We start from the raw sequence: 56,987 nt of genomic DNA, 5'->3' as shown, positions 1-56,987 counted from the left end.
AGAAATAGGTGGGAAACGGTGTAGCTGGGACTGGGGTCTTGGAACGGCAGCGAACAGCCCAGAAGTGTGTACACACACACACACGCACACACACACGCACGCAAGCACACACTCCCTCCCACCCCGCCTGCCGGGCGCTCGGGCGGGCTGGGAGGGGGAACCTGGGCGGGGAGCCGGAGGCGCCGCGCGGCGGGGCGGGGCGGGGCGGGGTCCGGGCGGCCCGGGGGGCGGAGTCAAGGGCGGGGGCTCCCCGGCCGCGCGCCCAGCCCCCCGCGCAGCCTGCAAGTTTGCTCGGCGGTCTCGGGCGGGTCTCGGGCGCCTCTCGGGCTACCTGAACCGGCCACCACGTCAGCGCCACATCATCTGGGTGTTTTCTATTTGCAAGGAAACAGGAAAAGAAGGGCGAAGAAGCTCTCCGGAGCGGGCGGGCCGGTCTGCGGCGCGGGCCTCGCGGCCGGACGGCGGAGAAGATGCTGCAGTCCCTGGCCGGCAGCTCGTGCGTGCGCCTGGTGGAGCGGCACCGCTCGGCCTGGTGCTTCGGCTTCCTGGTGCTCGGCTACCTGCTCTACCTGGTCTTCGGCGCCGTGGTCTTCTCGTCGGTGGAGCTGCCCTACGAGGACCTGCTGCGCCAGGAGCTGCGCAAGCTGAAGCGGCGCTTCCTGGAGGAGCACGAGTGCCTGTCGGAGCCGCAGCTCGAGCAGTTCCTGGGCCGGGTGCTGGAGGCCAGCAACTACGGCGTGTCGGTGCTCAGCAACGCCTCGGGCAACTGGAACTGGGACTTCACCTCCGCGCTCTTCTTCGCCAGCACCGTGCTCTCCACCACAGGTAGGAGGCCCGCCCCGCGCCCCCGGCCCCGATCCCCGATCGGCCCCCTGATCCGCCCCCACCCCTTCCTCCTTCCATACCCGGGCCCCTCCGGCTCTGATCACTGGGGACCGGCTCCGCGGCGCCGGAAGCCGGCGAGGCGGCCTCAGAGCGCGACTCGGGGGTGGCCGCCCGGAACTCTTGGATCGTGGTCCCTAACCCTTCGGCCTGGGCGGCTGCAGGAGTCCCTCGGGCTGCGGTTTTTAGTTCGCGGCATCCTACACCGGACCGTCCGCTTGGAGTCGGTACCGTCCTGGCCAGCGCGCGGCGAGGCCGGGGCCGGTGGAAACTCTCCGGTGCTCCGAGGGCGCTCACCTCCCTCCCGCCCCCATCCCGCCCGGCCGAGGCTGCGGAACCGAAGGAGAAAGCGTTAAAGGGTCACCTTCCGGAGGGGGCCTCTCTTCGGATGATGCAGTGGTGTTTTCGGCTCTTTTCTATCGCGGGGGCCGTTTTAGGGTTAGCCGAGTGACGTGTCGCTCTGTTCTTCGCAGGTGACCTCTGAGCGCACAGGCCGATCCGGTTTCTTTTCGGAGCGGGAGGAGGGATGAGGGAAGGGAGCATCCGATTGCCCGTGAACCGGCAAAATGGGGGCACCCTGATTCAGCATTTTTTGTTTTTTTCCACTTTCCGTGTGCGAGGCCACCCTTGAACTCCTAAGCGCCACTTCGCTCGCACCGCTCACCCGGCAGGACGTTCTTGGATGGAGGATGTCCTTCCTGGGGGCGGGAGGAGGCCGGCCCCACGCTCCGGGGCGCCGAAACTGTGCCAGATTGGATGGAGCAGGCTGAGTTGTCCCAGCCGTGGCTAAGTGAGGCACGTGTATACCTGAGGGGGAGGTGTTACCCTTTGGGATCTGGACCCTGGAAAGTGGTCTCAGAGAGCATGCAGCGCGCCGTCCCGTCTCTATCCATGAGGTCAGTTCTTTGAACAGTCCATCTTGGCTTCCACAAGGTCACACGCTTCCTGGTTGCCGGTGTCGTCCTGGAACCTGGGCCTCGTGATTTCCCTGCCAGGGACGTGCAGTACCCCATCCCCCCACCTTTACAGGTGAATCAACTTTGTGTTTCTCGGATTCTGCCTTCTCCCCATCCCCTCTCGCCGCCTCCCAGGGTTTATTTCTTTATAATCCCCTTGGGTTAAACCCAGTTCTGCTAATCATTTGGTAATGAGTAACGGTATACTCTCCAGGTATCATGTAATAAGGTGATTCAGAAGTGTGGGGTGAGTTACTAAACTGACAGGAGTCTGCTTTGCAATAAACAAAGAAGTAGAAGTAGAATTCTACTTTGTATTGTGATGCTTTCTAAAAGTAGCCTTAAGACAGACCTGTTATCTTACTTTTGAACTTTTCCAACGCTGCTCTTTAGTTTTTTTTCTCCCCACCAGTCCAGCTTTGGCTGTCTTTACCTCACTCTGTTCCTTAGATCCTTTAGAACTCACCTTGTCTTTCCTTTGGAGTATGTTTGTGCGAAATCGGGAATCATTTCTTCTCTGCAGAAGTAAGTGGTTTCACTGAGGTGCAGAAGGTCTACAACTAGGTCACAATGTTGGGTAAATATTATGGAGAATGATGATAACTTTTAGATACTTTCTAAATAACGGGACTTCAAAGATGGAACAGGAGTAAGAACAGTATTATGAGGAAAAGAACAGGTTTGCTGCTCCTGGGTGGGATTTTCCATCACTGACGCAGCTCTTGTATAATCTCAACATCAGATGCACCTAATTAAATGTCAAAAATACTAGTTTACATCTTGAACAGACAATTCTTTTCCAGATTCCCTCCCTCCCTTTTTGCAACTAGGAAAATCTGCAGTTCTTGTTAAAAAAAAAAAAAAAAAAAAAGGTGGGGAAAGATGTCTTATTATTGGTATTCGGATTGCATTGTAGTTCCTAAGAAAGTGTGTATTCAGGCAAAACAAGAGTTCATTTAGGAAATCAGTGCAAGGGGGCACTTAAGGATAAACTAGATGAAAAACATTTGCTTCTTGGTTTGTAAAATTAGCAAATCAGTGAATTCTTGTCGTTGATAGAATAGAATTTATTAATTCAAATAGAATGTTAATAAAAATGTAGAATTTTATTCTAAATCGTAGATAACTCTTTTCTCGGTTTTATATTGACCCATCCTGTGACATGTTTGACGTTCCATGTGTTAACTGGTTTTGTGGCAGAGGATCAGGTAATTTTTAGGGTCAATCTAGTGTACTTCATTGCTAGAAAAATATTTTCTGGAAAAGTACCAGGCAACTCAAATGAATTGGAATCGTGGTTTATGCTTCTCTTCAGGTAGATATTAGACATGCTGTAATTTTTTTTTCTTTTTGAATTTTATTTTATCTATTTTTTTATACAGCAGATTCTTATTAGTTACCCATTTTATACATATTAGTGTATATATGTCAATCGCAATCTCCCAATTCATCCCACCCCCCACCCCGGCCAGCTGTAATTTTTTAAAAATTCTTCTACCACGGATGATGGCAACTCACTGAGATAATTGTCACCCTGTCAAACAGTGCAGTCAACCCCTGGCTTGGCCAGAATGGTAACAGTGGGCGTTACAAAGATGCGGTTCTTGGTAGTCATCGTCGTAACACAGGAACATGAACTCACTGATCGCAGAATCTTCTCCCAGAAAGTACAAGCTTCCATTTCTGGAAAGAACTGGGTAAAGTCTTCCTTCATGGTCTGTTTGGAAGAAGCCTTAAGTTGGTAATTCAGCAATGTTCTCTTCATTCTTTGCTCTGCCAAGGACTCTGAATTATTTCCAGCAAATAATTGAACATCTCTTTACTTCTTGATTATAAAAAGATCTACAGCAACATCTACATGGAAATCGTGAGCATGGAAGAAATTGCAGTCCACTTTTACCTTTTCAGAGGGCAGGGCTGTATAAAAATAAAAGGAGGAAATAAATAAATAAATAAATAAATAAATAAATAAATAAAAGGAGGTGGTTATACATGCGGGTATTTCCCACATAACTTTTCTACTGTGATTTTTTTTTTTTCAAGGATTAAAGAAATAATGTCTAGGTGACACTTGGAGAGTAAGAAATAATTTTTATTAAAGTTGTTCTCAGTAGCCATATAAAATGGTGAGCAATCTCATTCATTCTTAAGAACAGTTTGTCCAAAAACGGGTATGAATTTCATGTACAATATTCTGAGCAAAAGCCAAATACAAAAATGTATTAGTCTTTAATTCCGTTTATGTGATGTTCTAGAATAAACAAAATTAACATCTAGTGAAGTATACAGTGGAAGAGAGGTAAGGACTAGGAGATAATTCTGAATGAGGAATGAGCACAAAAGTAATTTCTGGGGTGATGGAAGTAATCTGCTTATTTATAGGACTGTAGTTGACACCGGTGTATGAATTTATCCAAATACATTGAGTTTTGAACTTTGGATTTGTACATTTGACCATGTGTAAATTTTACCTAAAATAAGGGAACCATAAACAACAACAATATGATATGTATAAAAATGATTACTACAGACATCTAGAGGGCAGTTACTAATGAAATGGCAGGATGGAGTGTTATTCTGGAGGGTCTCATATGTGTCTTCTTAGTTACTAGTGTGTTACATTTTGTAATTTAGATGGTGTTTAGGTAGTGGTCTTTATAATAATTTTAAAATATACAAATATGTTTGATACACTATTCTGTACATAAATTTCAGTACTTAACACAAGGTTAAAAGTTTATGTGGAGTGAAAAGGTTTTGCTGATAGCTATGCTAATTTTTGAAAAAGAAGAACCAAGGGATATGTTCAACCCAGGCTCCTGATTTGTCCCTCCCCCCAACGTCTCCCCTTTGGTAGCCATGGGTTTGTTTTCAGGATCTGTGAGTCTTGTTTCTGTTTTGTAAATAAGTTCATTTGTATCATTTTTTAAATGGGATTCCACATATGAGTGATATCAGTGATGTTTGTCTTTGTCTGACTTGCTTCACATAGTATGATGATCTCTAGGTCCATCCATGTTGCTGCAAATGGCAAGATTTGCTTCTTTTTTATGGCCAACTGATATTCCATTTGTAAGCAAGACTTAAACACAGACTTAGAACTGTAAAACTCCTCAAAAAACATAAGGAAAACTTCTTGGACGTTGGTCATGGCAACATTTCTTGGATTTCACATGAAAATCACAGGTAGCAAAGCCCAAAATACAAAAGTGGGACTACGTCAAACTCAAAAGCTTCTACACAAAGGAAATAATCAACAAAATGAAATGGCATATATTCTCTTTATCAGGGGGTGAAGTCCTCTTCTATTAAGTGTTTATTGAGCATTTTTACTATGAAAGAGTTTTGCTTGTTGACAAATGCTTTTTCTCTAATGATATAATTTTGTGATTTTTAACTTTCTATCTTTAATATGCTATAATATATTATTGAATTATATTAATTAAACTAATTTTGTATTTCTGGGATTAATAATAATAATAAAAAAGAACAGTTTGTCATGTCAGTTTACTACATATTTGCTTCAGTATTCATCCCCCTAAGCAAGGCTCTATCATGATGGTGGATGGGGAAAATACAGAGTTTTTGTATGTATATGTGATTAAAGCTGCCACGACCTTTGCTGCTTTATGAGTATGGGGTCCACACGATTGCTCAGTCCCCGTTTCCGTCCTTTGTAGGCATGCTGCCTTGTCCCTCTTTATGAAGAGATGTTTTAAGACTCTTATTTAAATGGCTCAGAAAAGGAACTAAATTTGGCTTGTTTTCTAATGGCCTTTGTTTTAGTCAGGTCGGCAGCATTGGCAGTTTTCAAAAAAAGAAGGTGGAAAAAGGTAATGGGAGGTGCCTGATGGATCCTTAGTTTTCAGATTATTTTCAGAAGGAGAAGTGTATTTTCACCGACAACAGATATTTATTGAGCTTTTAGAATAGGGGTGGGTGAACTATGGCTTCAGGGTCAAATCTCACCCACCACCTATTTTTGTGTGTCCCAAGCTAAGAATGGTTTTTAGATCTTCAAATAGCTGAAAAAAAAGTCAAAAGGAAAACAGTACTTCCTGACACATTAAAGTTTTTTGGAAATCACATTTCAGCATCCCTAAACGAATTTTATTGCTCTACAGCCGCACAACCATTTGCTTCTGTATTATGGTTGCCTCCCACGTCCAATGGCAGAGCTGAGAGTTGCAACAGAAACTAGAGGCCCATGTGCCCTAAAATATTAACTGTCTGGTGTGCCCTAAAATATTAACTGTCTGGCCTTTTGTAGAAAAAGTTTGCCAACCCCTCCTTAAAATAATGCTTGGAAGGAACTCTAAGTCAGAGGAGTTCTAAGTGCCTTACTTCCTTTTGGAAAACTTTTTCTAGAAGACAGTTTAGCTCCTCAGGTTTCTTTGTGCTGTTTTTTTAAGTGGTTTGCAACATTTAAATTATGCACTGCCACCCATAGCCTCTTCCAGAACAAATGATTGTTTATTATAGGATGTGTCACTAGTTTTTGGTCAAATCTGTGACACACTGCTTTTTTTCTCTTTTTTTTTAATGGTGACAAAGCTACACTTCATGTTGGGATTACCTTATCTAAAATGTGCGGTAAATACTGTATTATATCTGGAGCAGAAATGACAACAAGGAAGGAAATTCCACCAGAAGCAAACAAGCAAACTCTACCAGCCAGAAGAGAGATCTGACATCCCACGTGCAGAAGTTTGCACTGTTTATTCACAGGAGAGCCTTTGGTCTTGATTTTGAGCCTTTACATTTAATTCTAACAAATTCAATGGTCTGGTTTTCAAGCCCCTAAAAAATGAAAAAAGGAAAGGCACAGCTTCAGGCAAACATAAGAGAAAGGTCATGAAAAGACACATACCTTAAAAACCAGGGAAATAAAATGATACTGTGTGCCAGGCAGTATTTCCGTATATTACCTTCCATGTGTTGCCAGGAAGTGATGAGGTGTAGGTATCACTATCCTCACTTTACAGAGGCTGGGACGGAAGTTTTGCTTGAGTGGCTTCTCTAACTAGGTCACAGAGCTAGAAGTGACTGGCCTTGATTTGAATCCAGACGTGTCTGAATTAAGAACTTGAGTTTTACCTAGTGTCTGGGCATAGGGGGCTGTTTTGGGATGACTCCTGCCCCCCAGATTCAGATGTTGAAGTCCTCATCCCAGTACTTCAACATGTGACTATATACTTGGAGGTAGGACCTTTGAAGAGGTGATTAAGTTAGAATGAGGAGCCAGTGAGAAGGTGGCCGTCTGCAAGCCAAGGAGAGAGGCCTCAGAAGAAACCAACCCTGCAGACACCTTGATCTTGGACTTCCAGCCTCCAGAACTGGGAGAAAATAAATTTCTTTGTTCAAGTCACCCAGTCACTTTGTAATGGCAGCCCCAGCAAACTAATACAGAATTACTCAGGTAATTATTTTTTAGTTGTACAAATAACCCCTCCACCCCTCCCAAAAAAATATAGGAGCACGAACATAATTTTTAAGGTCTTTACTGTTGCAGCCAACAATTTCATTTGCCTGGGTTGGATTGGACATCCTTGTTTTAGAACACAGTCTAGTAATTGATATAATTGAAATATATTGAATTGATAATTGAAATACCGAGAACAATACTTCAACATGCTTCTGTTTAAGAAAACAGAGATGTGTGTGATAAATTCTAGAAACATTTCCATCCAATAATGATCAAAGAGTAGATACTAGTGTTTAATGTGTAAACCCATACCTGTCTATAGAATATCAGTTCTTTAGTATTTTGAAAGGTTTTTTTTTTTTTTCAAGACTATAAATATGCTGTTATCTGTGCCTGTTTTATGGCACCTGGGACATACTGTACTGTTATAAATGAATGTATCTTGAAAGAAAGTATGTGTTGCTTTTATGATATGACTGTAAGTCTTGTCAAGAATACAATCTCCAATTATCCCAGTAGCCTAGGGAGAAGTCTGGTGCCTTTCAGGACAAGTAGTTTTATGGCACTGCTCGTCTTTGGGGCAGAGCACCTGTTGTCGTGGAGGAGGAGAGTGCTGGAAGTTTGGAGCAAGTGGAATTGCTAATGCTCAACCGTTTTAACCCATACCAACGTCCAACTCACGTGGGTCAACTTACTACAAGTTGGCTTCAGGCACAGAGACAGTGTCTACACCGTACACTCTCCTTGGCATAAAGTGCCCTGTGTAGATTTTATTCTTGAGATGTCATCATTCGATCGCAACTGTGGCCAAATCTGTGAAAGACTGAGATGCTTTGCTTCTCCGTTGACTGGTGTGTGATCATAACGCCTCTTACTGGCACGAGACAAAGGCTGTCTCTCTATTGAAAAGTGGGCAACTTTGGAGGTGTCGTCTTCACCGCCATGATGTTTCTTTCTCTCTCCTCCACTCAGTTGGTGCTCTGACTTTCTTTGTTCCTTCTCCGTGGATTCCTTGCCCTCAGAGTTTGTGGCCACTCTCTGTCGGGGCAGGGCTGTGCCCCTGACCTGAGGTCAAAATGAAGAAAGTGGGGTGGGGAGTTGCCGGCTTTCTTATTCCACACTTTCAACAAATAAAAACTATATTCTGTAGTTTTCAAGGAATATGCCATACTTTTGCTTGACTCTCATGGGTCTCTCTGCTCTTTTCCAATAAGTTTCTTTGTTTTGATTGTTTGTTTTAAATCTGGATGATGGAGGTGTAATTTCGTACGGGAAAATAGGTCCTTTTTAAGTATACAGCTGGATGAATTTTCCCACCAACATCATCAAGATAGAGAATACATCCATCACCCTACAAAGTTTCTTTATGCTCTTTTCTTGTCACTTTCTTCTACCCAGAGTCAGAAACTGATGACTACTTTGCTGTAGCTTTTCTAGAATGTCATATAAATGAAATGATATGGTATGCAAAAAAAAAAAAAAAGAGGAAGAAGGTGGGTTGGAGGTATAGAGGGGCTGTATCTGAAAGGGCTGTGTGATTCTCTCCCTGAGCATGAATCAGACCAGCAGGGCTTGTCTGTTATTTTCTAGCCGTGTTCATGTTTCTCCTCTTGAACCAGTAAAACAGAATCAATTCTTCTTTTTTTTTTTTTAATAAATTTATTTATTTATTTTTGGCTGTGTTGGGTCTTCGTTTCTGTGCGAGGGCTTTCTCTAGTTGCGGCGAGCGGGGGCCACTCTTCATCGCGGTGCGTGGGCCTCTCACTATTGCGGCCTCTCTAACAATCAATTCTTATATTAAAGAGATTAATTGGGTTATGTTAGACATGGGCAGTGTTTTTTAATTGGCTCCCATATGCTCAAGCCCAGATCAGAGTCTAACTGTTTGCATTGGCTACTCGGGCTCAGGTCGACTTGCTCTGTGAAATCAAAGCCTGCCCTCTGAAGCCTGGGTGGATTGATACCTGGTGATGAGCTTTAGGCAGAAAGCTCCTGGGGAACTCAGAGACCCAGTTCATGCGGTGTCAGTATAACCCTGGCTAGTGGGTGCAGAGCAGAGACAGCAAAAGCACACAGAATAAAAAATGCTAGTTTTCATTTGTCTTGAGTGTGGTCCATAGATTGCACATGAGAATAAGAGTTGGAGACTCTGATGATCATGTCCGGCCTTTGTTACTGCTTTGGTTGGAACCGTGACCCGAGTTAAGCTGTTTAATCAAGTCGATGCCTCAGTCCCCTTTCCACTCAGCTTTATGGAAACCTCCTGCAGTTTATTCACACCCTGGTTTTCATTGTTTGGTCTGCAGCTCAGTCTGATCAGTGAGCTTTCTGCCTGATGGCTCCCATAACGCCTTGTGTACCACCTTATGTCGGAATAGTCCATTCTTCTGTTACAGCACTTACCACCTTGTACTGACATCATTTGTTTTCCTATCTGACCTCTCCCCAGAGCGGCCCTGAGGATGAGCACATTCTCAGCCTCCCTTCGCATCCCCAGCACTCAGTAGGTCCTCATTAAGTGCGATTTAAGGCACATTTCTTCACACTTGGGAATCTGTCTCCTCTTCTGGAAAATGAGGAAGGTTCTAAAGATGTTCTTCACTTTCAAGAGACCTTAGATATAATTCCATTGCCTTGATGAAGAAACAGAGGCCCAAATTGCTTTAATAACGTTTGAAGTTATTCGTATTGTCGACTGAAAAATTTTGCACAACCTAAAAGTTGAGAATTTTGTTTTATTCGGCAGACATTCTGAGGACTTCAAGCCTGGGACACAGCATCTCAGATAACTGAGGGACTGCTCTGAAGAGGCAAGGGGGAGAGCCAGGATATAGAGGAGTTTTTGTAACAAAGACCAGGTGGTCAGACCATCAAGAGATTACTGTGAATTAAGGAAAACCGGACCTCTCAAGTTAAGGAATTTAGTGCTTTTCTATGTAGGGGAAGATGCAAAGTCTGGGCTCACTGAATTCATTCCTTTGATGTGCACCTCAGCTCTCTGAGGCCAGTATCCTGTGCTTCTAATCCTGAGGCTCAGGGTGCACGATCGATGGGGCGGCTGTAATGTGAAGGCTTGATGGCTGCAGCATTGTTTACTGGTATATAGCAGGCAATATTTTTTATTCACAGTATAAAAGCAGTTGTAGCTGAGTGCCTCACGTCTACTCAGTGCCCTGTGAAGGGTCCTAGGTGATCTAAAGGAAGGACGAAGGGATTCTTAAGCCAGTGCTTATTGGGCCCTTGGGGATCTTGCCTTCCTGGATGTGTCCATCTAGAGATGCAGGAAACAAGATAACTAAGTTAAACGCATAGTACGTATCATGGGGATAAACCTCCTAAGGAGAAACATCCTGCAGCAAAGGGAACCAAGGAGCTAGGGAGCATGTATCAGTGTGTGCTCGGGGCAGGGTGGGGTCCAGGAGGGTGGTCTTTGATGAGGAAGCCAAAAAAGGCCTTCCTGAGGAGATGGCATTTGAGTAAAGAGCTGAAGGAGGTGGGAGGCCATTATACAGCCATCTGGGGAACTGTGTTCCAGGACCGGGTCTCCATATTGGAGGGGCAGCTGGAAAGCTACTATGGCTGGATCCCAGTGAGAGGGGGAGTGGTGGAGGATGTCGTAGGCCACTGCAGAGCCTCTGGCTGTTCTCTCAGCAAGGTGGAGAGTACTGGGAGATTTTTAGTAAAGGGCGGTGGAAGTAGGTGGTGAGAGTGGTCAGATTTTAGGTATGTATTGATGAGAGAAACAACAGGGTTTGCTGATGGATTGGATGTGACTTGTGAGGCAAAGTGGTCAAGAGGGACCCCCCCCCCCTAGATTTTTGGTCAGAGCCCCTGGCCGTGTGGAGACGGAGGGAAAGCTGCGGAAGGATCGGGTGTTGGATGGAGCTCAGATGTGGGCCTGCTGAACTTGAGATCCCTACTGGGTGTCCAGGGGTCTCCACAAAGCATACACTCACCCCAGTGTGGTGGCCTGGGGAGACTGTAACTGCTTCCATTTGTTCGGCGGGACTTGATTTCAGGTAACATCACATGCATCATTTATCTGACTGCAGAGGTTAAAGGCTTTTGAGGGGTGATATCTGAACTTGTCCTTGAAGGAGAAAGAGAGTGTCCTGAAATAGAAAAGAGGGAAAGGTACTCAGGTTGAAAATGTGAATTCTCTGGGCTGAGTTGCACTTTGATGAATGCATTTAACCATAGTTTAAACTCTGTGCTTCAACCTCCAAGCTAAGAAAGAGCATGTAAACTGTCATATTGTTTTCTACTTTAGTATTAGGTAAGGCTGTGTGGGAAACTGGGGGGGAAAAGGTAGAAGGGTTTGCTTCATATTTTCTTAAGTTTAACAATCGTATATTTAGCATTTGATATAGTTCAATGTAAAATTTACATTATATTTTGTCCAAAGAAAAACAATAAATAAATATCTTTGGTATACTTTTTTTTAAGAGCAGCTAACATTAAAGTTACCAAGGAATCAGTCTAGGTCGCTTCTAGTTTTAGGAAGTAAATAAGAAAAACATGAGTTTTTTGTTCTTCCCACAAGGGATCTAGACATTTTCAGAGTCTGTCAGTTTCAAATAAACACATTTACAGTGTGTAACAGATGGGAAAATTATCATGTGACTCAGAAAACCACCTGAGTAATTTTCATTTCTTCAGAGTATTTTGTTTTTTTAAGTTTGCCAAATTACCACTTGAAAGAATCCCATTTGTATAGCTCCCTGCTCATGGCCAGTCCATGGTCTAAGCGTCCTCTTCTTTGTCTCAAATGTTGTTTTTTTGATGTCGCCTCCGCTCGTGCGTAACAGGAAGGAAAGCAGAGTGTTTGAAACTAGAATTAAAAGGTTAAAACCTTCTTGTAACTAAAATTCTTCAAATGTTTGAACACCGGTTGCCAAGGCGCTCAATTATTTAAAGACTGGTGCTAGGTGGGTTAAGTTAATTAAAGCAGCCAGAGAGGCTGTTCCGCAGCTGCCTGGGTGTCAGATGCCCCACTGAGAAGTTCTGAGCGGGGAGAGAAGCCCCCACATCATGACCTGCCTGCCACCAGCGCTGTGACGTGAGCCATGGCAGCAAAACAGCCACTGGCCAGTGACGCAGATGCAGTGCCCAGCGGGGGAAGCGGAGCCCCAGCCTCACCCCCGCCAAGGGGACCGGCAATCTTCCACCTTGTGCGCCCCGCCTCCCCGATGCATCTTATATTTAAAGATGGAAAGGACAAAAAACTGAAATTGACAACGACAGCGACAAAAATGCAAACTTCCGTTAGTGGTTTATGGAACACGATCTAAGCCTGCATTCGTTCTCCTGGCAGCTCTGGCTGAACACCTACTATTTAAAAAGATTATCTGAAGGAGGCTGAAAAGGCAAATTTGCCACCTGTGTTTCCTCTCTCACTTCACCCACAACTGCGTTTTGTGTGTTGATCGGTGCTGGTCATCTCCCGCCCTGGCAGGGCTGTGTCACTACCCAGCGCTGGTGGGGGAGCGTGTGTCCTAGGGATTTCTCCTGCCACCCTGGTGTGGCCCTCTGCAGTGTCCACACGGCCAGCCAAGAGCAAGGGCTCCTCCAGGCAGTGTCCTTCCTAACCGCGGGCAGGGCTGGCTTCCTCTCACTAGCCCGGGGACTGGAGCTGCGGAGTGCGATTGTCCTCCGTGATATCAGACTGAATTAATGTGACAGAGTACAGTGTGATGAGTGAAAAGCGGCAATCGCGAATTATTTTTAGGATGAAGTTTTAACTTTCAGATGTACTGATTGACTAGACCTAGGCTTAAGTCAGTGTTACTGAAAGTGTCCTTTGGGGAACTTTAAAGAGTAAGCCTAGGGGCTTGAGTGAAAGGCGGTGGGATGGGAGGCATGAAAGGCTTGATCTGAGGACCGGAATGAGTCCTCATCGGCAGGAATCCGTTGATAATCTCTCTAGAGGTCAGTTGTTTCCGCTGTGCAATGAAAGGGCTAAGATCCTCCTCCGCCTCTGAAGTCCTATGGTCCTAGGTCTTGGGAGTGTTTACTGGATACTTATCTAGTCTGTGCCCAGCATGAGGGGCCACATCAAAAGGCTGAAAGAGATCACCACTGACTTCAAAAAGCCTGCAGTCCAGGGACTTCCCAGGTGGTCCAGTGGTTAAGAGTCCACCATCTAGGACTTCCCTGGTGGCACGATGGTTAGGAATCCGCCTGCCAATGCAGGGGACGCGGGTTCGAGCCCTGGTCCGGGAAGATCCCACATGCCGCAGAGCAACTAAGCCCGTGCGCCACAACTACTGGGCCCGTGAGCCACAACTATTGAAGCTCGCGTGCCTAGAGACCATGCTCCACAACAAGAGAAGCCACCACAATGAGACACCCGCGCACCGCAATGAACAGTAGCCCCCGCTCGCCGCAACTAGAGAAAGCCCGCGCGCAGCAACGAAGACCCAACACAGCCAAAAATAAAAACATTTATAAAAAAAAAAAAAAGAATCCACAGTCTAATTCAGGGGATGCCGTTTCGATCCCTGGTCAGGGAACTAAGATCCCACATGCCGCGGGGCAACTAAGCCTTTGGGCCAAAACTAGAGAGCTAGCGTGCCGCAACTACTGAGCCCACGCACTCTGGAGCCTGATCGCCACAACCAGAGAAGCCCGTGCGCTGCAGTGAAGACCCAGCACAGCAAAAAAAAAGAAGGCTGCAGTCCAGCTGGGGAGGGTAAACTAATACATAAACAGCCATACGGGGTATAGATACCTAAGTGCTGAATTGTGTGGGCCCTGGGGGCAGCTGTAGGATTTTGTGGGGGAGACCAGGGTGGGCTGAGGTGTTCAGAGAAGCCTCACGTGTGCTCAGCACTGGTACCCAAAGAGGAATCGAGTCTGGCCTTCGAGAGAGCGTGGGATGCCAGCCTCACCCAGCCCAGAGCCACCTGTGGGTGAGCCGCTGAAGAGATGTACGTGTGGGGGCGAGGGCCTCGAATGTGGGAAGTGGAGTTTGCCCTTGACCCTGGGGGTAATAGGGAGCCACTGCAGGTTCCTGAGCCTGCTCTATGATGAACAGTCCGGCCCGCAGACTGGCTTAAGAGGGGAGAAGCCAAAGGTAGGGACCATGGCTCTGAGGCTTTTGCAGTCATTCAAACACAGGTAGCTTGCACTGAAGAAGAGACAGAAGTGCCCAAAGGACCACCAGAGGATGGAGAGTTGCAGGGAGGTGGGGAAGGGCCCCAGGCAGAGCTCACACAGAGCTCGTAGGTGGACATAAATGGGGACTCCTGGGCCCTGGGGCAGTGGGATGAGGGAGATCACCGTGGCCTGGCATACCGAGAATTTCACAGCCCACACCCCCGTGACGTTAACGTGCATCACCACGTTGCTCCTGTTAATCAGAGTGTAAGTTCTTGCCGGTTGTGTATGTGGCCGGAAACAACCCCAGGCCTGTGCTCCTTCACCTCCTCACCCATCTGTGGGTTGCCCAGACCCCAGACTTTGGTGTGTTTCTGGGGGACGCAGGGAGGCTGTGGCGAGCTGGGTCCCTCCCCCCAAATTCTCGTGGCTTCAGCCACAGGATGATGAATAAGCTCTCCAGGCTGTGGCAATCAATGTTTCTCATAGTTAGTATGTCATTTAGCTACAAAGGAGCATTTCTAAATACTGTTGAATAATTCAAAGTCGGTGGAATAGCCATTCCCCAGATCATGTGTATGCTTCCGCTTGGCTCTAAGTTAGTTCTCTTTGGACAGACTAAAATCTCAACTTCAGCCCCGTTCCTGAGTGACCAAGCTCTTGACTTTAAAAGAAACATGCATATTATACATGCAGTTCTTTGCATTTCATAATCATTCAAGAGGATTCCCTAGTGCACAGACTCAGCATAAGGATGTCTGGCTTCGCTTTAATCTCCTAGCCTTCATTTTTGCTTCAAGGGCAGCCAGTATTACAAGTCCTTTCTTCACAAGGAAGCTGGGATGGCAGAACAGCTGTATGAAAACTCATAAATGCTTTGAGGCAAAGACACCCCTTAGTATACCTTTTTAAATTCACAGTCGGTCTTATTCTGTTTTCTTCCTCACCAGATGTGACTTTTATTTTTAACCACACGTGATCACACTAGCAAAGTCTCCTTTTCCTTCTTGCTACCTCATTGGAAAGCCGTGAACTCAAGAAGTGTGTTCCGTGTTGAACCCACATGTGCACAGTTGTTTTTGTAGCCAAGGTATTTCCACAGCTCCTCGGCGAGTCTGAGAGAGATTCCCATGTATGGAAATGTTGAAAAGCAAAGCAAAGTTGATCAGATTTTTTATTCTCTTAAAAATCTGCCCAAGGGACTTCCCTGGTGGCGCAGTGGTTAGGAATCCGCCTGCCAATGCAGGGGACACAGGTTCGAGCCCTGGTCCGGGAAGATACCACATGCCACGGAGCAACTAAGCCCATGAGCCACAACTACTGAAGCCCGCGCACCTAGAGCTCGTGCTCCACAACAAGAGAAGCCACCGCAATGAGAAGCCCACACACCGCAACGAAGACCCAACGCAGCCAAAACTAAATAAATAAAATAAATAAAAATCTGCCCAAACAAACTTATGGTTGCCAAGGGGGAAAGGGGTCGGGGGAGGGATAAATTGGGAGATTGGGATGGACATATACACACTACTATATATAAAATAGATAACTAATAAGAACCTACTGTATATCACAGGGAACTCTACTCAGTACTCTGTAATGACCTATATGGGAAAAGAATCTAAAGAAGAGTTGGATATATGTCTGTATAACTGATTCACTTTGCTGTACACCTGAAACACAACGTTGTAAATCAACTATACTCCAATAAAAATTAATTTAGAAAAAAGAATCTGCCATCTAACCTCTGAGAATCCACCCTGGTGAATTTCAGTGTTAGACCCTACCCCTGCCCCAAGGTCTCCTTGGTCAGATGTACTCTCAGGGCAATAAGTGCCCGGTAGAAAAGTGATACAGAGCTCCCCTGAAGCAGGTGAGAGGCAGGGCTCCGGCATTTCCAAAAGACTAAATTAGAATAGGTTAAATGTTATTCTTATAATAATGTCACCCTGACTTCCATTCTAATAAGCTTTCTTGAATAGGAAAAAAAAAATGCATTACCTCTGGCCGGGAGAATTTTGCACCATCCACGGTCTGTTTTATTTCTACCAGTGTTGGGAATTCATAATTCTAAAAGGCGTGAAGGTTACTGATTATCATAGTGTTTCCTTCCCTTTCCAACCAACCGGATACCACACCAGGGTATATGCCCACGAGAGCATGCCACACACCGGCTAGCTGATGTCTGTTTAGCTACTGGGTGAGAGGAGGAGAATCATTGCTCGAAGACACAAAGTTTAATTAGGCCCACCTCATTATGTTTCTCCTTGATGAGTAGGGTTTTAAGCCCAACAGTTACCAGCTCAAAAGCAGAAAAAAATTAGCCCGTGCCCTGGTACGTTGAAGAGAGTATGCAGTACGTTAACTCAGCGTCAATTTAATTGAATTCCTCCTTGCTCATATACGTGATGGTTTTGAAAGCCACTCTCCCTTCTACCTAAAAGTGCAATAAAGCCACTCAATTTCATCTGTCCACTTCGCATGTTTTAAAAGGTGTGTGCATTCAGGAACCCAGTGAGACGATTCCTTTGTTTCTGAGTTTTTCCAGCCTCCCCTTTTTTCCCCTCACCTGTGCGATGAGGCTGGGCTAGAGTCTTAGCGATATGTTCCCAAAGAAGCATCCTCACACCCTCACACAGCGGGGTCGTTCCTGTGTGTGGTCTCGTTAAAGGCCGATGAGTTCAGCCTTTTCCCCAGCAGGTAACTCTCCATTTCTCGTTAAAGGCAGAGGTAGAGAGAGTGTGTCATCCAGAAGCTTTAGTGACTGAGCCTGTCTTCTGGTTCGATCCCCTCTGATTCGGGCAGAGCCCTGTCCTAATCCCTGGAGAGGGATCATAGCTCAACCTGGCCCTGGACCTGAAAACCAACTCTAACCTCCAGCCCCACAAACCAGACAGTGTCTGCCCAAGACGCCATGACCCTGGGACCCTGGTTCTGTCAGTACATGTGTGCTGCTGTGCTTGTTGGAAGAGGAAAGCATAGCTTTGTGTCCTAAGTGGGAACGGGACGTTTGCTGACGGGCTCAGCAGCAGTTAATATGTGCTCTATCTGCTTTACTTCAGGCAATGTTCTCTTCATTCCCCTCAAGCCTGCTGCCAAAGTTAATAATCCCTCTCATGTTATGTTCTGCATGAATTCACTTTTACATGGACATGCTTGCCCTGTTTCCTACTTTTTTTCCCTAAAAATTTCAGCTCTGACTTGAAGCTAATAAGTTGTGACATGCAAATCACCTGATTATATCAAGGAGAATGTTTTATTAGTACTATTGACCGGGTAGGATGAGAAGGTCAATTCATGGATGAGAAGCCTCAAGGGTCCGTTTTTTTCACACTCTTACAATACTAGAACTCATCCTTTTTTTAACTGCAGTCTCCGTCGAGATCCAGTGGAGACACTGCTGCAGGCTCTCCTGGCAATGATTTGTCCTCTGTTTGCCGCTTAGACTTCACCAGGGGATCTGGTTCAGTGGTTCCGGTAATTACTACTGCTTGCTGACCACCTCCTGCAGGCCACGCGCAGGATGTGGTTTCTTTGTCTTGCACTTAATTGGGTGCTTCTGCTGTCCACATACTAATCTTGGTTGTCTCAGTCACCCATTCTGATTATCCTGGGTTCTCGTACCTCTTCCCAGAAGCAATTCACTGTTGCAGCGCCCTGACCTGCCAACTTCTTTCTTTGTCCTCCAGCTTTTCTTCCGTATCAGGTTCCTTTGCAGTTCAGCTCTCAGAACTTAGCTTCTGGAAGCTTCTCATCTTTTGAACAGCCTTTGTCTTTGAACATATGAGCTGGGAGACCATACTCTCTATTCTCAGAAATGTTTTGAAACCTGTCTTCCCACTGTCCAGTGTCTACCTGTAGCTCTGCATCAGAACTTCCTCCTTGGCCCGTACAAAGGCTAGGTTATTGTTAACTTTGGCTTGATTCCATGTGTCATTTCAATGAAAATTGTATCCATTGCCAATGAGTGAATTGTATGAAAATAGCTGTGGGATCCTTGAGAAACATGCGGTGGAGAGGAGGTTACAAGCAATACAGGTTCATTTTGTGACCCTTAGAAATCTACCCTATAATAGATGGACTTGTCATTTGCACCTGCGGTCAGGTATGAAACAGTAAAAGTATGTAACAAAAATTAACATTTTAAGAGGAGAACTCCATTAGAGTATGTATTTTAGGGCTCTTCCCCAGGGCATTCTCATGTAGGTCAGTACATTTTAAAAAGCCAGATTAGCATAATATACTTGGAAAATGTTGATGGCTCATTAAACCTAATGTTTGATTTTCTGAGGAATTAAGAAATATTCTTGAATCTGAGAATATTTACTTTACTGCATTCCTTAAACTGCTAATTTTGTAAGACAGAATTTGGAGGCCCATTTGATCCTTCTCTGTAGAAGAACAAAATTGTGGTGCTGATTTATCTAAAATCTCGAATAATACCCTGTAAAAGATTAAATTTACTTAGCGTTTAAGGTCAGTCTGAAAAGGAGACACATTTTGGTAGTTTCCAGTGTCTAAAATTCCATGTTTTGTTTTTTGGGGGATATATTTTTTGTTTGTTTTTGTTTGAGGATGGGGAAACAATTTGAAATGAGGTGATGCTAGAAGCATATGATTTATGAAGAAAACACCCAGCCTCATTAATGGTAGGGAAAACCAGTTCGCTTTTAATGAACTAATTAATGGGAAAACCAGTTTAGCTTTTAGTGCTGTGAAGGGGGAGTTAGAATAGTACAGTACACGACGAAACGATAGTTCCAGTCATTCATTTACTGCGTATTTGCTGGGTACAAGAAATTGTAAAGACCAGCATTCAGCAGTGACAATGAATGAGATCAGGATACAATAAGAAATATAAGCACTCAGTAAGAATATTTGCATTTTGATATTGCTTTTTCAGTTTAAAGTGCTCTCACTAACGTTGCTTCCTTCGATCATTACACTGTGGATAGCAGGGCGGCCCTTTGTTTCCCCTATTGCCTTAAAGATGTGAATGCAAATGTCCTGTTTAACCGGAAGCAGTTGGGAGCGGAGCGTGGGACTCAAACTTCAGTGCTCTGACAGTCCTGGGGGGTTTTTGAGAGAGTCAGGTGTGAGTGCCAGGGGATTCATCAGAAGCAGGGCTCATGGAATTGTCATGGCCACTCGGTGCCCTGCGTACAGTGACTTAAAGTCCTTCCACTTCTTCTTTGAGAACCTCTGCTGAAGATCCTGTACTTCCCCTTCGTTCGAATTACTTAATGCAGAGCTGAAAGAAAAGCCTGAGCATCTGAGTCTGAAGTGGTCATTTTGTTCAGATGGGACACTTTGAATAGAAATAATTGTTTCTTTCCAAAGTTAAACTGACTTATCATAACCCTCACTGGTACTTAAGGCTTTTACCCCTTGGCCCAACTCCAAAGGAAGAGTGTTTAGATAGAAGTAGCTCTCCGGTCTAATCTATCCATTGCTTACGCCAAGTCTTTAAAATGGAATTATCTTGAGGCAGGGGGAGGGGCGGATGCAGAGCACAGATGATTTTTAGGACAGGGTAACTACTCTATGTGACCCTCTAATGATGGATGCATGTCATTTATACTTTTGTCCAAACCCACAGAACGTACAGCACCAAGAGTGACCGCTCATGTAGACTCTGAACTCCGGGTGATGATGGCATCAGTGTAGGTTCATCAGTTGTAACAGCTGTGCCGTCTGGTGGGGATGTTGATCCTGGGGGAGGCTGTGTATGTGTCATGGAGGGAGGTATGTGGGAAATCTCAGTGCCTTCTGTTCAGTTCTGCTGTGAATGCAAAACTGCTCCCAAAAAAGTCTTTTTAAAAAATGGAATTCTCACAACAGCTGAAGTAGGTAAATACCCATATTTTGTTCTTTTTCAGGAACCACTTTAATATTCTGTTACTAGCAATTATCAATTTGTGAATGGAAAAATTGACATCTTTTCCATATAAATGGTTTACGTTTATACCTGCTTGGGTGGGAGTATCCCTGAGGTTGTAGTCAGCCTAGCATAGCTCAATAAATAATGACACTTTACTGTAAAATAAAAGCCTTATTTAGTGTTCATTCAGGCCACAGATACCTTTTGAGTTCCTGCCATGAGCCAGCCTCTGCTAGGCTTGAAACACGGCAAGAAACAGAGCAAATACAATCCTTACCCAAAGGGAACCTGGAGTCCGGCTCCAAAACCATCACATTTTTGTTACTTTTCATATTTTTGAATGGTTGAATAAAAATGGAAAGTTTAAGCCAAGAGAGCATCACAGCTGTATATTTTTTTACTTGAAATTTTGAAACTTCACATATGATATGGTTAATAATAACATGTTAATGAGCCACCAAAACTGGTACCTTGGGTTTTTGTTAAAGATTAAGCTATGAATTTGCTTCTGCCAAGTCAAGTTTATTCATTCACTCCCTCATTTATTCATTCATACTTGCATGAAATACCTTTTGGGCACCTGCCATGTCCCAGGAACATTGTTAGGTGCTGAGGGACATCAGGGAACAACGTAGACCACAATTCCTGCCGTGAGATATACATTCCAGAAAGGACAAATGATAATAATCAATATAAGTAACTTACAAATTTATAAACTATTTTACATAAAATAAGTGCTAAGGAAAAAGAAAGTAAAACAGAGAAGGATGATACAAGGTTTGCATTGAGGAGAGCATTGATATTTTATATAAGGGGCCTTGCTGAGGCTTCTCTGAGTAGGCCACTTTTGAATAAAGACCTGAAGTTGGTGAGTAAGCCAGCCAAATGGATATTGAGGAAGGACCATTCCAGGCAGCAGGGACAGCACATGCAAAGGTCCTGGGTCAGGACTGAGCCTGTCATGGAGCTAGGAGGCTGGTGTGACTAGAGCTGAGTAAAAGCAGGGTGTAGTAGCAGATGAAATTAGAGAGATATGGGGGTCATCACATCAGGTAGGGCCATATGGGCCATAATAAGGGCTTGGGTTTTATTGTAAGAGAATGAGGCAGAGCACCACTGGAGGATTTGAAGCAGAGGAGAAACACCATCTGACTTGTTTTCACGGGGTCACTGTGCTACTGTTTGGAGAGTAGAGTGTATGAGGCTGGGCAGATCAGTGATCGTCAGGGAGATTTTGGTGGCTTGGACCACAGTAGTAGAGCGGGGGATGGTGAGAATTGGTCCAATACGGACATTGTTTAATGGCAGAACCATCTGTAGGGTTTGCTGATGGATTGGATGTGGGTGAAAGGGACCAAGAAGAGATGAGCATGACTTTTGGCTTCAGTCCCAGTGAGGTGGAGTTGCAGGTGCCCCTAGCTGAGGGGATAAACCCAGGTAGAAGCAGGTTGGGAGCTCAGCTATGGACGTGTTAAGTTTAGATGCCTGTGTGATGGCCAAGTGAAGATACTGAGTAGCTGGTGGGATGTGTGAGTCTGGGCTGTCCCGCATTAGAGGTCAGAAAGAGGAGGAAACAAATGAGAGAGACTCAGAGGTGATCAGTGATGTCACAGGAAAACCAGGTGATTGCCGTGGCCTGGAGGTCAGGTGATCAGTGCTAGCGCTGTTGCAAGGAGGCATGAATAGGTGAAGGCTGAGACTGGCCACTGGATTTAGCAAGGGCAAGGTCAGTGAGTTGGTGAGGTTAAAAGCCCAACCTGAGTAAGATTCAAAGACAATGAGAGTGTCCTTCAGTGGGTAAATGGATAAATAAACTGTGAAACCTCCAGACAATGGAACATTATTCAGCACTAAAAAGAAATGAGCTATCAAGCCATGAAAAGATACGGAAGAAACTTAAATACATATTGCTAAGTGAAAGAAGCCAATCTGAAAAGGCTACATACTGTATGATTCCAACTATAGGACATTCTGGAAAAGACAAAACTATAGAGACAGCAAAAAGTAGTGTCCAGGGGATGGGGGAAAGGTAAATAGGTGGAACACAGGATTTTTAGGGCAAGGAGAAACTATTCTGTATGATACTATAATAATGGATACATGTCATTATATATTTGTCAAAACCCATAGAATGTACAACACCGAGAGTAAACCTTAAGGTAAACTCTGGACTTTGGGCCGTAATGATGTGTCAGTGTAGGTCCATCCGTTGTAACAAATGTACCACTCTGATGGGGGACGCTGGTCACGGGGCAGGCTGTGGCTGTGTAGAGCCAGGGAGTTTATGGGACCCTCTGTACCTTCTACTCAATGTTGCTGTGAACCGTTCTGCTCTAAAAAGTAAAGTCTATTAAAAAGAGAGAGGAGAGGAATTAGAGGTAGGAGGTGGATAATGGTTTACAGTTTTGCTACACAGAGGAGCAGGAAAATGTTCAGTAGCTGGCAGGGAAGTGGAAGATCAGGAGAAGGGTTACCTTCTTCGTGTAAGATGGGAGAGTAACATTGCTTGTGGAAAGAAGGTAGACCTGCTGGGCTGAGTACTTGGTAGGTGAGTGGGGTTGGGACCTCCTGCCCGGGTGGAAAGCTGGCCTCAGGAACAAAAGAGAAAGGCTGGCGGTAATTTTCACGGGTGGGGAGATGTGCTGCTGGGTTCTTGTGGGAAGTCTTTTCTGTTGGCTTCTGTTTGCTCAGTGGGATGAAAATGTAAGGAGAATTTGAAACAAAAGGGCTTAAAAACTCACCGATACACTTAACCAGTTTTTTCTGCCCATCTCTCAGTTTTCACCATCATTTCTTTCAAGCTAGCCCCTCAGCTCATTCAAATTAAAATTTCCATTTGGCAGTGCTTGTTTATCTTTTCATAAACACAGAATTACCAAGCTTTCAGTGGAATCTTTCTGATTGTGGTGTATTTCCCAGAGCTGACCAGTGATGAGATTTCATCTGTACAAAACCTGTACAATGGAAGTCTGCTTTTTTGGTACAGTGGAATGGTTAGAATGTAATATTGTTTTGGGAAACTCTGGATTAAAAGCAAATACAATTTAGTCATTTGAGGAGCAGGAAACTCATTTTACATTTTATTTTATTTATTTATCTATTTATGTATGTATGTATGTATTTGGCTGTGTCGGGGCTTAGTTGCGGCACGCGGGATCTTCATTGCGGCATGTGGGATCTTTCGCTGTGGTACGCAGGCTTCTCTCTAGTTGTGGCGCGGGCTCTCTAGTTGCAGCACGCTGGCTCTAGAGTGTGCGGGCTCAGTAGTTGCGGTGTGTGGGCTCAGTTGCCTTGCGGCATGTGGGATCTTAGTTCCCTGACCAGGGATCAAACCTGCATCCCCTGCACTGGAAGGCAGATTCTTAACCACTGGACCACCAGGGAAGTCCCTCATTTTATATTTTAAATGGTTCTATTTATGGGACTGATTAGAAACAGCATTTAAGGCCTTTCAGAGCAGAGATTCTCAATGGCTCTGTGGGGAGAGGGATATGTAGTTTGAATACTAAGTATTATATTTTATATTTATTATTTACCATGCTGTTCCTGAGTCCAAGCTCAGACTGCTTGCTGCACGAAAGGCCAATAAGTTGAGAGACTAGTTGTTGGGGCAATGAATAGCCACTTTACTGGAATCTCCAGCAGACCGAGAAGACGGTGGACTAGTGTCCCAAAGAACCATCTTACCTGAATCAGAAGTCAGGCTTCTTTTATCCTAAAGGGGGGGAGGGGGTGTGGCTGGTGGTTGCAGACTTCTTGGTGTGGGAATCCTTTGTTCTTGCATCTGTCCAGGTAGGTCAGGCCACTGTGTTCCTATAAACCTCCAACAAGACAAATGTTATTCTCTGTTCTGCAACTTTTTATCTCTGTATGAATGGAAAAGTGCTATACCTTTAAAGATCACAACTAACTTGTATATTTCAGGCTACAGGCAACATTCTTAACTTGTAGCAAAAGCAATAGAATACAAAGGTTAAAGTAAAAGAAACAGATCCAATATGGAGTCCGATTTGTTCTTCCCTATTACAGTGCCAATTACAGAAATTAACGTTTGAGGGAATGTTCTGGGCTGTGGAAAAACATAAAGGGTTATCCCTCCCCTCCCCCACCAGTGAGAAGCGGGGCCCCACCCCGTGATGGATTTCTTGTCCTTGTTTCGTTTATCCAAAAGGAGCGTTGACTTTTAAAGTTAATAAAACGCTGCTTTGGATATTCACTCTTTCTGTCTTAAACGGTAAAACAAAGCCAAGTTAGTGTCAGATCTGAGATGCTTAAAAGTGGGGGGGGGGACCCCATGTGCCTCTACTTCCCCTGACTCTACACTGTGCCCTCCCTAAACAGGGGGCTCACTGCTTCTCTTCAATGATGTCATACAAAGACGTGGGTTAGGAAAAGAAGAAAAAGTGACTGTTTTCTCTTTTTGTGTTTTTATGTAATGATGTTTCCAAAAAAGAAATCCGCTCAGGAAATGATGGTTTAGTGGAAGTGAGAATGTTTCCTAAGACAGATGGACTGAAGCGCTGCAGAAGGAGCTCTGCCGTGCAGCGTTGTGAAGCGGTGACGGATTCTGGAGGCAGCAGCGCAGCGGGGCGCGGAGACCGCCAGCCTCCCAGCCTCCTCTCTGGGACACTGAGCTCTTTGTGGCTGAGCCGCCCTACTGCGCAGGTGCGAGCCCTGGGGACCCAGCTGGTGGGAAGCAGGACGTGCTGAATAGCCCAGCTCTGCATCGCTGGGCTGTGCGACTAAGTTGAGCCACACTCGGGAAAGGATTTTATGCCAGAAAGTAATATTTTTAGAAAGGGAAGAATTCATGTGATTCTACCAAGCCGCTTGTCCTTCCCACGTCTGGCTCTGTGGGGTAGCACGTGGGTCCACAGAAGCGGCAGATACGTTTTCCTGCTCCCTAAGGGTAATTGCCCACCAAACAAATGATACCAGTCACTTTTTGGGGAAGCAAAACATAAAGCCCAATGATGATTAGTTTCCACTGACCAAAATCTTCAAAAGTCTTCATATTTTTGCACCCATGTGTATATTCACCCACGACTGTTGGCTTGCGATTAGGCTTCCGTCCTGAGGCACCAAAAGAAGAGGTGAATGTATAGGATTTGAGTTTTTCATCCATATGACCCTAAATCAGGATCCAGATCAAAGAAAGGGCTGACACTGACGTCACATAGTGCTTGCCCATCTCCTTTTTTATATAGAGCATTTCTAACCACTCACTTAGACCCTAATAATACACTGTTCTGCCTTTTTAAAAATGTTCTCTTTTTGTTTCTGCAACTGTATTTTTCATAAGACAAGAGGAGCATGGAGCTGGTTCTATGTTTCTCTGAAGAACCTGCAGCATCTCTAAGTGTTTGATCCATAATAGGTGTGTCATATAGACCCGAACATCACAACCAAAGCACATTCCTGATTTTTTGAGCTATCAACATTTATGAGAGGGGTTGATTTTCCAACTTTTATGTTGCTTGGTTGAATCTCTCTCTCCCATAAGGGATACCGTCCTTTTCACCACCAAGCTTCCTTCTCGTTTATTTGCCAAGGATATTTAAAACAGAAGACTCTGACAAAGCATTGAACAGTCCCTGTGTGTTTGTGTCAAATACTTGATCCTTTCCCCATTAATATCCTAGGGGGAGAATCAGCGATCTTTAGGCTGTCCAGTGTTTAAAAAAACAACCTGGAGGCAGTCAGTCATCTCATGAACTTGGCATTGTGGTTTCATTACTGACCAGGGTTCTTGGCCTTCCTTAATCAATAGAAATTGATAAGACGTCAGACAAGAAATTCAGGCAAGGCTTTATTGGGGCCCCTGCTGCAACAGCTGGGGAGCGAAAACAAGTAACCGTTTCTCTTGCTTGCTTCCCTCAGGGTGGGGTGAGCTGGTCCCTTTTGTGGGGTAAGGGTAGGGGCGGGTCCAAAGGTCGGCTGGAGGCGTGGCTTAGGTGTTTTGCCCACTACTTAGGTGGTGTTCTATGCAGGGTGCATGAACAGTACCTCACTTTTGCTCCTGACCCCCTGCTCTTGCTCCCGGCTCTTCAGAAGTGGCAGTTGGGTTTTTGGTCTTTTTGTATCTTGTTGTCCATAATTTGCCCTAATTGCTTGTGCATGCAGTTATTTTTAGTTCCTTAAAGTTTCTTTGTATTCTGTTGCTGGAGGAGAGACATTTAGCCAGCTACAAGCGCTGCAGCAAAGGGTCCCAGGTCCCAGGTACCAGCCTGTCTCAAGTTTGTTCACGTGTTTACTTGGCTGTGGTTTGGGTTTTAGTTTTGTGCTCCTGACTTTTATCCTGAAAACTCATTCCTGAAAAGTACTGAATGCTTGTTCCCTCCTCCAGGTCACTCTCACCTGCTGAGATCCTCTGGGGCTCTCCCCCTGCCTCATTCTGGCTCTCTGCATTTGCTAACCTGGGACTTTGGGGTGAATGGGAAAGAAACTGATAAGCAATTGAGCGCGGTGTGGGTAGGGAGTGGGTTCTGCGATTACTTCACTATTCTCATGTTTTCAATGAGGATTTGCAAAGGGGACTATAAACTTTATATCCAAAAAGAGATCTGAGATGAGAATTCTCTTGTCCAAATAGAAAGACAAATACCCCAGGTGCGTGGGAAGCAACAGGGAGAGAAAACCATATGATACTGGTTTGAAGAGTTAAACATTTTTGGTAACATTTGAATACATTGGAAATGTACTCCTCTGATAAAATAGAACTTTTTTGGCACCATGAGTAGTTTTGAAAAGGCAAGGAAACATAAGAAGTAGTCATTGTGCGATATTGCTGTCAGTGTGGGCTTAACTCTGAGCCTGATTTATTGCAGGTAGGCAGGTGAGTAATAAAGGGGCAATTGGAATTCTCAGTGCTGAACTCTCAGGAACTGTCTGGGAGCCCAGCCTGGCTTTTGACCTAGTGATAAGCTTGAATTCAGCAGGCTCATTATATTTCTCATTTCACCTCCATAGAAAAACAAAACAGACTTGAAAGTCATTAATTATAGTTAGGTGTCAATGGTAAAATTAATTGGCTCCAAAAGTTGTTTTCTTATCAAGTGAACTAATATCCCTATGATGGAAATTTGGCAACAGTTTTACATTTGTGGTTTTTTAAAAATTTACTTTATTGAAATGTAGTTGATTTACAAAGTTGTGTTAATTTCTGCTGTGCAGCAAAGTGATTCAGTTATACATATATATGTATACATTCTTTTTCAGATTCTTTCCCAGTTCGGTTTATCACAGGATATTGAATAGTTCCCTGTGCTCTGCAGCAGGACCTTGTTTATCCAGCTTATGTATAATAGTTTGCCTCTGCTAATCCCAGACTCCCAGCGCATCCCTCGCCCATCCACCTTCCACCTCGGCAATCACAAGTCTGTTCTCTACATATGTATTTTCAATCTCTTAAATTACCCTTGTAAATTGTCCCAAAAGAGGTGGTTTTCTGGGAAAATGTTGAGCATAAATGTCAGGTACGTCTCGTGTCTGCCTGGAACAGCCTCTTAGAACTGCTTTCCTCATAGGCAACACTTTCTGGGCTTTATAGCCTTCATCAGCTTGCCATATGCAACGCCCTGTGCTAGGGTTTCAGAGTTAGAAGAATCAAACATATCTTAGAGAAGCATGTAAATGATCACCATAATACAAGTGACTGTACCAATGAACATTGCTTTCAGCTGCGGTAAAGAAAAATCCCAATTTCTAGTGGCTTAAACTGGTGTGGGGGGGGTGATTTTTCTCACATTATATCATCCGATGGGGAGCGGTTGCAGGCGTTGGTCTAGCTGGCAGGTGTTTGGTGCAGCTTCCTGCCTGCCGCCTCCTCCCCTCGGGCCGGGCCCTCAGCATCGCAGGATGGCCCCTCTGCTCCCCGCATGCTGTTGGTGATAAAGCAGGGAAGAAACAGAGGTTCCCCAGACCAGCTTCCCTCCAGCACATTTCCAGGGACAGCTGATTATCCTGAGCTACGCCCGTGTGGTCACTCCTGGCTTGCAGGGTGACGAGGACAGGAACTGGTGGCTCTACCAGCCTCTGGTAGGGACAGGCGAGGGGGAAGGGGGCTACGTGCCTTGGGGGCTGTCACAGCAATGCGGCAGGTGCGTAAGCAGAGACTGAGGCCCACGGGGGCTCGGGGACAGGTCAGAGAGACGAAAGGGAGCAATGCGTGTGAAATCGTGCAAGCGTGAAGGGCAGGGTGTGTTCTTCTGGGAGCATCTCCCGGTTCTCTTTGATCAGCCCTGAGCAGGCAGTGAGGCTGGCCCGATGGGCACCAAGCGTGCACCTGGGGGTCTGAATCTTAACCTTTCGCAGTGGGAGATGGTGGCACAAGGGATGGGCAGAGCGGGAGAAGAGCCGGTAGCTCCTTTGGGTACAGAGGAGGGATGATCAAATCCTCAACCGTAACACCGCAGCGATGACAGAGAAAAAGGAGGGAGCAGGGGCGATTCTCCCAAAGTCAGGGGCCCTCGGTGTGCCCTTGCACGGTGGTGGTGAGGCAGAGCGAGTCGGGGATCCTTCTCAGGCAGCTGGCGGGTGGACAGCGGAGCCAGTGTCCGAGCTGGTTTGAGGGGCGAGCTTTCGGGTTCCTTCGTAGATTTGCTGGGTTACAGGTGGTTACGGTACATTCGCCTCTAGGTGGTTGGGAACGGAGGGCTGGGTTTGATGGGAGAGCTGGGCAGTTGGGGTATATATAAATTAGGGACTCCTTGGGGGCTGGGTGGGGAGGTGGGGAGCATGTAGGTACCAGTTGAAATAAAATGTCTGGGTGGGGTCCAGGGGAAGAGGGTGGCCCACTCCAACTCACAGTACGGTGATGGAATTCATGTCAACTTAGGACTTTATAGTTTGACATTTCCTTCTAGAGGATAAGATTTTCTCTGATGAGCTCCTATTAGTAGACACTTGCCCCAGAGTGAGTTCCCTTTAGCTACTGCACTTCCGCCCTTGCTGTGCGTCTCTCTCCTGATCGAGTCCTCGGACTGTGATACCCTGTCATTCCCTGTTGACAGAGGTCAGAGGAGGAGGAGACCTGAACTTCTCAGCTGGTGTGGGCTGTCCATGGGGCCTTTGACCAGCTTGGCAGGAGCGGCCGTGACTGCCCCACGCCACCCCCACCTTATGGCATGGCGTGATGTGGCTGAATCCGTATACACCACAGCTCACACCATCTCCGGACCCGGCGTCATCTGAGTTCCCCTGCTCCCCCCCTGCCACGCTCAGTGTAGACTATTTGGACTGTGGAGGGAAAGTATAATAAGACAGAATCAGCTGTGCTGCCACAATCCCAAAGGAGTTTTCGAAGTTCACGTGTCTTGACAATAAAACTGCCACCCATCTCAGGGGCGGTCACGGTGCTTCTTAAACAGATACCCTACTAATTCATATAGTTATTCAGTGCACCCTGCTGACCAAGCGGCTCTTCTGGGCACTTGGGCATGGAACAGTCAACAAGACATCTTAGTATGTAACTAAGTAAGGCGGTGTTTGGTGCGAGACAGGAAACTGAGATGGGGTAGTGGCTTCAGAGTGATGGAGGGGATGGGACCACTTTCGAGAGGGTGCCCTGGAGCCCTCTCTCAGGCAGTGATATTGGTCTGAGACCTGAATGAAGAAAAGGAGCCACTCCTGTGATAGAGCTCAAACTTTCTGAAGAGGAGACAAAAGGCTGGTGTTTTCCAGAGAGTAGTGTGTGAGGGGGGTAGTAGTAGGAAGTTTGGTCAGAGAAGTAGTCAGGGGCCAGATCTTCAGAGTCCAATAAGCCGTAGCAAGGAATTTAAGATTGTGTTCTATTTCCAGTACTTGCAGTGAAAAGTCATTAGAGGATTCTAATCCAAGGGGTGATGTGATATGATTTTCATTATTCAAAGATGACGTTAGGGACTTCCCTGGTGGCGCAGTGGTTAAGAATCCGCCTGCCATAGAGAACAAATGTATGGACACCAAGGGGGGAAAGTGGCGGGGTGGGATGAATTGGGAGATTGGGATTGACATATAGACACCAATATGTATAAAACAGATAACTAATAAGAACCTGCTGGGTAAAAAATAAATAAAATAAAATTCATATGAAAAAAAAAGAATTTGCCTGCCAATGCAGGGGACACAGGTTTGAGCCCTGGTCCGGGAAGATCCCACGTGCCATGGAGCAACTAAGCCCGTGCGCCACAACTACTGAGCCTGCCCTCTAGAGCCCGTGAGCCACAACTACTGAGCCCGTGTGCCACAACTACTGAAGCCCGTGCGCCTAGAGGCCGTGCTCCGCAACAAGAGAAGCCACTGCAATGAGAAGCCCGCGCACCGCAACAAAGAGTAACCCCCGCTCGTCGCAACTAGAGAAAGCCCACAGGCAGCAATGAAGACCCAACGCAGCCAAAAACATTAATTTATTTATTAATTAAGAAAAGAAAAAAAAAGGAAGTGCTCCCTGTAATCTGTCAACCTTGTGTACTGCTGTTGGGTATAGCAGAGCTGTCTGAGAAGTAGTTTTGTTTAAAAAAAAAAAAAAGCTAAGCTAACCTTATAGTATTGAAGTGGGTGGAATGGTGCCCCCCGCGCGCCCCCAGTTTATGTTCAGGCCCTAACCCTGGATCCTGTGACGTTATTTGGAAAGAGGGTCCTTGCAGATGTAACTGAGTTAAAGATCTCGAGGTGAGGTCGTCCGTGTGGGCCCTGAATGCTGTAACAGATGTCGTGATGCGAGACAGAAAAGGAGACGATGCAGAGGGAAGGCCAGGTGGAGGTGGAGGTGGACACGGAGTGATGCGGTCACAAGCCAAGGAAACCACCTTCCTGGAGGCCTGGAGCCACCAGAAGCTGGGAGAGCACGGAGGATCCTCCCCCAGAGCCTTTGCAGGCAGTGCGGCCCTGCCAACATCTTGATTTCAGACCCCTGGCCCCCAGAACTGGGAGAAGATGCACTTCTGCTGTTTTCAGCCGCCAAGTCGGCTTCTCAAGGCAGCTATAGGGCGCTAACGCAAGTGTCTCATAGCTTTGGCACACATCAGCGGCTGGGGGAGTGGAATCGTGAGGGGAGGTGGGAGACTGAGAAAGTGATGCAGGAGAAAAACCATGGGCCGTGGGTCAGCAGCAGGGAGAATGATGAAAAGTGCTCTGCTTTAGGACATATTTTAGAAGTGAAACCAATAGGATTTGCTGATCGAGCAGAGGTTGCGGACAAGGGAAAGAAGAATTTTTTAAAAATCACCTTGGTGTTTGGCCTGAAGAATGAACCAGATGCCAGTACTGTTGCCTGAAACGAGGAAGACTAGGCTAGGGAAGGGGCAGATTTGGGCTGAGGTTTTCAGGGTGAGGGGTGATGATGAAGGCAGAGGTGGTCCTAAGTATGTCGTCATCGAGACATCTTTTGTGGACATATTAATTTTGAGATGCCTGTATCACATCCAAGACAGGATTTTGAGTAGGATGTTAGGCGTAAACTGAAAGCTCAGAAAAGAGGACCAGTAAATTTGGGAGCCATCACTGTAGTATATAGATCAGCGGTTCTCAATCCTAGCTGTATGTTGGAGTCTCTTGGGGAGCTTAAAAATATATACTAACGTCTGCACTTCATCCCAGACCAATTGAAGAGACATCTCTAAGGTACTTAAGAGCCCCCAGGTGAAGCTAATGTGCAGCCAGGTTGAAGAACCACAGGCGTAAAAATGGTACTTAAAGCCTCGAGTCTGGATGCCATCATCCAAGGCAGAGCTGCCTCAAAGATGTCATGCTGCTGTTAGGTCACAAGCAGGCTCGACTCTGATCCCCCTCTGCTTTCAGGTGGCTGTAGTCTGGGGTTGGCAGTGAGTGTAGACAGAGTATGAGGGGCGAGTCCTGGAGGGCTCGAGTCTGGCACGCTCACCACGGAGGAAGGACCAGCGAAGGACCCTGAGAAGGGCCTGTGAGCCGGGAGACAGCGAATGAGAGGGAGAAGCCAAGGGAAGAAATTGTTTCAAGGGGGCAGTCAGCTTGGTCAGATGGCGCTTAGAAGTTGAGAAACGTGAGAATAGAACTATTTGGGGGATTTCACAAGATGGAAGCCATTGGTGACCTGGAGGAGACAGACCTGTTTCCACACAGTGGTTTAGATGGAGGTCATATTGAACCAGTAGAAGGAAGGGCATTGGGGTCCACAGATCTTCCCACCAAAGCTGGACCAGTGAGGGAGGCCTCTGATGGACCTGTTCCTTCTGCTTTCCCCGCTTAAAATCCGGCATATCTGTGAGCTAGAAAATTCTATTCAAAGTGACGCTTTTGAGCCCAATATTTCATCTTTGGGCATGTGGTACCCGAATCCCCTTATTAAGGTGTCAGCTTTATAAGTGGGTGTGTCATATGCGCCTCTGTTTCCATTCACGTAAATCTTTTTCTTTTCAGTCTGCCTTTGGTACCGAGGGATCCTCTCCCCAGGCTGGGGGATCAGTGAGCTTTGCGTGGCTTCTCTTGAGCAAGGTGGTTCTAGTTGAGTGACTTCGTACCTGAATGTAAATGAGGTTGTCAAACCCCGCTGCCTGGAACACATTCAGGGCTCAGCAAACATCAGTTGGAACTTAGGGCTGAAATCACCTTAAGGCAGACACAGCTTCCCCCGGGGAGAGCCAGGTGCACATCTGGGGGTCCCCTGGGAGGAGGGCACCTGAGCCACCGGGGTGGCTGGGAGAGCTTGGCCCTTTACACGCCCCCCGCGCTCCCGCCACCCGGACCGCCCTCACCCCCCTGCCTCTGCCGTGCTCTGTCCTCAGGGCTCCCACTCCCCCTCGATGCTGAACCGGGAGGGCTGCCTTGCCTTTGGGTTCTGGCTGCAAATCCTCTGTTCCGCTCTAGTGCTCGGCGCCCCCCAAGAATCCTGTCCCCCTGCCCCGGGAGTTTCACAGGAGGATGAGGTCAGGCCCAGCATCTGTGGGGAGCCGTGTCGGAGCGGATTGTACTTCCTTCAGCCTTAGAGAAATAGCATTTTCTGGAACGCTGCTCATCAGTGACGGGTTGGCAGGACCAGGAGGTGCTCCGTGGGCCGCTGCAACTCCCCCCCGCCCCAAGGCTGGCAGATGGACCTGAGAACTGTGTCCCCCATCTAGGAGCAGACAGCAGGTGTGCATGGGCCCCCTGGCAGTTCTCCTGAGGAAGCCCCAGAATTGACATCCCCCCATCCATCTGGCCCACACACGTCTGAGCTGCCTACAGCCTGGGAGTTTGTGCCCTCAAAGCACAGCCGGAGGTGTTAAGCCATCTGTTCAAGGAGGTTATGGAATTGTTACAGACTTGTAACCATTTTTTTTTTAATATATAATTCCACCACCATTATTTATTCATTCATTCGTTCATTCATTCATTTATTTATTTGGCTGCACTGGGTCTTAGTTGTGGCACGCAGGATCTTTAGTTGCAGCGTGTGGACTCTTAGTTGCGGCGTGCATGTGGGATCTAGTCCCCTGACCAGGGATCGAACCCGGGCCCCCTGCATTGGGAGCACAGAGTCTTAGCCCCTGGGCCACCAGGGAAGTCCCTGTAACAGTTTAAAAAGCACATTTGTATCTTCCTGTCTCTTGAGTGCCACACCTCTGTGTCCTAATTGATCTTCTGTTCATGTGCTAACTTCCAGCACTGCCCTGTACCAAAGCAGGATTTCAAGGAGTAAAGAAAAATCTAGAATGTCCTCCTCGATGTTATGTAGATGGAAAACTGTTTTACATCCACACCTCAAAGCCTTAACTTTTAAGTCTGTCCTTCTAGGTTATTTTCAAATATAGACAGAATTAGAGGGAGTTGCATAATGACTCCTCCGTGTACCCACAAGCCAGCTGTCAACACGCTGAATCTTCCCATTCTGGTCTCCTCCATCCCACACACCTCCCCCGCCTGCTTTCCCCCCCACCCCCCACCCCCGCCTGCTTTTGAGTTTTCCCTGGCATATCGGGTTAGTAAGTTTTGGCCAAGCAGTGCTGCGGTGACGTGGCCCTGATCTCAGTGGCTTCCGGTAACCAAGGCACGTGTCCTTGGCGGATGCATGTGGCTTTGCTCTGGGACCAAGGCAGCAAGGCGAGCCTCGCCCTGTGGAAGACCTACTCACGGGTGTTCCTGAAGGAGATCCTGTGCCGACCGGGCCATGACCCAGAGCCGAGAGAAGTGAGATTTCCTAGAAGGAAAAGTCAGTCACGTCAGACCCTAAGAGAAGTACAGAGGTGTTGTGTATTCCCATATCGATGGTGTGATAGCGTTCCTATCAATTCGTCTGTAGTCCAGGGGCAGGGAGTTAACATGTGAAGTTCCCTGATTAGGAACGTGTACTCCAGGGGAAGTTAGTTAGCATTTGAGAAACCCTAACTAGAAATCCACTCTCCTGAGGTCTCAGCAAGGCCTAAGTATAGACTAGAGTCCATGAATTAGCATAAGGAGTACTACAAGTATTTTCATGGGTAAGTAAGATGGATGGTTTTTCATTCAAGTTACGTAGGTTGACTAGAGATGTTTTTCATCTACTCTTGCACGAGGGAGTATAAAACCTTTAGAACCCAGCAAATGGATATCCTTCACCATGGCATTCCAGCTCGAGGACTCGGCCGTCTTCAGCGCTCTGCCACTTCACCAAGGATCCTGAGGATTCTGTCACCTGATTGGACCAGAAGGTGGTTGAAATCTGGCTTCTAGAGGAGTGTGGTATCTGCCTCCGCCCAACCTTTCAAGTAACTGCTTGTTGCAGCACCTAAAGGAGAGAGAACTTGAACTTCCCTGTGCTAACAATAGGTTGTGTGGCTATGTAGTGCCTCTTTTCTTTGTAGATAACATACCACCGAGTAGAGCAATTTTGTGGGAAGGGTCTCACCTACCTTTAATCATTGGGATTTCCTGGGATCTACCCATAAGAACGTGGTTGTGGTGAATGGGGCCTTACCGGGCCGTTTACAGTGAAGGGAGTGAGAAATTGAGAGGGAGCCTTTGGATTTTTCTGTTGGAGTGGGGGTCACTACTGTTGTTCCCAACTACAGAGAGGCCACAAAGTCCTGTGTATCAGATTGTCCCCCGAGTGCTGTTGTTAGGTGTTTCGTTGCTACCAGGAACTGCTTTACCCATCAGTGTGGGAGAGGAGTCTTGAAGGATGGAGGGAAAATTAAAATGTGAGCAGAGAACAGAGGAGAGAATACAGACATCTTCTAACTAGCATGCCTAGTGGCCAGTCTGGCAGAGCATACGTATTGTCGAGAGAATTGTTAGTTCTTTCAGCCTCCGTAGAAGAGCTTACTTGCTCTGTACTTCCTAGGTACCGGCATCTGTGCTCATTGCTTTACATGGATGCTTCGGTGTAATCCTCATCATACCTCCAAGAGGTAAGAGGTATTATTCATATTTGACAGACGAGGAAATGAAGGCATAAAGTTTTGCAGGGTCACACAGCTAGTAAGAAGCAAAGCCGGGATTCAAGTTTAGGACGTCAGATTCCTCGGCCCGTTTCCCTAAGCACCACCTTTGGTTTACACGTGTGGTATTGCAAAGGACTTTTTTGTTTGCACTTTCCTCCCTGTGTTCTCAGTGTTCAAGAGCATCAGAGTCTTTAAAGTCAAATGGAAGAGAAAAAAAAAGTTTATTCCAGGAACCTCTGCCTTTGAAAGGTATAGAGATTTTTCCACCAAGGTGAAGTAGACACCTGGGCTTTCCTGCCAGAAAACCTTGGGACATCACTGCTTTGAGTCTCTGTAAAGCAAGGAGTGGTTTGGTCCAGCAGGCATCCAGGGCTCCTCCACCCCTTTACACCAGACAAGAGTTTAGGACCAGTTCTAGCCTGGATTGAGGCTTGGGGCCAAACAAGAACTAGGCTGATGATCTGCATGGCGGGGCTTGGAAATTCAGGGTCCAGTAAATGGTGTGTCATCTTCTGGTCCTCCAGCACTTTTTCCTTTACCTTTTGAGCCTGTCTTCCACAGGGCAAGGTGCCCGCTGTTCCTAGGGGAAAAGAAATTGGAATTGTCTACACAGCATCCTTGCCCGGGGGGAAAACGCCTATGGCATGAATTTTCAAACCCTGTTCTAAAAGTGCATGACTGGGAAGCCTTTACAGTCTAAGAACTTTAGACCTCAGGGAAGTGATGGCTGCAGGATAATTCTGTCAAACCCAAAGGCACACCTGAGGGAAGTGGCAGGTGGAGGAAATATGATCAGAAAGGTTTGTTTAAAATACTGGCGCTTTCGGAAGGACTAGACCCTTGTTCTGTTGCTTCCTTCAGCTTTTCTTCTCATTGTCGTCCTGTTGTCAAAAATTTCTAAGACGTGGTCAGGCATGGGTGAGCGAGGAAACGAAAAAGAAATCACAAAAAGACAGACTAGAATGTGATGTGTGATTCCTCAGCCGCGCTGTTTTGCACAATCATGAGGCTCTAGATCAGGATTCCAACTCTTTTGTCAGAGGTCCCAGGGGTGGAAGGTAGGTCTGTGTGTGACAGGCACACGGGGGGAGCGGGGGCCTGCACAGGTGTGCTGACCCCTGCACAAGGAGCGGGGACGGGGTGCTGCCACACGCACGACAGCAGCAGCCGGAGTGAGAATGCCGGCCCACGGGTGTAGAGCATCCTCTGTGACAGGCTGTGACGTCTGCAAGAGGTTGATGTGGATGGTACTCATCAGGAGGGGGTACAAACCCTCTCATCCCTGTTCTCGTGGAATTGGGACCAGGTAGACCCGGGGTGACCCACACATTTCTTCTACATTAGCTCACAGGGGAACAGAGGTGGAAAGAAATCCTGAGAGTAACCCCAAAGCAAAGGCAGCAGTGAACTAGAAACAGGGACTTCCCTGGTGGCACAGTGGATAATAAGACTCTGTGCTCCCAATGCAGGGGGCCCGGGTTCGATCCCTGGTCAGGGAACTAGATCCCACATGCATGCCGCACCTAAGGAGCCCACGTGCCGTAACTAAGGAGCCCGCGTGCCGCAACTAAGGAGCCCACGTGCCGCACCTAAGGAGCCCACGTGCCGTAACTAAGGAGCCCATGTGCTGCAACTAAGGAACTGGCGTGCCGCACCTAAGGACCCCACGTGCCGCAACTAAGGAGCCCACGTGCCGCACCTGAGGAGCCCACGTGCCGCACCTGAGGAGCCCACGTGCCGCACCTGAGGAGCCCACGTGCCGCAACTAAGGAGCCCGTGTGCCGCACCTAAGACCTGGCACAACCAAATAAATAAATATTTTAAAAACAAAACAAAAAACCCCCAGAAAAACAGTGAATTAGAAACAGACTGGGCCAAGCAGAAGTCTCAGGTCCAGGGAAGGATCAGGACAGGTCAGTGTGCTGCCTAGATAGCTGTCGATGAAAAAAAATCAATAAACAATCAATAAGAATAGAAAAGAGTGTTATCTGAGCCATCTGAGGACTATAGCCTGGAAGCCAGCTTCCAATATGACTCTGAGGAACTGCTCCAGAGAAGCATGGTTTTCGACACAGTTTTATATCTTGTCAGAACAAAGAACATCAAACAAGCCAGGGATCCATTCCTTGAAGGTTTGAAAGAAACAGACCAGCACATGCGCACAGGGAGTCAGCACGGCCTTGGCACCTGGGAAGGCAGCCTTGTCATCAAAGGAGTCCCAGCCTTGGTATCCCAGGAAGGGAGGCATTTAATCTTTGTGTTTAGCGTGGACATTCTTTACTTCTGGTCAGTGTGCCCTTTACTTTAAAAATTAAAGCAGATGTACAATGTAGATTTGACAGGCCACAAACAGGTTCGTTTTTTTTTAAGTTTATTTATTTTATTTTTGGCTGGGTTGGGTCTTCGTTGCTGCATGCAGGCTTTCTCTAGTTGTGGTGAGCGGGGGCTACTCTTCGTTGCAGTGCGCGGGCTTCTCATTGCGGTGGCTTCTCTTGTTGCGGAGCACAGGCTCTAGGCGCTTGGGCTTCAGTAGTTGTGGCTCGCGGGCTCTAGAGTGCAGGCTCAGTAGTTGTGGCGCTTGGGCTTAGTTGCTCCGTGACATGTGAGATCTTCCTGGACCAGGAATTGAACCCGTGACCCTTGCATTGGCAGGCGGATTCTTAACCACTACGCCACCAGGGACGTCCCTGGATCCTAAGTTTTTGAAGTTCGTTTTTCCAGTAGACTTTGCCATGCTCAATCTTTTGGGCCCCAAAATTACATGCATAGCCTTAGAAAAATTTAAGGAACACCAAATAAGTAAGGTATTAACATTTTGCTAAATCCTTCCTAGTTTGTAAAGGATTTTAATGTGGTTCTGAGATAAAAATATGAGCTTTGCTTTGCGATTTATCTGGGGAGTCAGTTGAACTTGAGTAGATTATTCACTGCTTCATTACAATTCACTAGGACTGAAGGTTTCTGTCTGGTGCATTCAGCTGTCTATTGCAAAGGAATTGCTGTGTACTTAGTAAAGCACTGAAAGTGTAGAGACTGCAGATGAGATATAAATTTTACATTGTACTTTCCACTAACAAAAATTATTTATGCAAACATCAGAAGGAGAAACTGGCTTTCAAGAGGCATCTACACTTTAGTGATTTTTAATCTTAGTGGGAACACATTACTGACCAAAAAAAAAAAAAATCATTACTGCAGACGCCATTCTAGAGTCTTGTAATGATTATCTCTATGGCTTGGAGATAACATTTTAGTAAATGGAAGTTTAGTTAAGATTCTAATAAAAAGAGCTATTATCATTGGAGAGTAAAAACTATAGCCTAAAGTATTTTAAAACTAGAAATTAATTTTTTTTCTACTAGTACTGAAATCGTGTAGTTTATTGGAACAGATGCTACAGAAGAGGTGGCCTATGTGAAACAGGTGTGTTACACTTTTAGTGAAGATAATTCACAGCAATGCTACCAAACAGTAATAAAATCAGGGCTTCAAGGCTTTTACGTAGTCTAACAAATTCAGCTAATCTTATGTTTTCTCTACACAATTCCTGCCAAAGTCAATCCATCCCTTACAGTCTCTGCTTGATCCCCTGTTGTCTCCTGATACTTTTGGTCAGAGGCTCATTACCAAATTTGTGAATCACTTTCCAGTTGGCTTTGTCGTGTTAAATAAGATTCCATTATCAGATTCTGTTTCCAGATCTCTGACCATTAAAATATCCTTCCTCCTTAATGCCTGGCATGGCTGTGATTGGCCCCTGTCTTCTGTGATACGGGCTGCTTTACTCATAAAGTCTGATTCCTCTGTAACGTGTTTTTCCTCAAAAGTGAAGCGTTCACATTTCTGCTGCTTCCTTTTTTTGCATGAACGTAATTCTACAAGCTTTCTCCGTCCTTCATGTTACCCTCTGGAAACCCTGACTGACTCGTCTCCCTCTTTAACCATGCCCGGAATCAGCTGAAGCATTCCAGGAGCTGTGGGTGTGGGAGGACCGGATGGATTCAGGACCCGATGCTCAGAACAGTGGTTCTCAATCCTTCTGAGCGTCTGAGCTCTGGCATCTCTTTCCAGAAAATGCACGGGTGTGGAGATGTTCAAGTGCATACAATTTCAGTAGCTTGCTGGGACTCCCTATTCGTTCATAACCTTCTGGGATTAACCACCTTGACTGTCGTGCTGAGGCCAGGCACAGGAGTAACCGGGGCAGCTTCTGGGTGGCCACATAGACCTGGGCCCCCACCCCCCCGACCCCGGAAATTGGTATAAAGCAGAGAATCAGGAGATCTGAAGCTGAAGGTTTTTCAGAGTTATTTCTAAGCAGGATATATTTTAGAAATCAGATTTTGAAGCCACTTTTCAGTAATAACCCCATGAGTGAGGGGTTTTTTTTCAGAAGCTGATTTCACCCAAAAAAATGCATTTAGTTGGCTCTTTCCTGGACAGACTTGTTCAGACATGTGCATCCTTTTCAGGATGAAGGGCTTGTGAGATTTTAAAAACAGTCTGTTGGCTTCTCTCTTGCAGGCATTTGTCAGATGAAGTCTCTTGACTGGCTTGATTTGGGAATGACCGAAACCTAGTGGAAAGTCAGAGAGACATATGTTTTGATCACTGACCCTAACGTGTGGGGGTTTTTTTATGTCTGTTTTGTGGAATATATGGCATCTTGGAACCTACAGAAATGACAAGGCGGAAAAAAGTTTAGCAGTTTCTGGATGTGCCGTTTAACCAGATCATCGAACAAAATATTTGAAAAGAAGCACTCAGCCCTGTGACTTGGTGTGCTTTCATCTTCGTGTATCTTCCTCTTTTTTGATGTCTGTATCCTCACTGAGTCTTCCCCCCATCTTCCCACTGTACCATCATCTGCCTCGTTCTAGTGTTTTGGAGCAAGTCTGTACTGGCTTTGGGTCCTAATGAGGCTCCTGGGGAGGGTTGGGGGGAGCGGAGTGGGGAGGGGTACACCCTCCTGGCAGAGAGGCATCCGATCATGCATTTTCCCTGATGGCCTGAGACGATGAAGTGTTAGCTCCCTCGCACACAGATCTTCTGTTTCAGCCTAACAGTGACCTCAAAACCAGGCTTGGATGCGTCGGGAAGAGCTGGGTAGATTTGATCCAGAGTGATGGACTTCCCAAATGTGTGGCACCCACTGTTGAATCTTACTGCAGTAACAAGATAGAGCCTTTGAAGCACCAACGTAAATTTTGTCCGGCTCGTCTCCTGGGTGGGAGGGGAGGAGGGGTGGACGGCAGGCGTGTGTTATTTATCAGGTGTTTTCCACCTCTTCCCCTTTCAGGTTATGGCCACACTGTGCCCCTGTCCGACGGGGGCAAGGCCTTCTGCATCATCTACTCGGTCATCGGCATCCCTTTCACCCTTCTGTTCCTGACGGCGGTGGTCCAGCGTGTCACCATCCATGTCACCCGCAGGCCAGTCCTCTACTTCCACATCCGCTGGGGCTTCTCCAAGCAGGCGGTGGCCATTGTCCACGCCGTCCTTCTCGGTGTGGTCACTGTGTCCTGCTTCTTCTTCATCCCGGCCGCGGTGTTCTCCCTCCTAGAGGATGACTGGAACTTCCTGGAATCCTTTTACTTTTGCTTCATTTCCCTGAGCACCATTGGCCTCGGGGATTATGTTCCCGGAGAGGGCTATAACCAAAAATTCAGGGAGCTCTACAAGATTGGGATCACGTGTGAGTATTGGGGTTCACGGACTCTGTCCCCGCCGGGGCTCTGTTGGCAGTTCCAAGCTCCCCCTCACCCACTCACGGAGAGCCACTCATCAGAGCCTTGACTGCTTTCCATGGATAAGTTTTCCATTCGCCACCTTCCCATCACTTTCATTTCATCATGATTCCTTTCAAAATGCTCTAAGCAAAAATCTTATTACTGAGAATTATTTTTTCCCAGGCACCTTAAAAGTACCCATCAATTTCTTACCAGTAATGTAATAGACACTATAAATGACAGCATAAGAATGCACCACACAGAATAACTTGATACTCAACTTCTGATTTTAAAAAAATTGCTCTACTTTATTAACTGTTTTAAGCTCAAGAAAACCAGGGCTAGGATGTAGCCTGTTAACAATCCATCATGTTCTTTCATTTACCAGGAAAATCGTAAACCAGTTGCTTATCTCATTTGTCCATCTGGTTCTTTTTTGAAGAAGTTAGAATATGTTTGCCTCTTTCAGAATTTTACATGTGGAAAATAGGCATAAAATTCAGATGGCCAGTGACTTATAACTTAAACAATTTTTAAAAAATTCAATATAATGTCATGGAAAACTTAGAAATCCATTGGCAAAAACTATTTATTTTTGTGTGTCTGTTTCCTGTCTTTTCACAATGTGTAGAACTACATCATACTATATGTACAGTTTTCTTTTGTTTTTGATTTTAATTGAATTTAATTTTTTTATCCAGCAGGTTCTTATTGGTTCTCTATTTGATACATATTGGTGTATATATGTCAATCCCAATCTCCCAGTTCATCCCACCACCACCGTCCCCTGTACGTATAGTTTTCATTTCTGCCTTCTCAGGAACTTTTCAAGACTCAACTCATGCCATGTCTTCTAGGAAATCACAGTACATACTCAGGCAGCCGGATGTTCTGGCCTGGCCCTATCCTGTAGTCTTAACATGACAAAATGCTTATTAGTTGAACTGTATGTATTTTAGCTTTTCTATGAAACTGTGCTCACTCAGGACAAAGCCTTCACTAATAAACACCCAGTGCTTTCAAGAGTGCCTGGCTACCATACAAGTTCCATAAATATTTACCAAATGGTTACAGGCGTGATTGCACATTTCCTGTAGTTACCATATTTATCTTTAATATCTGCATAATATTTTATTGGGTGCCTATACCATCATCTAGTCCTGCTTCGATCAAAGATTTATTTATTTATTATTATTTTTAAAAATAAATTTATTTATTTTTGGCTGCGTTGGGTCTTCGTTGCTGCGCGTGGGCTTTCTCTAGTTGCCGTGAGCGGGGCCTACTCTTCGTTGCGGTGCATGGGCTTCTCATTGTCGTGGCTTCTCTTGTTGTGGAGCACGGGCTCTAGGCGCACAGGGTTCAGTAGTTGTGACACGCGGGCTCAGTAGTTGTGGCTTGCGGGCTCTAGAGCTCAGGCTCAGTAGTTGTGGCACACCGGCTTAGTTGCTCCACAGCATGTGGGATCTTCCCAGACCAGGGCTCGAACCCGTGTCCCTCGCATTGGCAGGCAGATTCTTAACCACTGTGCCACCAGGGAAGCCCTCCATCAAATATTTAGCTTGCTTCCAGTTGGGGGGCATTATAAATAACACTACACTAAACACTCTTGTATGTTTACATGTTTTTCTACTTTGTTATCTTTCCAGGAAGTGGGCTGGGTGACCCAAAGTGAACGTGCCCTTTGGTGACTCATAGATCATGTTGACCCAGTGCTTTCCAAATGGCCTTATGAGTTTACAGTATCACCAGAATTACCTAATGCAAGACTTTCTTGTCTTGCATTAGGGTAAAATGTTTACCTCCTTATCGGAATTTAATTTTTTCATGACTTAAGAGATGTTGAATTTCTTTCTGTAATTAATTATGGCGGCTAGCTCTACTTTTCTCTTGTGCTAATTGTTTGCTCATAAATTTTGCCCAACGGTTTAATTTCCTCAATTTTTCATGGAGTACTAAATCCTTACCGAACGTTTTAAGGCTTGTTTCCATGTGAATCGTGGTTTTTTTAGGCACTCTGAATAGTGCATGTGCTAGGTGGAGCAAATGAACGTTCCAAAGGTATATTAGTTTGTGGATAGGCTAAAGTCCCGCAGCTTCTGTCTGAAACATCACGGGTATTTTTGTCAGCACTCAAGAGTTTGACTACATAATGGATAAAGGAAAAGGAGGAGATTTGCCATTAGTCTACTAACAATGTCATTGCTATTTCTAAAATACGCTATCTTATTACCAAAACCTAATAACCAAATTGTAAAGATACTAGAAAACTGTCACTTTGCATTCTTGACATAATCAGCCCCCTTGTTCCTATTATGCTACCGATTCTGGCTTCTCTGGTTCATTTATTTTCTGAAAATCTTCCTCAAACGTTTTACCATTTTGGGTCATGAAACTGGGATTTTTGTTGTTCTTCGAGTTTTCATTTTCATGTTTTTGTTCCTTTCCCTGATGAAAAAAATATTTTTTCTGAAAACTGATTTTAAACACCTTGGAACTGACTTAAAATTACCGTTTTCCTATCATGGATTCCAAGGAATAGCACTTTACCTGAAGCAACAGGTTATCTTTCATGTTGGAATAAGAAACTGATAAAATTATTTGATGAATGGTCCACGTGCCCCAGAAATGACTAGTCACATAATGGAAAGCTTAGTTTGCTACTGGGTCTCAGTGAAAGTGTAAATAACCACACCCAAAGACCTTGTAAATATCTGCATCCATTCCTTTTTTTTTTTTTTAATATTTATTTATTTATTTGGTTACGCCGGGTCTTAGTTGCAGCAGGAGGGCTCCTTAGTTGTGGCATGCGATCTCTTGTTTGCGGCATGTGGGATCTAGTTCCCTCACCAGGGACTGAACCCGGGCCCCCTGCATTGGGAGCGTGGAGTTTTTTTAACCACTGCATCACCAGGGAAGTCCCTCCATGTGCATTCTTAAGGGAATTTTCATCTAGCTTAAACTGTAATTTCTACTGCTAAAAGCATTGAGTGCTGAAAAGGATGGCAAGCTTTGTTCCAAGCACTCCTGCTACATCAGAAACTCTTCCGAAATGTCACTGGCTTTTTGAGAAGCACTGATTATACAGTGGAGGGGAGGTTGCCCTTGGGTGAGTACAGTGTGTTATCTCTCTTTAACAATGCCTCATCAGCCCCAACTTCTTTTTTTCCCAAAATCACACCATGTGATTCTGAATCATCCAGGTTTGTAGAAGGTTAAGTCATTCTTTTTTTTTTTAATTTATTTTATTGAAGTATAGTTGATTTACAATGTTTTGTTAATTTCTGCTGTAGAGCAAAGTGAGTCAGCGATACAGATATACATTCTTTTTCATATTCTTTTCCATTATGGTTTAACACAGGATGTTGAATATAGTTCCCTGTGTGCTATACAGTAGGACCTTGTTGTTTATCCATCTTATATATAATAGTTTGCATCTGCTAATCCCAAACTCCTAATCCATCCCTCCCCCTTGGCAACCAGAAGTCTTTTCTCTGTGTCTGAGTCTGTCTGTGTTTCATAGATAAGTTTATTTGTGTCATATTTAAGATTCCACATATAAGTGACATCATATGGTATTTGTCTTTCTCTTTCTGACTTACTTCACTTAGTTTGATAATCTCTGGGTCTATCCTTGTTGCTGCAAATGGCATTATTTCATTCTTTTTTATAGCTGAGTAATATTCCATTGTATATATGTACCACATCTTCTTTATCCTTTCACCTGTCGATGGACATTTAGGTTACTTCCATGTCTTGGCTATTGTAAATAGTTCTGCTATAAACATGGGGTGCATGCATCTTTTCAAATTAGAGTTTTCTTTGGATATATGCCCAGGAGTGGGATTGCAGGATCGTATGTAGCTCTATTTTTAGTTTTTTGAGGAACCTTCATACTGGTTTTCCATACTGGCTGCACCAATCTACATTCCCACCAACAGTGTATGAGGGTCACTTTTCTCCACACCCTCTACAGCATTTGTTATCTGTAGATTTTTTAATCATGGCCATCTGACTGGTGTGAGGTGGTACCGCATTGTCGTGTTGACTTGCATTTGTCTAATAATTAGCGATATTGAGCATCTTTTCATGTGCCTGTTGGCCATCTGTATGCCTTCTCTGGAGAAATGTCTGTTTAGGTCTAGGAGGTTAAGTCATTCTCCATTTTTCTCTGGGTCATCCCTCTTTGAGCCATGGAATTCAAAACATCCCTAGAAATTATAGAAGTGGCAGTGGATTTATTCATCAGCAGATAGGCTGCGTCGTGCGTGACTTGATCGCCCTGAGACGCTGTCATTTCTCTCACACAGGTTACCTGCTTCTTGGTCTTATTGCCATGTTGGTGGTTCTGGAAACCTTCTGTGAGCTCCACGAGCTGAAGAAGTTCAGAAAAATGTTCTACGTGAAGAAAGACAAGGAAGAGGATCAAGTGCACATCATAGAGCACGACCAGATGTCCTTCTCCTCCATCATGGACCAAGCGGCCAGCGTGAAGAAAGACAAGGAAGAGGATCAAGTGCACATCATAGAGCACGACCAGATGTCCTTCTCCTCCATCATGGACCAAGCGGCCAGCGTGAAGGAGGACCAGAAACAGAATGAGCCTTTTGTGCACCCCCAGTCACCGGCCTTTGCCGACGGTGCCGCGACCCAGTAGGCTTAGGGCTTTGCTGCGCTGTCCCAGAGTGCAGGCTCAGGGCAGTGGGAGGAGGCTTCACTTTGTTCATTTTGATGAGTATGTAAAAGCCAAGGTGACATTTTCACAAATATCTACTGTCTGCAATATTTTTTGTATAACGGAGCAAAGGAAGCTTTTACTCTGGAGGACTGTCTGAAATCCGAGAAAATGGGGTCTGTACCCGTCATTCATATGTGACAAAATTATCTCGACTTTACTAATAGGTGAACAACACTCGAAGCAGGGTGTCTCTGTGGAGAGAAGCAGATTTTATACTTTTCATTGGGGACTTTGGGATTTGCATTCAAATCATTTAGCTGATGGTTAAATGGCAACATTTATATTTAAAAGCAAAAAAAGAAAAGCATAGAGATGTGTTTTACAAATAAGTTTATGTGTACTGGTTTGCATGTGCCCATCTAAAATCATTATTTTTGTAGACTCTAAGTTAAACCTACTATTTATAATGACTAGATAACCATTAACTGTGTACATATAAAGTATAAATATGTTTATATCCTGTACATACGGTTTAGGTCACCAGATCCCAGCACACTTCTTAACCCAAGACTGTAGAGATTTTCCCCTTTGATTTCTCTTTATACTGAAGAATCAAAAGTTGCTGCAATAAAATAAGGGGAATAACACACTTACGAGTGAATTACTTTAGTATTCTGCTACAATAAATGTTTCTACCCTCTTGCAGTAGTATGGTCTCAAATGTCTAAAATGTTTGTAAGCATTTCTCTGGAGGTGAACAAGTAACAAAGAATATGATTTTGTAAAGAAAAGAAAAAAAAGTTAAGATTTTGTTTTGAAAGTGCATTATGATTTGCTATCACCTAGTACTAAAGCAGAGAACCCGAACACAGACTTTCCAAATGAACAGATTCTGTCAAATTAGTCCGAGAGTTTTTTTAATTTATAAGTTGAATAAATAAAAATGTTAGTTGGTTGCAATTGTATGCTTTAATATATCAAGAAAGTTTTTCCTCCACGTAGATAATAGGTATGCACTCCTTTGTAGAAACCATAAAGGCAACATTTAAATGCTGTACACAGGACACTGTTAGGAATTTGAGAAGAGAACGTAATACTTCACTTGCAAAGCTTTTGTGAATCCGCAGAGAACACCCTTAACTAAATGCTAAACCTTAATACCCTTCACATTGTTTTTGTTCTTTTTAATACGAAGCATGAGGTTCAAAAATTGGAGCAGGTTTTGCCTCTCTGTCAGAAATGAAATGTAAGGGAGAGTGTCTTCTCCAGACTTTCTTTTTGTCACTGGCCAAGGGACAGATGTTGCCCTGGGGTCCTGAGGGAGGGGAAGCTGTGTCAGCCAGAGAACAGAGGCAGGGTCCCCTGGGGGCGGGATGAGGAAGTGGGAGTCTGGGCAGCGCGGCTGGGCCAGAACTGTCATTGGAACCCTCTAGTTGGAGGTGAGCAAGTGTGAAGTTGAAGGTCAAAGTGAACACTAAAGAAGATTCTGGAAAAAAAAAAAAAGAGGATTTGGAGTGTGAGCTGTGTATAAACTGAAGGATGGAAGTCCTGGGCAGGAGTCTTCTAGGTTGAGTTCTTAAGAATCCCACAGAACGCCCTCAGGATAGAGAATCAGCAGAAATCATTGTCCTTCATTGTGTGTGAATTGAAAGTCAGGCGTGTCCAGTAGGTATGTTGGTTTTGGAGCAGCAGATACACTCAACGTGAGGAGAGAACGGTAGTTCAGAATAAGAATTAGCCTCCCCCAAATCAAAGGGACTACAGACCAAGGCATTGGAGCCGTCTCCAAAAGAATCTTAAAAAGAAACCCATGGGACAGATAAAGTCTGGCCCAAATAACTCCCCATTTATGAGTGGCTTCAGGAAAAAATGTTTAGGAATGTCTAGAAAAGTCAGTCAGTCATGCTCATACTTCCTACAGACCAGCCTTACATGCCTTTTAGGAAATGAATAAGGAGATATTTACAAATCTTGAGATGTCACGGTAACTGAAACGGTCAATGCAAAACGTTTTTAACCCTTTAAAATTATCAGTAGCACACTGGCTTCTTACTAAAAGCAGCTAATATTTGCTCCAGAAAAGAGTTCATTTTAAATTGACACAAGCATGCATTGGAGGGCGATCATGGGATTATCTATCTCTTACTCAGAATTCAGTGAGCAGAATTTCCCAATTGCGTGGCATCGTGCATCCATTTGGTGATTTGCTGTTAAATCTTCCATGCTGAGGAGAGCTGTGATGAATCCTGATATCCTCAATTCAGGAAGGCAGTCAGTCCTTTTGGGATGTAGTTTCAGAAATGCATACATGGTCAAACAGATCCTGGGCAAAATTAGAAATACCCCTTCCTTAGAAAGCTGAAATTGAAATAATACAGTATTTACCATTTACTTTTTCAGCTGTGCCCAGTAAGATTTCAGATCTGTGTCTTTAATACATGTAAAGTTTTCCATGTAGTGATGGATTATTTTCCAAGAGTTTTACTTTATGAAAATTTGGTACATCCAAGCTTTCTGTATGAGGCAAAACAGGAGATTGTTCGCTGAAGACAATATTCCAAACATCTCACTTATCCAATATGTGCTGTCAGGCAACCTCAGCTTTCTAAAATGCAATAATGAACCCAGAAGTAAATAAAGATGATTTTAAGTATTTTTCCCAGCCTGGCAGTCAAGTACATTTAATAAATAAGCCCCCTCTTGGCTTCCCTCAGAGCTTATACTTACTTTGCACACAGGTCTCAAAAAATTACTGCTCTGATTTCCCAACCTACAGAAAATAAAGGAGCGTGCCGCTTCCCAATAGTTCCCAGACTTTCCATGTTATAATTTTTGGTGGCACAGTCCAAAAAAAAAATTGTCTCAAGACGCAATGGAAATAATGACCATGTAATTGCTTGGGCAGCTTTAAATTAGCAGTTTCTCTGTTCCTGTAAAAGCATCCACGGTGCCTGCACCATCCCCTTGGCCTCCTGTGCTCCGCATCGGGGAAGAAGAGTTTACTTCCTGACCCCTCTAGTGTACTTAGGAGGAAAATTGTCAGATGCTCCAGGAACGCAACAACTCTGTTATTCACAGCAAGTTGTATCCATTCTAAGCCAAATGGCAGGACATGCTCAGGTCGATATGATTGTAAAAGTATAACTATTTGTGGCAAAAATGGACTTTCCACATGGATAAAAATTTGCTTGGCCGCCTGTGTGTTGTTTGTGGATCTGCGTGTATTGCCACCCCGGCTGAGAACCTTGTGTTAACTGCTGGTAAGTACACCAAGGAGAGCAGGCTTCTGGGAGCTTGACATGAGGGACAGACCCAGATGAAGAAGAAGAGACTTGCCCTCTAAAACCTTCACAGGCTGAGGCAAATAGTTCCCGGGATGGCACAGTATTTTTATTGATGTTATTTCAGTTACACAATTTTCATAACAATGTTAAACTCTGTTTGATATGCTCTGTTTAAGGAGATAAAAGAAAATGTATTTCCATACAAAATGATTAGAATTCGTTTTTAAGAGTCTTGCTTTTGAAGTGATCATTTCCACTGTCTAGGAAATTCCCTTAGACTAAGCATCTCACTTTCCAACAGGAGGTAGCACGGTAACGAATGTATAGCCTCGCTGTCATTGACATGTGAAGATGAGACCACTGCTTACATCTTCTGTAAATAAATTATGTATCTATATTATTTATTTTTAGTTGAAGAAACTTGAGTTTTGAGAGTGTTTTTATATATAATTTTATATATAATTATATATACATCTATCATATAACTCAGCACTTAATTTCCATTTCTAAGCAGTGGCTAGAAACCCAGAGCCCATTAGCCATGAGGTATTTAACCTTCTAATGAATCCATACATGCTCAAAGACATCAGCATAATTTACCTGAAACTCCTGCGTTACTTTGTTCATGCTCTGTGTAAACACTGTTACCTCAAACAGTGCTGCATTCTTGGGAAAAGTGTCCTTTTTCACATGTGCTCGATTGCATAATGAAAGCTTTCCTCTGTGCAGGTGTTCCCAACTTGGTACATGGTGTAATGATTGCAGTTTAGGACAGTGTGACCTTAAAACTGGGACCAAGCCTATTTCCAGCCATTAAGCAGTGACCAAGCTAGATTTTAAGGGTCACTGTAATTATTAGTTTTTTTTATTGAAGTATAATTGATTTACAGTGTTGTGTTAATTTCTGCTGTACAGCAAAGTGATTCAGTTGTACACATTCTTTTTCATACTCTTTTCCATTATGGTTTATCACAGGATATTGAATATAGTTCCCTGTGCTATACAGTAGGACCTTGTTGTTTATCCATCCTATAGATACTAGTTTGCATCTGCTAATCCCAAACTCCCAATCCTTCCCTCCCCCAGCCCCCTCCCCCTTGGCAACCACAAGTCTGTTCTCTATGTCTGTGAGTCTGTTTCTGTTTCATAGATGCGTTCATTTGTGTCCTATTTTAGATTCCACACACCAGTGATATCATATGCTATTTGTCTTTCTCTGTCTTACTTACTTCACTTAGTATGATCATCTCTAGGTCCATCCAGGTTGCTACAAATGGCATTATTTCATTCTTTTTTATGGCTGAGTAATATTCCATTGTATATGTGTACCACATCCTCTTTATCCATTCATCTGTCTATGGCATTTAGGTTGCTTCACTGTCTTGGCTATTGTAAATAGTGCTGCTATGGACATAGGGGTGCATGTATCTTTTTGAATTAGAGTTACGTCCAAATATATGCCCAGGAGTGGGATTGCTGGATCATATGGCAACTGTTTTTAGTTTTTTGAGGAACCTCTGCACTGTTTTCCATAGTGGCTGCACCAGCTTACATTCCCACCAACAGTGTTGGAAAGTTCCCTTTTCTTAAAGGTTGCTGTAATGTATGGCAGGTGCCATTGCTGTCAGAACTCAGTTAGAGCCGGCAGCAAGCAAGAGTGACAGAATGCTGGGCATGCCCCAGTCGTTCCTCCTCCCCCCGCCCAGGGCCGGTATCGGGCACAATTTGGAACATGGCTAAGCCTACATGCAGGGGGTCCAAGAGCTACAACGGAGCCAGTTCGGGCCTGAGGGCAAAGAGGTGGCAGGACAGTCACAGAAAGGCAGAGGGGTTGGTATTATTATACTAGCCTACTTCAATAATTCAGGTTTTGTGTTTCAGGTGAAAGAAAAGGAACGGTGGGAGGCTCTGATTAGGGCCATCCTCTACTCTTTCTTGACGTAAATTTAAACTTTCAGTAACTCTTTTCTGGTCTCCTCTCTCTCGCTTTGCTAGTCGTCTCCGTGCTTCTGTAACGTAACTACTGACATTGAGCTGCTGATGGCCAAGGCGTCCCTTTCCAAAGCCATCCATCTTGAATAAGCCCCTGCCAGCCTTGTGACATAGCTACATAGCTACCAGCCCAACAACCAGATAAGGAATTAGGCCACCCCCCGACCCATGAAGTTTCCCTCTATCAGGAAGCCCTGGGTGACCCAGATAACGGACCGCTTGCGTGGCCCCATTTCTCCCTTCTGCACCCTAATTCCCACCCTTATGTCTTAAATTAGCCAATGAAGAGTGAACCCATGAAATCCTAGACACCCCCCCCTTGTATCCTAACAACGGCAGCACCCCAGGTCCACACTCTCTTTGCCCGTGACCTCACCGTGTGGGCCCCGGGCGTGCCGTGTACCCTCCAGGACCTGCGAGTAAGAAATCTGGATCCTCAGAGTTCCCTGACGGTTGTTGTGGACATGCATCCTGTAGTCATAATAAAAACCCCAGGGACTGGTCCAGCCACAACCTTGACTCTGGTCGGGGAAACGTCTGTGGGCTCAGTGCCCGGGGAAGGCCTCAGGCATCCCTAACCAATAGCATTACTATTAATAGGCGGGGACAGACACAACTTCATTTATTCCACTCATCTTCCTTTCGTGGACTCTGTGTGCCAATAACTACTGGGGGATAAAAGCACACTGGGAGCCAGATGGGCTCCTCGGGAGAAGACGCACCTCCCTGGTGAGGGGCTACCTGTCCCCCTGACACCCCACGCTGGGTCACTGCCGAGTTCACGCAGGCCTTTGATGGCTTCCCAGCAGCTTCGTTGCTCAGAGCTTCTCAAATCATCTTCCTCTCCAGGACAGAGCTCAGGCACATCCAGCCTGAGTGTACATCCCCACTGGCTGTGGGCAGTATTGAATAAGAAAGGGAGTTACTGGGAGCTGAATGCACCCAGGGCAGATTCAAGGTCCGTTAAATCACCTTGAGCCTGAAACTAACAGTGTGAGAGCCTCGGCCTCAGAGCCATCCCCTCTGCTGGCTCAGAGCTGCTGGGGACGCTCCTCAAATGCTCACGGTTTCCAAAAACACAAGAAGGTTGCTTCTCCAGGAAAGCAGAAAGCCCTGCTGGAAGGGTGTAGGAATTAAGTGGGAAGAGAGGCAAGTGTGGACAAAAAAATGTTGCTGCCATCCTAGTAAATAACAAATGTTGGGACTTCCCTGGTGGCACAGTGGTTAAGAATCCGCCTGCCAATGCAGGGGACATGGGTTCCAGCCCTCGTGTGGGAAGATCCCACATGCCGCGGAGCAACTAAACCCATGCGCCACAACTACTGAGCCTGCACTCTAGAGCCCACGAGCCACAACTACTGAGCCCACGTGCCGCAACTACTGAGCCCACACGCCTAGAGCCTGTGCTCCGCAACAAGAGAAGCCACCGCAATGAGAAGCCCGCGCACCCAAGGAAGAGTAGCCCCCACTCGCCGCAACTAGAGAAAGCCCACGCAGAGCAATGAAGACCTAACGCAGCCAAAAATAAAAAAATAAAATAAATAAATTTATAAAACAAAACAAATGTTGCCCTTCATCAAGCTATCAGCCACTGCAGCTGCCCCCCGACTGTGCACCCTGAGGGGATTCAGGATGGAGAAAAGCAGGATACTGGCCCTAGATAGTTAAGATGCCTATATACACACTATTATATTTAAAATAGATAACCAACAAGGACCTACTGTAGAGCACAGGGAACTCTGCTCAATGCTCTGTAAGAACCTAAATGGGCAAAGAACATGAAAAAGAATAAAAGAACTTGTATATGTATAACTGAATCACTTTGCTGTACACCTGAAACGAACACAACATTGTTAATCAACTATACTTCAATATAAAATAAATTTTTTTTTAAATCAAAGGAGTAATTTCAATGAGCCCAGACTCTTGCATCTTCCTATATATAGAAAAGCACTAAAATCATTAACTGGAGATGTCTGTTTTTTGTGATTAGCAGTCATCTTTTGATGTTCAACTACATGTTTGTCTGTTTGTTTTTCAGCAAAAACTAGATATCCAGGCTCCTCCCTTCCCTCTTTGGACAGTTCCTCAGCGCGATCTGAGAGGCTGTCTCCTGGGCTATAGTCCTCAGTAAGGTCCCCAAATAAAACGTAACTCGCAACTTTTAGGTTGTGTGTTTTTCTTTAGTCAACGCAGGTTAAGACTGTAATTGAACATCTTTGTAAGAGTAGTTTTCATAGAGATGAGTGGATTCGACTTTCTATTTGCGAAGGGAAAGAGCTAGGAACTTTTACCCTTCTAGGTCTGGAAAGACCTTAGTCCTCACAGGGGAAGGGAGGCACGTCTGGTTGGAGCACGTAGGTGTCAGGAAGGTGCAGCTGTAGGAAGAAATGCAGAAGCAAAGGAGGGTAGGGTTAAAAATAAAGTAGGAGGCTTTTTGTTTGTTTTTTTCTGTACCCATCACCGTCAGTATTTCATTGTCCTCATTCTGATATTACATTTTTTTCTATAATTATTTTCCAGGCATTACCATCTCAAAGCACTTCATAAGTATTCGATTTTTAGCTATAAAATAATTATAATTTAGGAAGCAAAAACAAAAGCAGAAAAGCAAGGAAATGTGTGGTACCCAGTACAATTAATGACATCAGCAAAGAGAGTCAAGTTTTCTGATGGACATGAAGGGTCTCCCTCCCTATCGAACTTGACTTGCCCTTGGCTGATGAAAAAACACAAGCAAGTGAAGAATTGTTTGTTACCCAAATTACAATTGAAACGAGAGTCTCATCGCATTGCATAGTAGAATGGAATGTTCGCTGTATGAGAACCTGAAAAATGGCTTCAGAGCTAGGTCTCCTTAGGGTGAGCACTTCACATACCTTTTATGATCGTTAATGCCCACAATATTTCCGTGAGATAAGTCAGTGTCCTTAGCTGTATAGGTAAAGATGTTCCAAAAAACACAAGGTAGTTTAATCAACAGAGGTAGAATGTGTGTGGCTTTGGCTTGGGCTGATGGTTTACAGCGGAGCAATATTTTGCCTAAGAGCTGCTTTCCTTTTGCATCAGTGATGATGGGGCCATCTCGAGGCTGAAGAAGCAGAATTTGACTTTTTAGATCTTCCAGCTCAACTGCCTCCTGGAAACTGAATTTAAAAAACTGTCACCTTTTTTTCTTCAAGCGAGGCATTATTCGATTTTTCCAAGCAGCTCTCTGACATCTGTACCATTCATTCTTCTCTTTACAATAAGAGTCTTTCCAGGAGAAAACAAACAAAATGTCACGGGATATCCTTAAAGTAGGTTTATTAACCTATTTCAGTGTAAGTCTTCCTTTGGTAAAAGCAAAAAACTTACGCTCTTTCTTTGGTATAACAGGAAGCTCAAATTCTATTATTCAGTCTAAAACTGAGTGGCTGCAATGGAACAGAGAGTATGATTGCTTCCCAACTGCAGCAGCTTCTGTGAGATTCCTATACCCTGTCCCTACCTGTCACCAGCACCCTCTGCCTCTGCCCCCAGAACGCTGGGACACTATTCCGTAAAGCATTCAAAGAACATTTATTGTCACTGTCTTAACATTTCAAAAAAGAACTCCAGATGCAGCAGAAAGGAAGGCTTATGTTTCCATCTGTCAGCTTCTAAAACCACAATGTTTCCTTTCTAGAGCAAGAACTTGGAATGGCTGTGGCATCTGCCAAAGGGTGTTTGATAAGGTCAGCCTGTAACCTCCACTCCTCATGCTTCTGGAAACCTGGGGGCTAACCCTGGACGCTGTGAACCCACTTTGTGGGCCAACGGAGGGGACTCCAAACATTGCCCGGTCACTGCAGATTATTTCTGCAGCTCAGAGATATAGAAATGGGGCTGTCAGACCACCTTCCCTTAACTCTGCTCCTGACTCAAGCCAAAGGGGCCTAAAGTGGGGGGCAAATCTCATCAGAATTATCAAAACCCAGAGAGGCCTTTTAGGACCAATGGGCAGACAAAGCCTGGGTGGAAGATATGCTTGTGCTGTGGATATAAGTAAGCTGAAAGGTTAAATGTAAGGGAGATGCTAAAGGCAGTCGAAGGGTTTTGAGATGCTGAATCGCTCCCCTCGTGACCTGTCCTCAGTGTTGGCTTCTGATTAAATAGAGCATTAACCATAAGTTTGATTTCTTAAACATGGATAGAATCCATTTAGCAGCTCGCTTCCTCAAAACCTTTGATGTGACCTTCTCTCCTCAAATTTAGGCTGTCCCACCACCTACTGAGAAGGTCTGACACTTTCACAATGACAAGAGTGACTTAATTCAAAATGAGGCAGAATCCTAAGACAATGTGAATTCTTTGCAGGCTCCATGGGGGCCTTGGGCAATCAGTCTCACTATTTAAGTTTCATTTCCCTCATTGCCAGCTTTGCCTTCCCTTCTCCACCTTTTTTTTTTTAATTGAAATATGTTTGACATATAACCTTGTGTAAGTTTAAGGTGTACAGCGTGTTGATCTGATACATTTATATGTCGCAATTTGATTGCAATTGTAGCGATGGTTGGAACTTCTATCACATCACATAATTACCATTTCTTTTTTTTGTGGTGGGAATAATTAAGATCTAGCCTCTTCATATATCCAGACAAAACTATAATTCAAAAAGGTACATGCAACCCTGTGTTCATAGCAGCACTAGTCACAATAGCCAAGACATGGAAGCAACCTAAATGTCCATCAACAGAGGAATGGATAAAGAAGATGGGGTACACGTATACAATGGAATATTACTCAGCCGTAAAAAAAGAATGAAATAATGCCATTTGCAGCAACATGGATGGACCTAGAGATGATCATACTAAGTGAAGTAAATCAGAAAGAGAAAGACAAATACCATATGATATCACTTATATATGGAATCTAAAATAGGACACAAATGAACTCATCTACAAAACAGACCTCACAGACATAGAGAACAGACCTGTGGTTGCCAAGGAGGTTGGGGGATGGGGAAGGAAGGAGTGGGAGTTTGGGATTAGCAGATGCAAGCTAGTATATATAGCATGGATAAACAACAAGGCCCTACTGTATAGCACAGGGAACTATATTCAATATCCTGTGATAAACCATAATGGAAAAGAATATGTAAAAGAATATATATATATGCACATATATATATACACATATATATATATATGAATCACTTTGCTGTACAGCAGAAATTAACACAACATTGTAAATCAACTATACTTCAATAAAATTAAAAATAAAAAAGATCTAGCCTCTTGGCAAGTCAAAGTAAACTTAGAATTCTGCAACTCGAAAGATGGAGTAGAGGTGCTTTCCCTACTCCTCCCATTAATTCAACTCTGCACATTATGTGTAAGATAAACACAAGAAGAGTGAAAAGTGGAGCCATGAAAGCATACCAGCTATGGAACTCAGGGTCCAAGAAAGACACACCAATGAGACACCACAGAAAAAAACTGTCGCCCCACCTCATTCATGGCAGCAAAGACAGAGTGGGGAGCCTAGACTTCTACCCTCGCTAGGCTTTAACAAGGCACCCCAATGCCCCGACTCAGGTGGTGCCAGAAAAAGCCAAACAGGGGCTATGGACTGCCCGTCAAACAGAGATAAGCCTCCACTTGTGCCCACTCACCCCACCATACACACAGCATCAGCAGAATTAAGACACGTCAGTTCTTCAGTGTTGGGAAATAACTCTCCGTGGGCATTTTC

The 56,987-nt window shown here is 45.0% G+C and overlaps 1 protein-coding gene across 1 annotated transcript; it reads left to right on the top strand.

Moving 5' to 3' along the window:
* Positions 1-216: 216 nt before the first annotated feature.
* On the top strand, positions 217-46,704 carry KCNK1 (potassium two pore domain channel subfamily K member 1). Its single transcript, XM_082423023.1, has 3 exons — positions 217-825; positions 40,892-41,287; positions 45,629-46,704. Exons 1-3 carry the CDS (start codon positions 471-473, stop codon positions 45,973-45,975), a joined length of 1,098 nt encoding a protein of 365 aa, XP_082279149.1. The 5' UTR covers positions 217-470; the 3' UTR covers positions 45,976-46,704.
* Positions 46,705-56,987: the final 10,283 nt, after the last annotated feature.

This window comes from Balaenoptera physalus (assembly GCF_965194825.1).
Source record: "Balaenoptera physalus genome assembly, chromosome: 14".
NCBI classification, from domain to species: Eukaryota; Metazoa; Chordata; class Mammalia; order Artiodactyla; family Balaenopteridae; genus Balaenoptera; species Balaenoptera physalus.
Note: the sequence above shows the minus strand (reverse complement) of the source record. Positions and strands in the feature narration are given on the sequence as shown.

Excerpts from the sequence above, each read along its gene's own strand:
- KCNK1 (XM_082423023.1), top strand. The coding sequence starts at position 471 with ATGCTGCAGTCCCTGGCCGGCAGCTCGTGCGTGCGCCTGGTGGAGCGG. Across the intron at positions 826-40,891 it reads CACCGTGCTCTCCACCACAG|GTTATGGCCACACTGTGCCC; the intron begins GTAGGAGGCCCG and ends TTCCCCTTTCAG. Across the intron at positions 41,288-45,628 it reads CTACAAGATTGGGATCACGT|GTTACCTGCTTCTTGGTCTT; the intron begins GTGAGTATTGGG and ends TCTCTCACACAG.